The 64,741-nt window shown below is 64.4% G+C and overlaps 2 protein-coding genes across 5 annotated transcripts; one reads left to right on the top strand and one right to left on the bottom strand.

The window, feature by feature from the left end:
* Nucleotides 1-8,719: 8,719 nt before the first annotated feature.
* On the bottom strand, nucleotides 8,720-58,057 carry TLN1 (talin 1). Of its 4 annotated transcripts, none has more exons than XM_059725429.1 (58): nucleotides 57,970-58,057; nucleotides 42,837-43,000; nucleotides 40,288-40,385; nucleotides 39,936-40,065; nucleotides 39,686-39,838; nucleotides 39,387-39,529; nucleotides 38,611-38,738; nucleotides 38,171-38,231; nucleotides 37,758-37,862; nucleotides 37,403-37,558; nucleotides 37,008-37,109; nucleotides 36,702-36,778; nucleotides 36,041-36,221; nucleotides 35,025-35,138; nucleotides 34,706-34,814; nucleotides 33,941-34,149; nucleotides 33,624-33,722; nucleotides 33,367-33,417; nucleotides 32,236-32,403; nucleotides 31,663-31,957; nucleotides 31,154-31,320; nucleotides 30,748-30,876; nucleotides 30,164-30,277; nucleotides 28,976-29,089; nucleotides 28,568-28,702; nucleotides 28,320-28,448; nucleotides 28,076-28,178; nucleotides 27,565-27,773; nucleotides 27,143-27,262; nucleotides 26,417-26,614; nucleotides 25,818-25,957; nucleotides 25,490-25,583; nucleotides 25,295-25,384; nucleotides 24,951-25,073; nucleotides 24,670-24,813; nucleotides 23,960-24,121; nucleotides 23,697-23,837; nucleotides 23,341-23,522; nucleotides 22,608-22,740; nucleotides 21,136-21,237; nucleotides 20,800-20,970; nucleotides 19,828-19,977; nucleotides 18,820-18,921; nucleotides 18,566-18,685; nucleotides 18,263-18,409; nucleotides 17,900-18,066; nucleotides 17,330-17,513; nucleotides 16,905-17,030; nucleotides 16,511-16,627; nucleotides 16,113-16,298; nucleotides 15,881-15,988; nucleotides 12,553-12,658; nucleotides 12,226-12,350; nucleotides 11,972-12,097; nucleotides 11,680-11,742; nucleotides 11,261-11,443; nucleotides 10,428-10,553; nucleotides 8,720-9,762 (listed from the first exon to the last, which is right to left on the bottom strand). In XM_059725429.1, the coding sequence occupies exons 2-58, from the start codon at nucleotides 42,964-42,966 to the stop codon at nucleotides 9,631-9,633; spliced, it is 7,677 nt and encodes a 2,558-aa protein (XP_059581412.1). In that variant the 5' UTR covers nucleotides 42,967-43,000; nucleotides 57,970-58,057; the 3' UTR covers nucleotides 8,720-9,630. The 4 variants fall into 4 exon arrangements, with proteins under 4 accessions (XP_059581412.1, XP_059581411.1, XP_059581413.1 ...); XM_059725428.1 differs by lacking the exon at nucleotides 57,970-58,057 and adding an exon at nucleotides 57,426-57,493; XM_059725430.1 differs by lacking the exon at nucleotides 57,970-58,057 and adding an exon at nucleotides 44,599-44,618.
* A 154-nt stretch (nucleotides 58,058-58,211) lies between these two features.
* On the top strand, nucleotides 58,212-62,473 carry CREB3 (cAMP responsive element binding protein 3). Its single transcript, XM_059725432.1, has 10 exons — nucleotides 58,212-58,293; nucleotides 58,616-58,792; nucleotides 58,892-59,138; nucleotides 59,284-59,393; nucleotides 59,562-59,639; nucleotides 60,139-60,245; nucleotides 60,737-60,805; nucleotides 61,010-61,094; nucleotides 61,245-61,326; nucleotides 61,473-62,473. Exons 2-10 carry the CDS (start codon nucleotides 58,616-58,618, stop codon nucleotides 61,856-61,858), a joined length of 1,341 nt encoding a protein of 446 aa, XP_059581415.1. The 5' UTR covers nucleotides 58,212-58,293; the 3' UTR covers nucleotides 61,859-62,473.
* The last annotated feature ends 2,268 nt before the right edge of the window (nucleotides 62,474-64,741 follow it).

Below are 64,741 nucleotides of genomic sequence, written 5' to 3'. Positions count from 1 at the left end.
GCGGGGGTGCTGCCCATGTGCCACACACTCCTGGCACACACGTGCCTTCCCTGCCTGGCTGTTCCCTGCCAGGATGGCGACTGCACCCAGCCCCAGTTTGGAGCTGCCGGCGCCCCCTTCTCACTGGGCTCCAGGAGACTCAGAGCGCCTGGGGCGGCTCCTCGGGTGCACTCAATCCCGCACCCCCTCCATGATCCCAGCAGCACGGCCACGGCCACAACCATGCTCCCCGCCTCCTGTCTCCCTGGTGGTCTCGGGGCAGGTGCTGCAGGCGCCTCACGCTGCCAGCCTGGCCACCCACCCTGGGGCCCGCACGCCTCGGCTCAGTGCGGCTGCAGCTGCGGCTGCTCCAGGCCACGGTCAGGACTGGTGACCTTGCTGGGCGGCCCTGGCAGCGGCAGACTGAGCTGCACCAGCTGTGCTCCATGCCTGGCTGCCAGCAGCTGCGTGCCCATGGACCCAGTGCTGCCAGGCTGTGCAAGTGCACGGGGCAGGGCTGCAAACCTGTGCCCATGCCTGGTCCTTTGCAAGAGCTCCTGCTGCCCCCTCTCTTTCCCACACCTCTGCCACGGGGCTGTTCCCAGCCTCCCACATCCCCACGTGCTCTCACCTGCAACCCTCCTCTGCCGGCACCAGCTGTGGGCACTGTCCCAGCTCCCTGGGCCCTGGAAGGAGCCGGGGTGGCCTGGGGCTGGCTGCAGGGCAGCATTGCACCACGTGCCATGGCCCCAGGAGGGGCAGCCCACATCCCCCATGGAGCAGTTGGAGGGCAGCAGGCACTGGTTCAGCGAAGCACTTCTGTCTGTGCCGGCAGGACCACGTTATTCCCCTGAGGCCAAACACAGCAATGGCCATGGGGGTGGTGGGCAGCTTGGGAGGAGGCCGGGGCAGCAGGGAGACCAGCGGGCATCCAGGGCAGAGGCTGGAGCGTGGAGGGGAGATTAAAGGAGCTAAATTTGTTCTGTCGGCATGGAGGGGAGATGAGCCCAGTCCGAGCATGTGCACGTGGCTGTGGAGCAGGACACAGCCCTCCCAGTGGGGTCCATTGGCACCCGGAGCACCAACACGAGCCCCGTGTGCACGACCATTCCCCCCACCCCACTGCCAGTGCACGGGAAGGGCCGTGCCCGTGGTCTACCCCCAAGGGGTCATCAGTCCAAGCTGGAAAGCAGAGTCCAGGCCGTGGCCTGTGCCAAAGTGGGGGCACCCCAGCTCGGACCAACCCCTCTGGGGAGGGGGCATCACCAGGGAATTGTCCCCGGCCCTGGGAGACTCTCTCGGGACTGGTGGGGGTGCAGAGGGCAGGACCCCAGTGTGGGTGCAACAGGGAGGCCCCGGCACACGGCCCCTGCTCTGCTCCTGGCAGCCCCGTGCGAGCAGTGGGGAGTGACCCCATCCCTGCGCCCCCCGGATGGACGCAAGGCAGGACACCATGGTTCTGTTCTGGGGGAAGCTGAGCCCCCGTTCCTCGGCCTGATGGGCGGTGTCGAGGCGCGGGGATGGAGGCCAGGCCGGCCGGCCAGGCTGCAAAGCAGGTGGTGGGAGCGCCTGCCCGCACCCCTGAGTGACAGGGCGGGAACAGGTGCAGGGTGGGGGGCTCACTGCAGCTGCCTCCCCCCACGACCCGGTTATCCCCAGGGGCTATTTCGAGGTGTGATATCAGTGCTGGCAGCCGGCGCTGCACCGGCCCCTCGTTCCACCCGCCGTGGGCCAAGGGTGGAATCGGCTACCTGGGGCAGGGAGCACACAGAGCCCCCCTGCCAGTCGGTTCCCCGGGGGCCGAGCCAGGCTGCCTGCCCCCCCCCAGGAGCTGGAAGCCGCAGCCCAGGGCTGGAAGCACAGCGCCGCCGGGAAGATTGATGAGTCGGGACGCGCTTCGCCCAAAGATGGTGCTGCAGCCGGGCCGGGGGGGGCAGGAATGCACGGGTGCTGGCAGCCGGGGAGCCCTGCTGCGGAGCCAGGGGCTGGGGTGGGAGGCAGGAGTGCTGGGGAGCCGCGGCCCACCCCGCGCCTCCACACACCCTGGACCCAGTCCTAGCTCTGTAGCCCCATGGGGCTGATGGGGCTGGGCCAGGCTCCTCTCATCCCCACGGCCCTGCTGGCAGCATGCCCAGGTCCAGGGCATGGGTACAGCCCCCGTGCCGGAGCTCTCAGCTCTGCGAGAGCGGGGCTGGGTTCCCCAGCACGGAGCTGCCCTGCTGGGGCAAGCCACGGGACGCCACCAGCGGCATGGGGGCCTCGGCTCCGCGACCCTGGGCTCCAGCATCCCCTGCAGTCACTCAGTGCACAGGATTCCCGGCTTCAGGAGAGTCCCTGCCAGCTCCCCCGGCACCTGGGGCTGGGCTCGGCCTCACAGCTCCAGGCCCAGCCCCATCATCAGCACCCCGTGTCACCAGCATCCAGTGTCTTGGCTCCAGGGCACGACCAGTGCAACAGCCAGAAGGGCGAGCCCTGAAGCAGCTCTGCAGCCGGCAGGCTGGGAGCTCTGGCTAGAACATCTGTCAGCTGGAACATCTGTCTGCTGGAAGGCAGGGTGGTTTTCACCGTATAGACTAACTGAAAGAGGTCTGTGTATAGTGTGGGCTAGCGCTCACCTCTTCTGGCACCAGCTGGAGCTTCCAGGCAGCTCCTCTCCCAGGCCCAGCTCCAACTGCAGCGCCTGGGTCCTGGGGCTGAACCGATCCGGGCACCGTTGGCCCCGGGAGCTGGGAGAGCAGGTGGGTGGGTGCTCTGCCAGGCAGCTCCCCCACAGCCTTGCTGCCCCTTCCTGTTTCTCTGTGACGGAGGCAGGAGCTGCCTCATTGCAGCAGTGGCCTGTTGTACGTAGAACTTCTTACACGCAAAACCGGCCCTGCTCATCAGGCATGGAGAGGTATCCAGGTTGGAGCTGTATTGGTCTGGAGGCAAAAGGAATCAAAACTCATGGCAGAGGTGATATCTTTTATTAGGCCAAATAGATATTTGCAAAAAAATATATTTAAATAAGGAAATAAAGATTTTTTTTTTTGCAAATATCTAGTTGGTCTAATAAAAGATATCACCTCAGCCATGAGTTTTGATTCCTCATGTACTGAGAGAGACTCTTCAGGCAGATCTCTACAGAGCAAGAAATTCTTGCTTGAACAATGAAATAGTGTATGAGCCTTTCAGTTTTCATGTTCCAGAGTAATGTCCCATCCCCCACCAAGGCAGCACCTGCCAGGATCGGGGCCATGTGGCTGGCGGTGCAGGCGGCTGCAGCAGAGCATGCCCGGCATACTTTCCATGCTATATAAGCACCGGCAGAGCCATGTGGCCCCCCCACCCACACAAACAGCCCCTATAAGCCAGGCAGCGCACGCAAGGGCTCCAGCCACCTGGCAGGCGAGACAGAGAAGTGGTGGGGGGCAGCCCCCTGGACAGCCCATGTGCCCCAGAGCTGGGACCAGTAGGCAGCCCCTCCCCAGGTGTCTCTGGGACCAGGCCGAAAGCACAACGGGCCTCGGGCCCAGCACGGCCAAGCTGTGCCAGGGCCCTGGGCCACAGCATCAGCCCTGCTCCAGACCCTGGAGCCGCAAATACAGTGCTCCTCCTCGAAGGCAGGGGCAGGGGCAGGGGCAGGGCTGAGCAGGCCCTGGGCACTTGCTGTGCTGGCTGCAGTGATTGGCCCCGCTTGGGTCAGCGAGTGCTGGCCGGGGGCTGCAGGGACGTGCCTAAAGCCATAGGTCCTGAGTCTGTTGGCATCTGGGTGCTGCTGATGCTTGTGGCCTCGCACCTGTCGAGGCTGAGGAGCCAGTGACCCCCTCAGGATCACGTCCGGCGCACAGACCCCCTTGTCCCAGGCCCGGTACCACCTTCAGGGCTGGCTGCAAGACAGCTGCTGTGGCCCTGCCCTGGCCCACATGAGCCCAAACAGCCAAGGACAGAGACGCCCCGTCCCATCCCATCCCATCCCATCCCATCCCATCCCAGCCCTGCCAAGTGAGACCGTTCCCGCTGCCTGTCTTGGCCTCTTGAAGGCTCAGGACAAGCGTAGCGGCTTCTCAACCTGGCAGGGGAAATACCGTGTATCTGTGTCCACGAAGGCAGTTTTCCTGAACCGCGCGGCAGGAGAACTGCTCTTCCGGCTGGTTCAGTACCCGCTGAGGTGTAGCGGCTTTAAGCCCAGTTTATGGAAATGGGAATCTCCTCCCTAGCTTGCTCCAAGGGCCGTATGGCTGAGGGCAAGCAAAACTCAGGGGCATCCGAACCCCAAGCCTCCGGGCTTGGGCCTGCAGCTAGGATGCCTGACAAAGGATTTGGAAACATCTGAAGCCCCAGGTGCGGGTGGAGGATGTTTGCCAGTAGTAGGGCCACTTACTGTTCTGGACTCTTGGATTTGGAATTAGTTTTGGCTAATTTGGCCTTGGATACAAATTAATTTAAAGAAATCCCCACTGCCTGTCTCCATCCCCTACAGAACCACCTGTTGGGTCCTGGATACCAGCCCCCTTGGTCTCCTCTCCTGAGCAGTTCCTCCCAGGTGTCCTGGTCTTTCCCTGCAGGCCCTGGCCCCAGCCGTCGCTCTCCACCAGACTCTTTCTAGACTGTCTGTGGCAGAAGTGTGCTCTGTGCTGAAGGCCGGGCCGGCATCCTCCAGCTGCGCTGCTGGGCCTGGAAAAGAAATCACCGACTCCGCGCGCTGCCTGCACGCTTCTGGGCCATCATGGCCACAGCACCACAGCCACCCCGCTGTCGTGTCTGCACCTCGAATGGCAAAGCTGGATGCAGCGGCTTCCCCAGGGGAGGCCTCGCCAGGGCTGCAGAGGGTGGAAGAATCCCCTCCCTTGGCTTGCACACAATGTTCCTACTCACATAGCCCAGACAGCCATTACTTTTGGGGGCGAAGAGAGCGCACGGGAATCATGCAGAGGCCCTCGGGGGTCATATCCATCCCAGCCCCTGCTCCAGGCAGCACCAGCCCTGCCTGATCCATCCCAGGCCAGGGTCTGTCCAGCCGGTGCCAAACACCCTGATGCAAACAGCCCTCCCACACAGCTGGCAGGGCCGGTGCCTGAAACACCAGCCTTGCCTGCCCCGGGAAAGCAGGGGACAAAGGCACTGACTCTTGTGTGTTTGAGGACAGGGCATTTGGTAAAAGGCACTTGAGAGACCCCCAGGCGTGTCCCCGCTGCAGGGAAAGGGGAAACCCCCAGTGCGGACCAGTCTGAGCAGAGGGGAAATCCCTTCCTGCCCCCAGTGCAGCATTGGGCTGAGCCTGAGTGCAGGGGCAAGACCCTCCAACCGGGACCCTGTGGGCTTGGTCCCACGGGAGCATTGGCCCAGCTCAGTCCTCATCCCCAGCCTGGGCTGCAGCCAGCACCCAGTGCTACTAAGGTTAAAACCCCCCTGATAGCAACAGCAACAGCAACAGGAGCGGGGAAAAATCCCTTCCCAGCCCCATGCAACAACCAGCAAAGCCCTAAAGCCTGGGACAGGCAGACACCGCCGCTTTGCCCTGCAGCCTGGGGAACACCCACAGCAGAGCATGGGCATCGCTACGCCAAGAGCATCCCCAGCCAGTGGTTGCCCCCCTCTCTCTGATGCCTCCAGCAACGGAGAGCCCCGCTTCCCTGCGGTCTGTCCCCTGCCTCCCTGTGGCGACAGCGAAGTATCCTGACGTCCAGGCTAAACCTGCTTGGCTGCAGCCTCAAGCTGTTGCTGCATCTCCTGCGCTGCGGTGAGGGAGGAAAGGTGCTTCAGGTACTTGCAGACGGCTGCCACGTGTCCTTCCGCCCCACGCACAGCACTTTGCACTTGTCCCTGTTGTATTTCACCTGATTTGATTCAGGCCGTTTCTCCAGTCTCCGCAGGCTGGTCTGCACCCAACCCACAGCCGTGTCCTCTGCAAATTGGCTAAGTGTGCCCGCATCGAGCACTAGCATCCTCCGTTCGGCTCCCACTTGATGGCAGCTCAGCAAGCTGGAAATGGAAATGGTGCCCACAGCCCTGTGGGCAGTGCCCCACGGTGCCGGGTCCGACTGCCCATCACCGCAGCAGGCAGCGCAGAGGCTTGGGGCAGGGCTCCGGGGTCGAGAAGGAGGAGGCTGAGGGTCTGGCTGGGGCTGGGCCTGCGCTCAGCTCCCCTGAGGGCCATGCGGGGGGAGCCTGCGCTCATGCACAGCTCCCCACGGCTGTGCCCCACATGCTGCACCCCAGACCCCCGCTGCCCAGGGAACGTCACTGGTGCCTGGGACTGCTGGGACCCATCCGTGATCCATGCCCTGGGACTCCAGCCCACTACGGCCAGGCTCTGCCGCTGGGGCCCGGCTCAGCTCCTCTGGGGATGGCCCAAGTCCCTGCCCTGCTGTGGGCTGGGTACTGCTGCCTCCTGTCAGGGCCGCGGGCACCTGCCTTTGCCAGCCCTCACCAAGCCTGCCCTGCCCGCAGAGGGGGGAGCCAGGGGCTCTGCGCTGGCTCCTCCCGGCAGGAACCCGCTTCTCCTTCCAAGCCTGGTTTATTCCTGGCCGGTTGATCCCCAGCTGTCCCAGCGCCAGCGCCGGCCTGGGGCTCCAGCAGTGCCCAGCCCCGGGTATTCATAGAACATCACGCTCACCCTTGCACGCCAGAGCTGTGCAGACGGGAGTGTACCGGCGCGTGGGGAGCAGCCCAGTGGCTGGCGGCCCTGCGCCGGCTGCAGCACTGGCGGCGACGGGGAGATGCAGCCTCCATGCCGAGGCTGGCGGTGCTGTGCAGCCCCCGAGGATCAGCACCAGAAAGACCCAGGGCCAGCCCAGACCCGGCAGAGGCGCAGGGAGTCAGGCCCATGGGAGGAGAGCGAGGGGCCTGAGGAGAACCCGTGGGGCAGCTGGGCTTGGGGAAGGCGACCACGGTGGCAGGACACAGACGCAACTAGCCACGCTGTACTGGGACGACCGACCCCGAGGCTGTGGCTGGGATCCCAGGACCCACTGGCTGGGCCATGGGGCAGCTAAGCAGGACACGCCAAGGTGGTGGCCCAGGGGTGCGAGTCAGCCCCACCAGCCTGCCCCTGCCCCTGCCCCTGCCCCGGGCAAAGCTGGGCCTGCGCTGGGGCCAGACGACTTATCCCCAGGAGCCCTGACCTGCAAGAGGCTGCGCCCCGCTCCAGGGCCAGTCCTGGCTCCACACCCCCATGATGCACCCTCCCCAAGACCACAGCCCCTTCCTGGGGGCAGCAGGGGGTGGGTTCAGCGCCGCGGCTCTGGGCTTTGCACCAGCTGGGGCCTGGAGAGCGGCTGGGCTCCAGGGCCTGCTGGAGGGCAGCAGGGATCAGGCACTGTGCACGGGGCAAGGTAAGTACTAAGGGGCCCACTAAGCACCAGGATAGGGGAGTACTAAGGGCAAGTACTGGGGAGCTTGTGCGTCTCTATCCTAATGCTAGGAGTATGGGGAATAAGCAGGAGGAACTTGCAGTCCTGCTTTCAGACAAAGATTTCGACCTGGTTGGGCTAACAGAAACCTGGTGAGACCCTACCCACGACTGGGCAGTGGGCGTCGAGGGCTACAGGCTGTACAGGCAGGATAGATTGGGGAAAAAGGCCGGGGGGGGGGCAGGGGGGGGAGTGTTGCTCTATACATTAAGGAACATTATACATCTGTAATAAAGATGGGGACAGAAGAAGGGCAGATCCAAGTCCTGTGGGTCAGATTACAAGTGGATAGGGGTGAAAGGGATGTAGGAGTGGGGGTCTACTACAGACCCCCGCATCAGGGGGACGAGTTAGACCTAAATTCGTGAGACAGCTCTCAGAGGCAGAGCGCTCAAAGGGCCTGGTTGTCGTGGGTGACCTAAATGACCCGGACATCTGTTGGGAGGAGCGGCCGGCCAGGTCTGACCGCGCACACAGGCTCCTACTCGCATACAGGACCTGAACCTAACACAGGAGGTGCACAGTCCCGCTGAGGGAAATGTGTTACTCAGCTTGGTGCTGGCCACAGGGGAGGACTTGGTCAGGGATCTGCAGGTACAAGGTACCATTCAATGTAGCACAGCAGCAGAAAGGGATCTTGGAGTCTGGGTTGATGCAAAATGAACGCGAGGTGCCAATGCGCCGAGGTAACCAGTAAGGCTAACCGTACTCTTTTTTGCATTAGCAGGTGCCTCACAAGCAGGTCCAGGGAGGTGATGCTTCCCCTCTATGCAGCACTGCTGAGGCTGCAGCTGGAGCAGTGCGTCCAGTTTGGGGCACCGCACTTGAAGATGGATGTGGATAACCTGCTATGGTTAGGGCCCTGCCAGTAAGATCCTATGAAGACAGACTGAAGGACCTGAATCTCTTCAGCCTCTGCAAGAGAAGGCTGAGAGGCGATCTTGTGGTTGTCTACAAACTCATCCGAGGGGGGGGGGAGGTCAGCAGGAAATAGGGGACACTGTCTTTACCAGAGTGCCCCTGGGGGTTACTAGAAACAATGGCCATAAACTGAAGGGGAGTAGATTTAGATTGGATATCAGGAAGAAATTCTTTATGGTGATGGTTGCCAAAATATGGAATAAACTTCCAAGGGAGGTGGTGCTTTCCCCTACCCTGGAGGTGCTGAAGAGGAGATTAGACAGGCACCTGGCTGGGGTCACTTGACCCCAGTGCTCTTTCCTGCCCAGAGCAGGGGGTCAGACTCGATGATCCAATAGGTCCCTTCTGACCCTAGAAATCTATGAGGTGCCCCGGCAGGGTCCTATCCTGGCCCGGGCAACATGCGGCGCTGACATGGATGCATGGACCAGCAGGAAACCAGCTTTATTGATGGCGTTTTGTTCAAGGGGACGTGGCCCTGGGGCGAGGCAGCCGGTTCCTCAACCTGCAATATGGAAGCTCAGAGTATCAAAAAGGGGGAGAAGCCGCAGCAAGTGCGGGGAGCAGCTGGGGCCCGGCCCGGGCAGGGTGCTGTGGGCACTTGGTCACCGGGATCCGTGCTGGGGTGGGCGAGGCCACGGGTCAATACTTTGGAGTTCAACGATACAAAAATACTGGCGATCTCAACACAGGCACTTGGGATCGAGAAGCTGCAGGAGGGCTGGGTGGCCCCATGGGACAAGGCACAGCAGGTAGGGGAGGGACTACGAACCGGGGCTGGCCCCATGGCCCAGGCAGAGGCACCCTGGCTGCGGTGCCCGCAGGAGTGTGGGAAAAGGTGCAGCAGGCAGTAAGGCATCAGCGGTGAGGGTGGGTCTGTGCAAGAGGGAGGCATGGAGACAGCTTCTGCCAGCTCCACACGCTCCATTGTGCTGCAGACCCAAAGGCAAAGGGCCAGGGCCAGGAAGGCACTGGCAGCTGGGGCCCCAAGTCCTGAGAGGGGCTGCCCAAGGCACAAGGGAAGCACCTGACGGGGGCTGGGATGGGGCAAGGCAGGGCATGGCAGGCGGCGGCACCAGAGGCTGGGGGTCCCAGCCTGGCCTGGCAGCACTCCCACCTCAGCTAGGTCCCACCGTGCGCAGCACAGCGCAGCGCAGGGCAGGGCAGGGGGAAGCGTGTGCATGGGCAGCCCTGGCCGGCGTGGGAAGGTGGTGCTGGTGCAGGCCCTGGGCCACAGCGTGTGGTGGCGCCATGCGAGCCAGGCTGGGGCCATGTTAAATAGGAGCAGGCGGCAGCAGTCTCTGCAGGGACGAGCGGGCGGCACTGCTCGTGTGGCCTCTCAGTGCTGCCCCTCGTCCCGCAGCTCCGAGGGCAGGAACTTGTACTGCTGCTGCCGGATCATGGCCAGCTTCTTCCGTGCCTCCTCCAGCTCCCGCTCCTTCCGTAGCATCTCCTCCTGTGCCGCGATGATCTGTGGGGGCAGCGCTGTGAGCCCGGGGCAGCCGGATATGACCTCTCGCCCCCCAACCAGGCACAGCCCATGGGTCTGCCCAGTCACGCCTGGGCAAAGGCACCACGCAGACCTGGCGCGGCCATGGGGGCTGCTTCTGTGACCCCAGTGCCTCCCAGCCTCCATGCCCCATAGCGGCCCAGCCAAGCTCTCGCCCTGGGGGTGGCTGGTCTCTCCCTGGGACAGGCCATGTTCAACGGGGTGCGTCACCCTTCCTGCCCCAGGCCCTTCCCTGCAGCTCAGGGGGCGACACTAGCAGACAGAAAACGGGGCCAGAAGGACTTGGGGCCAGCCCCTCTCTTGGCACTGCACCCTATTGTTGCCCCCCACCGTGGGGCAGCATCTCCCTGCACCCTCCACCAAGGGGAAGCCCAGCCAGAGACAGGGGTGAGCTGGGCCCAGCTGGACGCCCGTGCACCAGCTGTCGGCTTGGAGGCAGCAGCAGTGACAGCACGGAGCAAACAACATGTGGTACCGTGCAGCTGTGAAAGCCACGGCCTTGGGTGGACCCACAAGTTTGAGGGGCCATGAAGGCTGTCCTGCAGCACCTGCCCTACCCCATCCCCACTGTGCTCAAGCGCCTGCACAGGGCAGCGAGAGCCTGCTGGAGCCGAAGCCACCCTCACCTGCGCGATGCCCCCCACCATCTTTTCCTTCACCACCACTGTCTCGTCGTGGTCCTGGAAGGCGGCGGCCTTCTGGGCGGCCTTCACCAGGTTGTCTGACGCCCTTTTCACAGCATTGCCGGCAGCCTGGACAGGGGAAAGAGTGCAGGGCCAGTGAGCCCGGCCTGCCCCGTGCACAGCACCCCCACCCACAGGCACAGCTCTGTGCCTGGCAGCAGCCAGCCCCCACCCCAGACCGGGAACAACGGGGTGGGGGGAGCAGGACAGCAACGGGAGCTCATGTGCCCAGTGCTCCCCAGAGGGAACCCCCAATGTGCTGCAACCCAGGGCATGCGCCCCAACACAGTTAACCAGGGCCTCGTGCCTGCACCCAGCTTTGCTCCCCCCCACAGCTAACCCAGGGAATGCCGGAGACTGGGGCTTCATGCCCCGCACCCTAGCTCACATACTGAACACCAGAGCCCCTCATTCCCAGCGCACTCAGTCACCGTTAATCACCAAGCACCAAACAGGAAGGGGTTAGGGTTAGGGTTAGGGGCTGCTGTGGCTTGCAGTTCCCTGGGCTTGGAGCAGGGGGCGTGAGCACTGCAGAGATGCACCATGCACCACAGATGCCCCCTGGATAGGGCCAGGCTGCCCTCACAGGCCCATGTCTGGTACCTGGCTCAGGGCAGGGCCCTGGCAGCACACAGCCTAGGTGCCCTGGGCTAAGCCATGGGCCCGTGGCAGGCACCCATGCGATGGGAGTGCCTGGGGAGATGATCCCACGCAGCCGCTGTTGCTCCCAGGGGGGTGGGCACCTCGTCCTGGTCCCCCTTGCAGCAGGGACTCACCTGCAGCCTCTTCATGGCCTCCGAGTCCTGGTCAGCCTTGACCTTGCAGGCCACCAGGAGCTGGGCAGTGGAGGCGGCCACCTGCTTGGCGGACGAGATGAGCTTTTCCTCGCTGGCGTGGCCCTGCACCGCTGCGTTTGCTGCTTCGCACAGGTTGTTGGTGGCAGCTGCCACCATGCGGGCCTGGCAGAGACACCAGCTGGTCAGGGACAGCTGGGAGCCCCGAGCCTCCAGCCCTCTGGTGTGTGGTGGGAGTGGGACAGGGCTGCACAGGTCCCACAGGTACAAGACCCCATGTTCAGGCGGTGACAGGGAGGGCACTACGCCTGGGCAGAGACCCCTGTCCACCCCACAGGGTGGGGCCAGAGCCAGGGATCCCTGCCCACCACAGGGGAGCGTTCGCTGCCTGCGATACTCACGGCTGAGATGAGCCCCTGGGACCACTGGCCATCGTCCACCGCGTTAGCCGGGATGGCGCCAACCTGGGGAGTCAAGAGAACATCAGTCCTGTCCTGCTGTGTCTGCCCCTCTGGGCAGTGGCTTGGCAGGACACACATGGGCTGCAGCAAGGGGCCGGCGGCCTGGCCTGTCCTGGTGCTCCCCACAGAGCTCTCCCTGGAGGGGAGGAGGACCAGGACACGCTGGGGTCTGCTGCACTGAGCACCCTCAACCCCCGTGCTCCACTTTCCCCCGGCACTGCCCAGCTCGTACCTTTCCTTGCGCCACCAGCTCCCTCTGGGCGGCTGAGGCCGCCTTCACCAGGGCACTGGTTGCAGCAGCGATGGACTTGGCGGCCTCCAGGATCTGCTCCTCAAAGTTCAGGCTCTCGTCCGCCTGCTGCAGAGGGAAACGCATGAGACGTGGCAGGCGGGGGGCAGTGGCACCACATGGGCACCAGACACAGACGGGGAACAGGGTGGGTGCAGAGGAAGGAAGGGGCCAAGCAAGCCAGTGCCGACACTTACCTTGGGCTTGGCTCTCGGCTTCAGCTGCTCCAGTTTCTTGGCCGCGGCCTCGATGGCAGCAGCTGCTCCCAGCAGCTCGTTCTCGGCGATGACGGTGGGGTCCTCAGGATCAACCCATTCGGTGCCTGGAGATGCAGCGCCGTGGCACAGTTACCACAACAAAGATCTAACTCCACTATTGCTCACTGCTGCGGAGCACCCAGGCATCCTAGCTCCAACCCACACGAACCTACTCCCCTTCCAGAGCCAGGGATGGGACCCAGGTGTCCTGCTGCAGGCCAAGGTGAGCCGGCTGGGGGGCACGGCCGGCTGGGGTTGGTGCGTTACCTTTCATGGCCTCAGCAGCCTGGATGAGCTCGGTGACGGAGCCAGCCACGCGCTTGGAGTACCCTGCCAGCTGCTGCTTCAGCTCATGGCTTGGCTTCTGCAGGATCTGTGATGGGGTGGAGGTAGGCGTGAGCAAGCCAGATCAGGCTGTGCTGGGGGAGCCTGTGGCAGCCCTGCTCCAGACCCCAATCTGGGGTCAGCCCCCACCCTGGGAACCCTGCCCCCAAGCTTGTCCGATAGGGGACACTGCCTCACTGGCCTCCCCCCGCAACACCTGCCCCGGCCCCTGGTATTGGGGTGCTGGAAAAGAGTTACCCGCCCAGCCCCCGTTCCAGTTTTGGTTCCCACCAGTACCTGGGCCGGTGCTGCACAGGGGTGGTAGCCCCAGCCTGAGGGAAAATGCCCCATGCCTGCATCTGGCCCCTCCACACTTTGTGGGCTTGTCTTTCAATGGGGGGAGGGCCACAGCTGTCCTTGCTGAATGCTGGCCACGGGTGGCAGGAGGGCACCCGGCATGGCATAACCCCATCCCTCCCCATGGGGGTCACCCATCCTGGGACCCGCCCTCCTCCCTCCCCAAGTCCTTTGGGCCTTGGAGTCAGCCAGACTCCAGCGTCCACATCCGGCACTGGTCTGGGGGGTGGGGGGAAATGTCCAGAGTGAGCTGGAGACCTGCTGTAGCAGAGGCCAGTCCCACACCCCAGTCCCTGGGACCAGCGTCGAGTAGCTGGGGTCAAGGAGCATGACGGGCAGGGCCTGGCTCCGCCAGGTGCTGGTACAGCCCCTTGCACGCTGCACCTGGCACTGCCGCCCCGTGAACCTGTCAGGTGGCACCTCCTGGGCAGCCCCAGCCACTGACACCTGGGAGCCAACGCACACGGTCATCCAACGTCATCCTGTGCCCAGAGAGGGTCCTCAGGGCAGCCCTTGGTGGGGGCGGGGGGAAGGCACAGCAGGAATGCCACGCCATGCCACACCACGCCATGCAGAGCACGCCCCTGCCTCATGTTACTGCCCTCTCACACACCAGGCTCTAGTTACCAGGACTGCACACACATATACAAAGCAGAGCCCTCACCGCGTTACACAGATTGCACACACACGTACACACAGAGTTCACCTCAACCTCATGTGAGCAAGACTGTGGGTGAACACATGCACACAGCACCACAGTAACCTTCTATACCTGGGTACATGAAGAACACGCCCTGCCTATAACAATAACCCAACGCCCAGAGCGTGTGCATGCGCGCGCACACACGTGCACACACACACACGCGCACAGCACTTCCCTGGCTTTATAGATTCATTCATAAGGTGCTGGAAGGGACCTCGCAAGATCATCAGGCCCAGCCCCCCTGCACTAAGCAGGAAAGACAGCTGGGGTCAGGTGACCCCAACAAGGTGACTGTCCAGCCTCCTCCTCTTGCCTGGTGTCATCCACGCTCAACGTGCATGCACACATACATGTACCCAAGCCTCACATCCTCCAGGGCATGTGGAGACACGCAGAGCACATGCATGCAGTCCCATCCCTGAGTCACTCAGGGCACCTCAGGCCTCAAATCTGCATCATTGAGACTGTGTATGCATGTGTGCACACACACACACTCACACAACCACACATGCGGACCAGGAGCAGGGTTCGTGCTGGCCAAGCCCCAGCGCCACGCCGAGCACTGTGCTACTCACCGGCTGAAAAGATGGAGCCAAGGGGACACGGAGAAGAGAAAGGAGGGAAGCGGTGAGTGCCGGAGGCTGCGTGTGGGAAGGGTGCCAGGACAGGTGCTGGGCAAGGGTCCAGCAGGACCTGGCCAAGCACACGGGGACAGGGCCTGCCCCTTGGGGCACAGCTGCTCCAGGAGCATGAGGGCAGGGGCAAGAGAGAGGGGAGGCCAGGGCTGGGAGCCAAGGGCTGCGAGGGGCCCCGGCAGTTAGGTCTACTGGCCCCAGCACGTCGAGGCCCAAGGGGACCACTGGTCCCTCACTCTGCACTGTGCAGCCCTGTGCCATCTGGATGGGCAACGCAGGGGACGGTGACCCCCTCCACCATCCCCACAGTGCTGGGGCCCGTCCCTCGCTGTCACGCGCCCACACCTTCTCTCAGGATTCGCAGCCTCAAGGTGCCCCTCCAGGAGCCATGTTTCCAGGCTCGGGTCATGCCCAAGCCCTTTCCACTCCATCACGCCCTGGCAGGGCAGAGGGTCTCACTTGCAGGTCCCCCTGCTACAGCGCTGAGTAGGGAGCTCCAGGGCAGGTGCTTGTTCCAGCACGGACCCCCAGCCCAAGCCACCGTGCTGCAGCGCCCAGCCTACGGCCTGACGTGCAGCCGACATCCTGGGTGCCTGGAGCGCCGGGGAGCGCGTGGCAGAACTCCCGCTGGAACCACGGGCCTGGGACTCTAACCAGTGCCCATGCTCCCGCGGGTCATGCAGGCACCTCGTGACGGCCCAGTCTACTACGCCCCGGCCCTGCCGAGTTGGCACGAGCTGGGCACCCTGTTATCAGACCAGGGAGTCGCAGGCAGCTAGATACGAGGCTAGTTGGTCATTCCCCTGTGTGCCGATAGCCAGGACACAGCGGGCCCCAGCCTGGCACCGCCGTGGGCCCCGGCACTGCAGGCAGCAGTGCATCAGGCTAAAGACCATTTCTGGAAGCACTCTGCTCATCTGAACTCGCTCATGCCATTAACCTTTCCTCGTCCCGAATTAGAGCGTGTCCAGCTCCACCAGCCAGTTGCTGGGCTGGCCCTGCCTTGCGGCGAACCCAAGACCCCTTCGGCACTGGCATCTCCTCCCTCATGCCCTTGGCATGGCCCTGCCAGCCCGCAGGGAGCAGAAAAGGCCAAGCAGAGCTGCACAGGGCTGGCTAACGATGCACCTCAGAATCGTGAAGCCATGGGGCGGGAAGGGATCCCGGAGGTCACATCCAGTCCAAACCCTGCCTGAGGCAGGATCAGCACCGTCCAAACCAGCCCAGACAAGCCTCGTGTCCGAGCTCTGAGCAGCACAATACCATCACCCTGACACAGCCCCCAGCATCGCCCTGCCCCAGGGAAAGCAGGGGGGCTGCAGAGCCAGCAACCCGGCTGCCCTGTGTACCTGCCCTGCCCTGCCCTGCCCCAGCAAGACGTTCTGAGAGGTCCTGCGTGGCACATGCCACCACACCTTGCCAACCCCCCTGCGCCTCACAGCACAATGGAGCTGAAGGCTCAAGGCTCGTGCTGGGGACGGAGCAGGGCTCTTGCAGTCTGGGTGGCAGGCGCGTGGCTGTGACCACTGAACCGTGGCTGGGGGCACCGCGAGAGGCAGGGGTGGGGGTCACTCACCAGCAGCACGTGTTCCAGCAGCTCGAGGTAGCCGTTGGTGCACTCCTTGCCATAGCGCAGTGCCCGCTGTCGCACGTCCATGCTCACCTCAGGGTGGTAGGCGGCTTCCTGACACCGCAGGCAGAGAGTCAGGCTGTGTCTGCCCAGGTCTCATCCACAGCTGCTGCCACCAGGACCCACCCCCCCACCATTGCTCCCCCCACGCCTGCTCAAGACCCCCCGCCCAGCCCACCTTGCAGGCGCGCAGCATATCGGCGATGGCGCGACGGCTCAGATTTGCCGTGGCGATCACGTCCTCCTGCCGGCACGAGTTGCCAGCAGCCACGGCCTTGGCAGTTGCCAAGGTGATGCCTTTGGTCATCCGGATGAAATCCTCAGGGGTTGAAGTCTTGTCCGGAGGCATGTGGGAGGAGAACACCTGCGAGGAGAGGCTGGGGTGAGGCCGGGGACAAGGAGGGGCAGGTCCCATGAATCTCCCCCCCCGCGGTCATGTCCACCCCTGCACAGGCAGGAGCTCTGGTACTGGCAGCTGTGCCAGGTCCTGCTCCTGCACCAGGCAGCGGGTGCTAAGGCAACTGGAAGGGGCAGAGGCAGGGGATGTTGGGGGGGCCTTGTCCAGGCAATGCTCACCGCGAGCTCCTGCCGGATGTGCTCGATTGTGGCTTCTAGCGCCCGCGTCCCCTTTGTGGCCTCGTCCTCCACGGCCTTCACAGTCTTCAGCAAGGATGTGACGTTGGTGACCATGACCTGCCAATAGGAGAAGCCAGCTCAGCGGGGCAGGAGGCCAGGAGCCCCCAGCTCGGCCCCTGCAGCATCCCCTGAACCTCCCTTAGCTCCTCCACCCCAACTTAACACCCCTGCACCTGCCTTGCACCTTCAGCCCTGTCACTTTCTCCCCTGAGGCCTCTTACCCCCACGGGACATGCAGTCCCAGGACCCACCAGGCCCCTGCTTCCCCCTCTCCGCTGGCCCCAGGCAACCTGCTCCCTCCCTCACCACCCAGTGACATCTCTCCTGCCCTGACCTTGGCCGAGTTCTTCAGCTGATAGACAGCAGGGTCATCTCCTGCTTTGCCGGCAGCTGCCTTGGTCGCACTGATCAGGTCTCCGAGCGCCTTGGCCACGTCCTTCACTGCGTTGATCAGGACCACCTGGGTGGGGGCAAAACCTGGGTGAGGGGCTGCCTGAAGTGCAGGGGGTCCCAGCAGGCAGATAGCAAGGCCAGGTCCTTGCTGTGAACCCAGTGCCCAGGCACTTGCCCCCGAGTGTCCCAGGACAGCTGCAGAGTCCCCTGACGCCCAGTCCTGGATGTACTGGGGGGCTTGGCCTCCCAACCCGAAACGCCAGGGCACCCAGAGCTCAGGCAGCACCAGGCCTTCTGGCATGCCAAGTGCCTGGTCAAGCCCCTTGGCCCCAAGTTCCCCCAGCACCCAGCCCCAGCCCCTCCTACCTGGGTCTCGGGGTCTTCAGAGCCCAGGCTGGCAGCGCCCAGCTTCACCACCTCCGCCAGGCGGGTGATGGTGGCCACAGAGGACTGGGCAGCCTGCGCCAGCTTCTCCTGGCTGGCCGTGGCATTCTGCACCAGTACCTTGGTGTCCTCCACCAGTGCCTTGGCCGTCTTCAGGATGCCTTCCCTGCGGGGCACAGGGTGTCACGCTGGGTCACATGGAACCAGCACACAACATGTGACATGTGCATGTGCAGCTAGAGGGAGTGCACAGCTGTGCCTGTCCTGTGTGCTGACCCTGCAGTCAGAGAGTCAGAACACACCCAGACAGCACAACCTGAGGCTTGCACCCCCGTAGGGGAGGGTGTGACATGCCAGCACCCACCTTCGGCACGTATGACTAGGGGCAGGGGGATCAGAAACAGCCCGGCTGGCACCCTTCAGCTGCCCCAGGGCTAAGGGCAATGTGACCAGAGGACTCTAGATCCATGACATGGAGTCCCCTGCCCCCATCCCTGGTCTCTGTCCACAGCCATGGGGCAGGGGGAGGGTCGGGGCACCTGGTTCTGGTACCTGTGGTCAGCAAAGGTCTCGGCGTTCTCCCGGTTCAGGGTGCCGGCAGTGGCAAACATGATGGTGGTGTCGAGGTCGGCAATGATGCCCGAGACGGCGCTGGCAGCAGTGATGCAGGCCTGGGTGCCACGGTTTCCAGCCTGCAGGGCTGCTAGCACGTGGGACACCTGTGGGGATGGGTGGCATGAGTTGGGCACCGGGGCTGCCACCCGTGCCAGACCCAGCGCCTCAGGGCAGGTTGGACTGGGGGTGCAGCAGGGGCCCCGCGCCCCGCCAAGGGTCCCGCCCTCTCCTCCCTGTTCCCCTCTGGTCCCTCTGCCCCCCTGGCAGGTCCAGCAAGGCCCTATCTGCCCTGCCAGGCACCTTCTCCGAGACTTTGCGGGCGCACTCGATCAGCTCCTTCTTGGTGTAGGCATCGCTGGGGCTGCACTGCAGGGCTCCAGCCTTGGTCACCAGTGCGGCGCATCCATGGCCCAGCTCCTGCACCCGGTTCTTGATGTGGAAGCCGATCTAGGGCGGATGCAAGGATGTCACCCAGAGTGGGCGCAGCACCAGGACCCCTCAGTCTCCCATGGGGAACCCCAATTGTCACCCCCAGCCCCAGCAAGACATCCCAGTGCACCCACCACCAAGGGGCCAGCCCCTGCACCACCCCTGGACCCTCACCTCCTCGTTCTCAGCAGTGAGGGCAGCGGGCTTGGCCTGGTGTGCCAGTTGCCCGTACTCGCTGGTGAGCTGGTTGGCCAGAGTGCCCAGCTCGTCGGGGCTGGTTGTGGACTTGGTGACCTGTAGAGAGGGCAGGGGTCAAAGGTCATGGGCCAGCCAGCTCCGCAGGGGGGACTGGGCAGGCACAGGTGCTGCTGGGGGAGGGCTGCCAGCAGAAGCAGCACAGCGCAGGCCTGATTAGCCCCAGCACTCACCATCTCTTGCACCGTCACAGCGATGGCCTTGGCAGTCTTGACCATGGTGGTCTGGTAGTCTACAAAGGTCCCTTCTGGCTCCCCCATGGGCCCCTCGTCCAGCTGCCGGGGAGAAAACCAAGTGAGGGGCTCAGCCTCAGCTTAAGTCCCACATACCACTTTGGGTCAGGGGCAGGCTGCTATCCTCCTCCCTACAATACCCTGCCCATGTTTCCCGTAGCCTGCCCCGGAGCAGGCCCTACCCTGGGGCATCGACTCTCCATGTCTCCTTGCAAGCCCTGGCCAAGCCAGGAGGCTGCGGCTCCCAGGCGTGTGTGACCCCATGGGAGGACGGACCTGAGCACTCGGGAATGTAAGGGCCGAGTGGGTCAGACCAACGATCCTGCCTCCAGCAGCGGCGGGTGCTTTAGAGCAGTGCTCTAACTTCTAAACTCTGGGGGCCACACCTTCCCGTCACTGCTGGCATGGGGCTGCCAGAGGACACCCCTGCCTGCTCTGCTCTACAGCTGCTCACAGATACTTGTCTATGGACCCATCCAGCCCCTCTCGAATGCGACTGTGCTCCCTGCCTCTATCGCCTCCAGTGCCAGCAAGTTCAGTCAGTGTGTGTAAAAGAAGCACTTCCGCTTGTTTGTTTTTAGCCTGCCCCGATAATTTCATCACATACCTGGTGAAGTATCTGGTATTGCGGGACGTGGTGAAGAACAGACCCTGCTCACTGTCCGCACCCTTTAGGATTTCATAGCCCTCTGTCATGTTCCCTCAGCCTTCTCCTCTCCAGACTTGCATCCTAGCCTCTCTTTGTGCTCCCAGCACAGCACCTGCTCCAGACCCCTGATTGTCTTGCTTACCCCTCTAGACCCCTGATCATCTTGCTTGCTCTTTGAACCTTTTCTAATTCCATAACTTTCCGTGTGAGAGGCCCCTGGCAGCTCATCCCCAGCCCCGGGGGCCACAGTCCCTGGACCCTGAGACAGGAGGTGGATGACTCCAGTGGTGCATGCTTGCCTGGTTGATGGCCTGGGTGATGGAGTCTACCATGCCACCCACTACACCGGCGGCACTGGCAGCCTCATTCAGTGTGGTTGTCAGGTCCTCCACGGCCTCCTTCATCATCTGCACGGCCTCCTCCAGGGCCTCCTGCGTGTGGGCGGCTTGCTGAAAAGACAGGTCACGTTGGCAACAGTGGCAACTACACCAGTGCAGCCATGGCACAAGGGCAGTGAGGACCCAGCACCTGGACATGCACTCACAGCACCTGCAGCAGGCTCCCCATGGCAGACATGTGTTGCACGCACACCAGGCCCCACCCCATGTTTAGCACACGTTTGCTTTGGCATGTGCCCCCGGCACCTGGCTGCTGGTTCCCCCATAGCAAGCACGCACTGCACGCATACCATCCCCTACCCTCACATGGTACATGTGTGTTCTTACATGCTCATGGGAGGCACCGTGGCTCCCCTGTGGCAGGCGCGCACTGCACATACGCGGATTCCCACCCCATGCTCAGCACATGTGTGCTTTGGCATGTGGTCACAGCACGGTCCTCTAGCAGCACCTGCCCTGAGCCTGTGGCTACCCTCTGACCCCATGTTCTACAGAGGACCCCCCGCCCAACCTACACACATGCCCATGTTACATGTGTGCGCTCAGGCTCATTTCTTGCTGCAGAAAGGGGCTGCATGCACCTGCACACATCCACAAATGTGTATACACACCTGCACATGCAGACCCGAGCACAACTGTGCACACGTGTACAGAGCTGCACATGTGCGTGCGTGCACGCACACACACACACACACACACACACACACACACACACACTTGCACAAGCAGGCCTCCCCCCCCCCAATACACAAACTTGCACAATCTTCCCCTCCCTCCCCCTTAGCCCCACGCACAGCCCTGGTGGGCACATCCTGCTTGGTGCTGCCCCTGCCCTGCCCTGTCCAGGCGCTGGAAGCCCCCGCAGCCCCCCACCTTGGGGTTGCCGCCGGCCTCCTTGGCTGTGTAGAGCAGCTGCAGGGCCGACTCGGCCAGTGTCTTGGTTTGGTCCAGGAGGTTCATCTGCTGCTGGTGGTTCGGAGTCTTGGAGGCGGCGCCGATGGCAGCCAGGGTGAGCGGCTCGAAGTACTGAGCCATCTGCGACACCTGAGGGAGAGAGATCAGTCCAGCATGGCCCAGCCAGCCCACCCAGCACAGCCCAGCCCTGGGGCCCCTCTCCAACGGGCACAGGCTGGCCTGGACCCCCTGAACCCAGTCCCAGTCCGCACGGCCTCCTGCTCTCAGCAGCCCACACCTTGTCCCAGCCATTACCTTGTGTCCCAGCTGGGAGGCCTCAGCCCTGGCAGCACCAGCCATGGGCTCGATGAGGTTGCTGATCTCCTGAACAGCTGTGATCATCTGGTTATGCAAGGCCTGGTGGGGAGAGAGGCTGTCAAGGGGGGCAGGCTGCAGGGCCTGGCATCACCAGGTCCTCCTGGGAGTGGGGTGCAGGCAGGGGGAGCTGCCTGCTGGGAGAGGGTAGGAAACACCGGGCTGTCTTGGAGCAGCTGGGCTGTGGGACGTGTGGTCGGGACCCAGCCAGGGGCTTGTCTACACCCACACCAGGATGTCAGGGTCTGTCCAGAGAGGCACCCCCCATACTGTCCACATGAGAGCACAGCTCCATGGGGACATGGGGTCACCAGGACAGGGACTGAAGGAGACCAGCAGGTTCCCCCCAAAGGACACCCAGGCACCAGGGCTGGAGTCAGCAGGGCAGGCTGGGGTGGCAGCAGGACCAGGGGGACATGGAGACATGTGGGCACAGAGCATGGCTGCACAGGGCTTGGCCACGAGTCGCAGACATCACAGGGCAGGGCTGGCAGGGACTTGCAGAGCTCACATCTAGTCCAAGCCCTGCCTGAGGCAGGATCAGCCCTGTCCAAGCCATCCTGAAGAAATCCATCATCTAAACTCTTCCTCAGACTCCCATCAACCCTGCTGCAGCACAGTCCTAACACCCGTCCCTGCCGCAGGGAAAGCAGGGAGTTGCGGGGGGCCAGCAATCTGCTGCTGCAAAGGAGGTTAATATACACCTGAGAGACCCCAGGCAGAGGACGTGCCCCTGTTGCACAGGAAGACAAACCCCCCAGTCCACACCAGCCTGAGCAGGGGGGAAATCCCTTCCTGCCCCAGTGCAGCGTCGGTCTGAGCCTGAGTGCAGAGGCAAGCCCCTCAAACCAGGACACTGAGCGGTTGGTCCCACAGCAGCATTAGCACAGCCCAGTCCCCATCTTCAGCCTGCACTGCAGCAATACCCAGCACCTCTGCAGGAAGAGGCTGAGCATGTAGCAGAAAGGGGGAAAAATTCCCTTCTGTCCCCATGGGACAACCAGCGCAGAGCCTGGGAAACCCCCACAGCAGAGCACAGGTATTGCTTTGCCTAGAGCATCCCCACCAGTGGCTGTCCACCCTCTCCTTAACACCTCCAGCGATGGACAGTGAACAGCTCCCCTGGCATCATTCCCACTGCCTCCCTGCTCTGACAGTGACATTTATCCTAAGAGCCAGGCAAGGGAAGGAACAGAGCATTGGAGTGAGGTGCGCCAAGGGGCGAGCACTTGGGGGCCAATGCACTATGGCTCAGTCAGCCACATGCCAGGCAGTGCCGCCCCCAGGGGCCCATGCACCAGGAGCCCTGGCAGGGGGTGGGCGGCAGGGAGCCCCCTTGGATTGGCGATGCCTGCTCGCCACCCGCAGCTCCCCTCGAGCAGGGCGCACGGAGTCCTGCCAGTCGCGCTCACCTCCTGGGAGATGTCTTCGCGTGGGGCCAGCTGCTGGCTGATGGCGGCTAGGGAGGCCTGGTCCACATCTCGCATACACTTGTTCAGCACCTCGATGGCCTCGTCGCACTCCTGCTGCCCCGGCGCCTTGTCTCTGCGTGACAGGAGCAGGCATCCTCAGGCTGAGCATCAAGCCAAAGTCGCTGCCCTGCAGCATGGCTGGGGCTCCCAGATTCCCAGGGCCATTGGAGGCCTCCCCGGGCTCCGGCCAGTGCTCCCACCACCCTCCTGCTGCTTTGACTGGTGGCTGATTCAGGTGCTGCCAAGCACATGCCCCTTGGCTCAGCATCCACCAGAGCACAATGGGGCAGTGGGGTGCAGGGGGCAAAAGCCAGAGAAGAACTGTATCTCCTCCATCAGGCCAAGTCAGAGAGGCCCAGACTCCCTGTTCCCCATCCTCTGCCTCTCCTGACAAACATCTGCCCTGGAGAAGTCCAGGCAATGTGGGGCACCAGCCCTCACACTAGGCTACAGAGTGTACACCGCCTCCCCTAGTGCTCAATAGGACGGCACTACTGTAGATGCAGGCAGCCAGCCCTGCAGCACTCGCACTCGGGGCATGCTGCCGAGCAGGACTAGAGCCTTTCTGGGGTGATGAGAGCCAAGCTGGGGCACCAGGCACCATGGCCCAGCCCGCAGCTCAGAGCAGGTGGCACCGGCGTGGGCGAGACCCTGACGCAGGCACTGCTCCCACCTCATGTTGGTGATGAGCTTCTTGATGGAGTCGGAGACGGTGCGAGAGTGCCCGGCCAGCACTGACCACTGGGGTGGGTCTCTGGGGTTGACAGCAAGTGAACGGGCCGTCTGGATGAGCCCGGCTGAGCTCTCCAGCATAGTCTTGGCTGAGGAGATGATGGGCTCCATGGCTCGGCGCCCCTGCAGGGGAGCAGCCCAGTAAGTCAGCAGCACGCGCCTACTCTTGGCCTCTGCAACCAGGGCTCACACACTCGCACGCCCTCCCCTGGGCTGGGGCAGACCCTGCCCACTCCCCCACCCCCACCCCATGGCTCCTGGTGCCACCACCCCACTGGGCCCCCAGGCCCGACTCACCTCAGGGCTGATCTGGGCAGGGACGGTGGCAAACTCCGGGTTGGAGGCGAAGGCCGTCAGGTTGTCCACAGCCTCGATGAGGGGGGCGGTGGCCGCCCGGCAACGTTCCCGGTTCTCCTCGTTAAAGGCTCCATCCAGCGCCTGGGCCGGGTGGGGAGACAGCATCACGCAGCAGCGCAGATAGTCCCCCACCCACCCGATGCCCGCCTTCCCTGCACCCCTCCGCGGCCATGCCTGCCTTGCTGGCAGGAGCCGGGTAGTACCTTGATGGTCTTGACCAAGCTGGCGGTGCTGTTGGCCACCTCCTTGGCAGACTGCACAAACTGGCGCTTGGCCACAGGGTTGGCGGTGCGGGACGAGGCCAGGCGGCAGGCATTGCACAGGGCCGAGGTGTGCTTGGCCACAATGGTGGCGGCTGACAGCACCTGTGAGGGAGGGGAGGGGGGTCAGCCCGGCCCACGGTCACAAAGTGGTCACCCCCTCTGCTCCCCTGCCTGGGGCCAGGGGTTGTCCCCACTCCATCCAGGCTGGGGGTCACAGCCTTTGCCAGGCTCCTCTTCACCCTGGTCAGGCCAATTCCATGGCTGGATCCTTAGAACGGCCTCCTCTGTGGCATCGGTTGAGATCAGTCGTTCCTGTGCAGGGTGTTGGGGCCAGGCCCTGCAGGGACTTGATCCCTCAGGCAGCCCCCACACCAGAGCCCTGTGTCAGAGCCTCTCAGTCCCTGGCATCAGAGCCCCCGGCCCTCTCCTCCCCTTGCTGACAGGCCTGGGTCAGAGGAGGCCTGTGGGGACCTGTGCCCAGCACACACATGCAGGCAGGGACTTGCCTCAGGCTCTGGCTGCTCGTCCAAGGCCCTGCCCAGGCCACAGCATCAGACTGAACCTCCCACGCCCCATGTCAGCAATGACCCGGCTGTGGCTGCTGATCTCCACCTCCCAGCAGGAGCCGCCCCCGTGTGCAGTACCCTCACCTGGGACTGGGTGCAGGCCGGGTCCACCAGGTTCTGGCAGGCCACCTGGATGGCGTGGTTGGCTCTGGCGAACTGCGTGGGGTCCACAAGGCCCTGCAGCCCGGCCTGGCTGTTGGGGTCCGACACACCCACTAGGTAGGCAGCCTGCGAGCAGGGGACAGGATGTGTGAGGCCCCGAGCGGTGGGGTGGGAGGCATGGCAGCACAGGGCAGACCCTGGCAGCAAGGCAGGGGGGCAGCCAGGCTCCCCAGTGCATTTGGTGGTGCCGTGGCCTCGCCTACCTGAGCCGCTGCCTCCGTGAGCCCGCAGAGCGCCTTGGAGGCGGCACTGATGGCGTCCCCGAACTCAGGCAGTTTGCTGTTCTTGGCGTGCTGCGAGATCCCAGCCATCGATTCGCCCAGCACCTGCACCAGAAGCAGCCCTCAGCTCCGCTCACAGAAGCCCGGAGCAGCCACGGGGCGATGGCATTACCCTCCCAACCCTCATGATGGCAGAGCTGTGCCGGCCCCAGCACACCCCACTGGCCAAGGCACCACCTAGGCTCCGAGTGCCCTGCCTCCCCAGGCCCCAATCCAGCCCCCAACACCCCCTGTGTGACCTGACCCCTGCCCTGGCCAGGCCTCACCTTAGAGTTCTCCATGACGCTGTCTAGGCAGTTGAAGTAGGACAGGTCGTTCACGGCCTGTGTGGGGTTTTCCAGCAGCTCCCGCACCGTCTGCGGGGCACATGAGTCAGGCCAAGTGCCTGTTGCTCCCCCCACCCCATGCTGCCCCCCTGCCTAATGGGCAGCCCTGGCCCACCTGCCACACCTGGCCCCCACCTCAAGCTCCCGCAGGGCATTGTCGCACTCCTTCTGGCCGGGTGCCTGCTGTGTGCACATGGTGATCAGGTTGTTGATGCTGTCTGTCACAGCTCTGCAGAGCCAGAAAAAGTGGGGTTAATGCCAGCACCTGCCCTGACTGATGGGGCAGATGCCAGGCAAGTGTGGGGGGTGGGGGGTGTCCTGGCTACTCCTGCCTCTGCTAGCAGGGATGTCGCAGCCCCCCTTGCAGCCCACTGCACCCGCACCCAACCTTGGCCTAGCCCATCACCCATCGCCCATCCCGCACGGGCGCCGGAGCTGGGTCAGAGCTGGTGGCATCTCGTACCGCGCAGCAGCAGCCAGCTGGCTCTTGAGGTTGGGGGCAGTGGGGTCGGCAGAGAGGGCCTTGGCGGCCAGCAGCAGCTTGCTGGATGACATGGAGATGCTCTTCAGGTTCGACACCACTTGTGCCTGGTCCTCCTTGTTCTGCAACGAGCCGAGGCCCTGGCCTGTTATCTTGGAGCCACGTGCTACGTCCCGCCCTGCCACAACCCCCGCAAGGCTGTCATCCCAGGGCCATGTGCCACATCCTGCCCTGCCACAACTCTCCTGGCCTGTCACCCTAGGGCCATGCACTGTGCCTCACCTTGCCATGACCCCTCCCCCCAGCCCATCACCCCGGGGTCACGCATCGTGTCCTGCCCTGCCACAATCCTCCCGGCTCATCACCCCGGGGCCATGCACCGTGCCCCCACCTCCGAGCAGCTCAGCTGCCCCCCACCCTCCACCTCATTGCTGTCCATCTTGCCAGCCAGCTGCGTCTCCAGCTCTGCAGCAGTGATGGCACCAGTGCAAGCACCAGCCCCCAGCTGCTGCCTCCATTGCTCAGCCCTATGCCCAGGCCCGGCTGCAAGCCCAGCAAGGAGCTGCCTGCATCGTGCTCACCGGGGACTGGCTGGCCATCTCCACTCCCGCCTGCAGGAACTCGTTGAAGTCCTGCCCAAATTTGCCAGAGGCCCTGGCCAGGTCTTGGGGGGTCCCGCGAGACGCCTGCACCAGCTCGTTGGCTGACTGGTTGAGCCCGGCAGCCGCCTGGTTCAGATGGCCCTGCGCCTCCTGGAAGTTCTTGCTGCTGGGGGGGAACTGAGAGCAGACGGGGTGGTCAGGGGCCACAGTTGCACATATGCATACAGTCCAGAGCCCTGGATGCCACCCCAGGGGTGCTGCCCAGGCCAGGAGACCCAGACAAGGGCACGAGCTGACCCCCACCATGCCAGCAGGATCAGATGCCCAGGGCATGCTGCTGTGCTGGGCAGTGCGGCCCCATCTCCTGCCCAAAGCTCCTAGCACAGAGGCAGGGTGGAGGTGGTGCTGGTCATGCTGTGGTTCTGGGAGCTTCATGCTACATGCACCTGGCGTGTGGGTGACCACAGCTGATGTCATGAGCCCAGCCCTTCCCCCCAGCACCTCCCAGGTTGGGCCTGGCCCTTCCCAGCACCAGCATCCCGTAGCAGTGAACATTGGTGCAGAGGGCTGGGCCAGACCTTGGGAAACCCGTCAGCTACATGCATCAGAGGAACCAGCTCCTGGCTGCTCCTGCTGCCAGTCGTGGGAACAGGGCAGAGAAGGGCCCAGGCCCAGGCCCAGCCCCAGCCCCAGGGTGACACTCACCGACTCGGCCAGCAGCCTCTTGCTGGCCTCGCTCACGGTGCGGATGGCAGCGTCCACATCACGCTGCCCCGGGAGGCAGTTCACGCAGCGGTTCAAGGCCTGGGACACAGCCTTGGCCACCTGCCGGGAGAGTGGGTAGGGGCGGTCACTCACCTGTACACATGCCCCCAGCTCAGCCCAACCCCGTCTCCGACTAACCCACGGGCCCCTCCCACCAGTCCTGCAGGCACAGGGGATGTGCTCAGCCTTGCCAGGGACAGAGAGCTGCTCTGGAGAGAAACTGGGGTGGGCCGGGGAATGGCATGGACACTGGGGTAGGCCGGGGAGTGGCACAGAGATGTCTGGTTCCCAGTATCACCAGGCCATGAGTCCTGTGCTCACCTGGCCAGACACAGCTGGCTCTCGGGGTCCCCTGCACTCACCTGGGCCAGGCGCTGCTGGCTCTCGGGGTCGCCGGGCTTGCTCACAGCCTTGCGCACCTCCTCAATGAGGTTGCTGGCCTTGTCCATGACGTCGCCAGCACACTCCAGCATGGCACTCTGTGCCTGGGGGTCCGACGTGGTGGCCGCCACGCCACGGGCAGCCTGGCTCAGCGAGCGCAGGGCCTGAGCCACCTCCCGCGCAGCAATCCCTGCGAGCGAGACGTAGGCCAGGGCCCCAGGCTGAAAGGGGCTGGGGTGTTGCCCAGAGGCAGGGCTCTGCCCCTGCAGCTAGATGCACACGGCTGGACTGGCCCCTCCCAGGGCTGCCTGCCCCTCGCCAGGATTGTGACTGGCCACTGACCAATGCTCCCTGCCTGCCGGTCTGTCCAGGGCCAGGACAAACTTCCCAGGGCTGGGACCACCAGACATGTGACAGCAGATGGGGCCTCGCGCTGTGGCAGCAAGGGCCCATCTCTTCCCTGGTCCCCGTCCCATTGAGCACTGCCTGTACCTGTGTAGTTCTCGTTGCCCTGGGCCACCTCCCCTAGCAGGTGGGCGATAGCAGAGCTGACAGCCTTCGTGCTGTTCCCCAGGTCCTGCGCGCACTTCTCCATCTGCAGAACAATGGGGGAGGGGGAGCTTTCCCCAGTCAACAGCCATCCTTCCCCACCCTGCTGCCCCCCTACATACCCCTAGCTCTGCCTCTCGTGGGAGCCAGCATGCCCTGCCCTGTGCCTCCCCCCATCAGCCCTCACCGTCTCCCCAGGCAGAGGCTTGAGCTTGCCATCCCTGGCGGCGGCCTTGGCTTCCTGCAGGTCTCGCTCCAGGCTCTGCACGAGGCTGAGGGCCGAGTCGATCTCCAGAGGCCCGCAGGCCTCCTGAGCCTGCAGCAGGAGAGGGGTCGTGACCACATGGGGTAGCAACAGCCCCCAGACCAGGGGCCCTGGGGCTCCCTCCCTGGGACCCACCCTGCACCACAACACAGGCCAGGAGGACGTCTCACCTTCTGGGCAGCCGTGCGGAGCTCGGCGAGGGCTGCGGCCAGGTTCTTGGCGCACTGGCTGAGCTGCATGGCGGAGGCCTGGTCCGTGATGGTGGGGACAGTGGCCTTGGCAGCAGCCACCATCTTCCCCCCGGGCTGTGGGGCCGAGAGAAAGGCCATGAGGACAAGACAGTGAGCAGCCGCGTCCCATGGCAAGACAGTGCCCCGAGCCTGGCACTACATGCCCAGAGCCCAGACGTGCCAGGTACAGAGCCTGGCGACCTGGTCACCCCAGCGACGGGACCAGGAGTCTCAGGGGTGCAGGGCGATGCCAGTCAGCAGCGAAGGGTGGGTGCAGAGTTTAGACCCCTGTCTGCCATGCGGTGCGCAGAGGGGCTGCGGGGACCCCTGGGGTGCCGGTCCAGGTACCTGCAGGAAATTTTGGCTGGCAGCAATGAGGGCCAGCTGCGCGCTGGGGCTGTCCGGCTGTGACTGGCTCCCTCGCACCCCCTGCACCAGCATCGGGATCTGATCTGCAACCACCTGCAACCAGACCAGGGGAGAGTTAGCAGTGTGTCCCAGACCAGGCTGAGCACAAATGTGGCAAGGGTGGAGTGGTGCTTCCAGGACTGGCTTGACCCCGGCCCCATACTGTTGTCCTGGGCGGCCATGGCAGAGCTGGGACCAGCTGAGACCATGGCCACCCTCACATCATTGGCCAATCCCTTCGTTTCCTGACCCTTGCTGAAGACCTGAACCCCGCAGGGCTAGGGTGAACCCAGGGCCCCTCCTGCAGCCTCCACAACTGGACGAGGATTCCCAGGAAGGTACCTCAGTACCAGGTCTCAGCCCATCTCCCCAGGGCCCAAACGATGGTTCCAGCACCTGCCTCCACCTGGCTCCATGCAGGGCCGGGCAATGCTGCGTGCAGCAGGTGCAGCCGCCCATATCTAGTCTCCTCTGACACGACTTGTGTGTCATCACGCAGTGCAACATGACAGCAGGGTGCGTCACCCGTCCCTTAGGTCGCTCCTGCCTCCAATTCTTTGTTAAACCCCCTGGATCAGCTGGCCAGGGTTGGGCCGGGCTGCAGACACCTGGCCAGCCCATGGCACAGCACAAGCACATCTCCCAGGCACAGAGAGGGCACCGGATGGGAGACAGAGCACTGGAGAGGCCTCTGGGCTGATGCTTTCCCTCTGCTGCACCCCCTTCTGCCACTGTCTGTGCCCCGTCTGTCTCCTCTGTCATGTATGTTTTTCACCTGTAACGTTGGCCTCCTTTTCACTACTGCCCCAGGGCAGGCTTTTACCCAAAACTGCTTCTCCCCTGATTTTGGAACTGCAGTTTTTTGGACATCTGCCTAGCACCAGCCCCAGTGAGTGGGAACCCTCTGACTGGAACAGGTTGTGGGGGATCAGTGCAGCCCCCGTAGCCTGTGCGGGGCTTGTGCTACACCCAGCAAGGGCAGCGATGGCTCCTGAAGGTGCCAGCAAGCGAGCTTGTGGTCTGGGCCGATAGGGCTCTGTTCGGTACCACCCAATGGGCAGGGCTGGGGGGGAGGGTGTGTCGAAGCTGCAGCTGGACCAGGCTGGGCCTGGGACATCCCTTCCTTACCTTGCAGCTCTGCACCAGCTGCTGCTGCACAGCCGGGTTCTTGTTGAAGGAGGCAGCGTGCTGTGCGGCGGCGATGGTCTGCGTGGCGGAGGCTGCAGCCTGCTTGGCGGCATGCTGCGGAGGAGGTGGCATGTGAGTCTGAGCCAGGGGTGTCTGGGGGCTGGCACTTCTGGGGCACGAGGCAGAGGCAGTCACCCATGTCCAGTACTGAGGCAGCCTCTTCCGGCTGGCAGGGCCTGACTCTCCCATCTGGCCCTCCCCCAGGGGCTCCTGCCGGTCAGCTCAGGGCCAGGCATGGGCTCTGCACAGGCCTATCCACAGAGCAGCACCAGCCCTGCCGGTCAGGGCAGTACGATCCTGACCCATGAAGCCACAGCAGTGCGTGGAAGAGGGGGGCAGGGAGAGGGGAAGGGGCTCAGTGGGGTGCATTGGGAGCGGGGCTCATGGCTCTGTGGAAGAGGCAGGGTCCTTGGCACCTGCCCTAGGTCAGCTTGTCCCTGCCCCTTTCCCTGCAGAGCCCTGCGCCCATTGGCAGCCCCTGCAATTCCCCATGCAGCCGTCCCAGCCCAGCCCAGCCTGCTCACCTCCAGCTTGTGCACCAGCTTCTTCTTGATGGCGTTCTGGGCTGCAGCATTGGTCGCCATGCGCAGCCCCTCGGCCGCCTCCCGCAGCCGCTGCTGCTGCTCTTCGCTGTCGGGGTGGGCGGCAGCCCCCTGGCAGCACGGGATATCATTAGGACAGATGTGTCCAATGGCACCGACCAGCCCAGTCCCCCACCAGCGCTCCCTGGGCCTGGCCCGGCTCCCTGCAGCACGGGCGGAGCGGAGTGGGGAGCAGGGAGGTAGGGTGCCCGAGCCCCAGGGGAGCCAGGCGCTTCCTCTGAATTGCTCAGCAGCAAGTGACAATTGCCCTTCATGCTCCCTCCATAGCCCCAGACCCCCGTGCCTCCCTCCATCTTCAGCACGGCCGCTCAACCCCTGCCCCACAGACCTTGGCTGCCTCCACCATCTTGGCGGTGGCATCGGCCAGGATCTTGGCAGCGCTCAGCAGTTTGCGCGAGTTCTCCAGGTCGGTCTCACCCTCCGCATCAGCCTTGATGGCGTTGACGAGGTCGGAGGTGGCCTGGGCCAGGATGCGGGCCTGGCGCACCATCTCCCCTGGAACGGGGGGAGTGTCTGTCAGTACCCTCAGCCTGTGCAGTGCCTCCAGCGGGAGACAGAGCTGGGGCCAGACGCTCCCCCCGGCCCCTGCCAGCTGCCACTGGGCCCCCAGACTGCCCCACTGCTGGTGCCCTGTGCCCTACTGCCACAGGCTCTGTCCCCCACTCTCAGGCTACAGGAGACCTGGTGCCACCTGTGCACCTTGCACAACCACACACAGCCATCAACCCCCAGGCACCAGTGCAGGGATGAGACATGGCCTTTGAGGACGGCCATGTCTTGCCTTGTGGCACTCGCCCATTGCCCCCACCACAGCGCCACGCCCTGCCCCCCCCTCACCTGCATCACCCATGGAGCTAAAGATGTTCTCCGTGACGTTGAGGATGGTGTCGGTGGCCTGGTCGTAGCGCCCGATGGGCTGCCCACCTGTGGCGTGCTGCTTGATGTGCTGCAGCAGGTCGTTCAGGGCCTGGGTCACGGCCGTGGCTGCTACACCCACCTGCTTCAGTAGTTGCTCATCATCCGTGGCTGCCTGGGAGGCCTCCACGCAGCCCTCTGCTGACTTGGCCACTAGCTTGCCAGCCTCAATCAGCTGCTCCTGGCACACCGGGGAGCTGATCGTGGGAGCCACCACCTGCACAGAGGAGAGGACTTGGAGACGCCTACCTGTACTGCAGCATGGAGAGGGCTAACACCCCTGCCTCCCCTACTGTGCTGCAGCACAAAAAGAATTATTACTGCTCTGCACAGGAAGAGTTAACCGAGAGGCCCCCACCTGGCCTCTCCCACTCCCAGAGCATGCTCCAGGCAACCCCATGGACAGGGGCTGGCTCTCGCCTGTGCCCGCAGGCCAGGGCAGGGCCAGTACGTGGAGAGAGTGGGGTTAATCCTGCGCATCAACACAGGCCTTACCTTGGTGCAGGCCACAAGCTGGGAGGTGGAGAGAGCACACTGTGTGGCGGCTGCAATCACTTGGGTCTGCAGCACCGAATCCTCCGTCTTCTGGGCCACGTTCTTGGCTTTTAGGACGAGCGCAGCCGCGGCGCTGGCCACCGCCTTCGCCAGCTGCATTAGCATGTCCTGCAGGACGGATGTCAGATGAGAGGGTCAGCACGGCACAGGCAGCAGCTGCCCCCCCACTGCCTGCTCAGCAGGGAGCAGCTCCTGAAATATTCAGCAGGGAAATGTGAGCCCAACCTCCTGCTCCCACCAGCCTAGTGGCACCGAACAGGCTTGCAGCACCATCTGCCCCGGGGTGCCATGACTTGCTGCACACCTGCTGGGCACCATGGGCTTGCTGTGCACCTCACCCAGGCCATGAGCACAAAGGTGGGTACTGCCAGGGCCTGGGGTAAGCATGGGCATGGGTGCCCCTTGCCCCGGCACTGCACAGAACTGCAGCTGCCCTGGAGTACTGAGGGGTGGGGGGCAGGAACCCCACAGCCAACGTGGGGCCAGGCCCATCGGCACCAGCCTGCACCACACCAAGCATCCTGTCCCACCACCTGCAGCCAGCCATGGGGCCTGGCTTGCCCTGTGCCCACACACCACTCCCCACCCCTGGCCACAGCACAGCTCCTGCCCCAAGGGCCCGATGCAGACGCAGCCCCAGTCCATCACCAGCTCCAGCCACAATCATGGAGCCATGGAGCACATGCACTGGCTCGCTAGTGCCCGGTCCCGTCACACCCAGATCTGCCCCTGCGGCAGCAGCAGCCCCGGCAGCAGAGGTGGAAGGCAGGGAGCGGATGCCCTCGGGTCTGGGCGGCAGGCCTGCACAGCCGGCATGGGGAAGGGGCAGGGATGGAGCCCCATGCCCACACAACTGCGCTCAGCCCTGAACGTGCCCAAGACAGGACGGGCTGTGGGGCTGTGCTGGGAGGCATCGGGCAGTGACCCGAGGGCATGAGCTTCAGAATCAGAATCAATCACAAGAGAAGCAGGTTGGGACCCCTTTCCAGCCCCAGCACCCAGCTGATTGTGCCCAGAGGAGGAGCACCCTGCCTGGAGGGGGGCAGCTGCACTGTGCCCTGCCCTCGTTACCGTCTTTGGGTCAGATGTGGGCAGGGTCCGAGCACACCGGCTCGCCACGATCTATACAGGATCCACGAGAGAAGCAGCGTTACATCCTGGCAGCTCCTGGCACGGGCAAGAGGGCCATGCCACCTGGCACAGCTGCCCCACAGGGGCCCTACCAACCAGCCCAGAGCCCGTGCTGGGGCAGGTGTGGGCAGGGCGAGATAGGGAGGGTCTGGATGCTGTCCCCAAAGTGCGTCCCCTGGCCAGAGCTGCGTCCTCACCTGGAAGCGCGGGTCGGTGTCGCTCTCTCCGATCTGCTGCAGCAGCTCCCCGCTTGTCTGGCCCACGACGCCGGCCGCCTGCAGCAGGTTCTGGCGTGGCTGCCGGGCACATGCAGACACGTAGTTAGGACAGCACCATGCCGCGTGCCCGCCCCCCACCTTCCCTCGTCCAGCACCATGCCCCCCCTGCTAGCATCACACCCCAGCCCGCCACTGTCTTCCTCCCAACCCGCCATACAGGGCCCCCAAGGAAGCATCTGCCCCGCCTGGCTGCTCTCCTCCCCAGTCCCAGCCCAACAGCATGGCCCGGCCCCTACCTCAGCGCTGGCTGGCTGAGCGGTCTTCAGCAGGTCCGAGACAGCACTCGCCAAGTTTTTGGCCGCTTGCAGGAGCTGCCGCCCATTCCCACCCTCGTCCTCCATGAGTGCGGCCAGCAGCTTGACACCCTTGGACATCTCAGTGAGGTTGGAGGAGATGGTGGTGACAGCACAGCCCACAGCCGTGTAATCCGTGTCAGCTGGGTCCCCTGCATGGGGAAGGGTGTGTATGGGTGAGAGAGAGGCACAGACCACGTGCCCTCCTGACCTGGGCAGCCCAGGGAGACTGGAGTATCCAGGCCCAGCCAAGCTGGCATAACCCTGTCCCAGGGGACAGCAGGGACCTTCAGACCAGGCTGCAGCCATGTCATGCCCACAGCCTGGCATGGGGCCGACACCACTGGTGTGTGGGGCCAGAGGCACTGTGCAGGGCAACGTGGGGTCAGGTCAGCACCACGTCAGCAACTAGACCACGTGCTCGAGAGAGAGCAAAGCAGCTCAGTGGTAGGGGCCAGGAACCCGGCTGTGCAGTGGAAGGCAGCAGCCAAGGGCACGGGGTAGAGGTGGAGATTGGTGTAAAGTGGGGCAGCAAGGCCTGGGGGAAGGGCAGCACGGCCAGGTGGGATGGCAGCCCAAGGGTCTCGGTTGGCACTGGGGCAAGGGGCAGACAGTCGCTGCCCAGATCCAAGCGTGTGTCCTAGAGAGCCGAGCAGGGGCCCATGGTGGGGCATCGGGATGTTCAGCAGCCCTCCTCCCACTGCGCACCTGCAGTCAGGTTCACCACGGAGGCAGTGCCCGCGGTGATGGCATCCACCTGCGAGTGGATCTCGTGCTTCGACTCATCCATCTTGTTCTTGCGCCAGGCTTTGGAGGCCTGAAAGGGGGCAGCAGGGTTAACTGGGGATGCTCCAGCCCCAACCAGCATAGAGGACCTGCAGGCCCATTGCACCTCAACCCCAGCCCCGGTTCCCCAGGACCCAGAGCCTGCTCCACGGGACAGAAGTCATTCCTGCAGGCCCCGTCCCTCAACCTTGGCAGACAAGCCCCCCAGCCCCAGCGAGGGCCATGGGCACCTGGCACTCACAGCGTCCTGCCCGAGTGGCGGCAGCGTCTCGAAGTCATCCAGTGTGGCCTGTGCCGCGTGCACCGCCTGCATGCTGGAATTGATGGTACCGGTCAGGGCCTGCTGGGCCGACGTCTGCAACACAAGGTGGAGATGGTGCTAGTTCTGCAGGGCTGCGCCTGTCACGCTCACCCCAAACCTGGCCCCCTCCCACCACCAGGCAACAGCAACACCCCAACGTGCTGCTTGGGCAGGCACCTGCCAAGGGATGGACACGGTGCTGCAGAGGGGAAGCCACACATCCCACAAGAGCCAGGCTGCAGTGAGGGGTGAGGAACACCAGGAGCCTGCAGTGCCCAACCCCACGGGCCTGGACACAGCCTGGTTCAGCTAGGTTGCCTTCCCAGGCCAGGCCAGGCCAGCACCCAGGAAAGCCCAGTATCCTGGGCACTGCTTGGACAGAGCCTGTGAGGAGGGGACCAGGCAGCATCTGGCATCCACCTCACACAGGGGAGCCCCTCCCTATGCACAGGAGAGCTCATCTCAACCCCAAGTGACACGTGCCATCCAAGGCTGAGGCTGGTGGGTTCATGTCCTGCTCCCCTGCCAGCCTCAAGGGACCAGCAGAGCACAGCAGTGGGGGGCAGGACCTGCCATGCAGCACCCCCACCAAGTACATGGCTGATGCAGAGCGGTGTGGCACTAGTGGGGCTGGACACGGCAGCAGCTGGCCCCACTAGAGCCCAGGGTGCAGTGGCCACTACTGCAAGGTTGGATGGGAGAAGCCACATGGGGCTGGGAGGGAGGAGTCTGGGGCCCCGTGTGTGGCCTTCTTGCCTGCGGCTGCCATGAGTGGTGCTGGGGCTGCAGGGCAGCTTGGGTAGGGATCTGTGAGAAGGGGACACTGGCAGCCCCATGGGACCACCTGCACAAGCACAGCCCTGGGACATGCCCTGCCCAGCCGAGGGTGGGGGGTGGCCACAAGCACCACAAGCAGCCTTGGGGGCAGCACCCACAGCAGCACAGGGAGCTCTTACCAGGGGGGGCATGTGCCCTCGGTGCATCTGCCCACTGGTGACCTGCTGCTGGGCCTGTGGCATGGTGCCCACCTGGAAGCTCTCAGGGCCACCTGCACCCGAGCGCATGACGGCCGGCAGCGCCACAGAGCCGTGCTCCACCTTGCCCACACGGTTGAACTGCTGCTGCAGCACTGTGGACCTGCAACGGGACCCCGCATGCTGCAGCTGCGAGCCGAGGAGGCTTCCCTCCACCTCAGCACCCCGGCCCTGGCAGCACTCCCTCCCACCTGCCCTTGCAGTTCTGGGCACGGGGGCTGCGCCCTGGGGAATGGGGCTCTGCCATCCCAGTCCTGGCAGCACTCCTTCCTACCTGCCCTCACAGCTCTGGGCATGGAGATTGTGTCCCCCTGGGGTGGGAGCTCCCGACAGGGCCCCCCTTAGGGGCTGGGGCAGCTGGCAGGTCCCTGTTGATGGGCACTGCAGCCATCCCGCCCGCACCAGAGGTTTGGCTGAGAGCTGCTGGAAATGTCACTCAACCCATGTGATGGCCCTTCTGGTGTCTGAGGAACTCCCCCACCCCACCCCACCCCACCCCCTGGGAACACATGGCCCCCCTGGGGCTGACACTCCCAGGCATGGGCCTTGCTGCACCCCACCCGTGGCTCGCCCAGGGCCGTACTTCTTGGGGGACACGGAGTCTTCCAGCATGGTGGACTCCTCATCCCCCTCCAGCCCGAAGTGATCCTTGCTCTTTTTCTGTGGGAAAGAGACAGAGATGAGTGAGCTCACAGGCTCTGTCCTCCAGGCAGCCCAGGCCCCGCACTCCACCCATGCAAGGGAGCCCCCCTGGAGATGCCGGAGCATGTTGGAGTGAGGCAGCAAGTCCTCCAACCCTCCTCCTGCCCTGGATGGGCTCTGCCAACAGCCTGTTTACAGTGTGCATGCCACTCTGCTGCCCCCACACTCCCACCCATGTGGCACTTGCCTTCTTCAGGATGATGTCAATGTAGCCGGCGATCAGCTGGGCGATCTGCTCCCCCTCTGTCGTCTGCACTGAGTAGTACCCGTCCTGGTAGTCCCCAAAGTCCTGCAAAGCCGCAGTAATGGGTTGCATGAGGACTGGGCACCCAGCATGCTCCAGACGCCCCAGGCATGCTCTGCTCTGCTGGGTTTCCCATGCCCCAGGGATGGCTGGAGGTGCGGCAGCGGGTGTGCAAGGCACAGCTGGGTCAAAGACATGAGTCCGGGGAAAGGAGACAGGGCCTGTCCTTGTGAGCCTGCCCAGAGCTTGATGGTGTGGTGATGAGGTCTGGGAGCAGGGCAGGCAGGCACGAGCACGAGGAGAAACGGGGCAGGAGGGTTTGAGGGCCGGGGCCTTACCAGGGTGAAGCTCTTGGGTGAGGCGGCCCAGCGCTTGATGTTGGTGAGGTTCCACTCCTGAATCACTTCCTTGGTCTTCTCATCCACCCGCATCACACACTCCTTGGTGATGCCCAGCAGCCGTGGCACCAGCTTGTTCTTCCCCTTCATTTTCTCCTGCACCAGGACACAGAGGGGTCACGGCTGCCCAGAGCCAGCCCCATGCACAGCCCCTGCACAAGCAGGAATGCCAGGGCCTCGCTGGACAGTGGGATGCCCAGAGCCCAGCCCCAGGAGAACAGTGCCTGGCCCCAGGGATGGAGAGGGTGAGAGGGGAAGACATTGGAGGTGAAGTGCGAGGGAGTCGCTGCTGCACCTTGACCAGGAAGAAGGAGACCCCGTAGGTTTTCAGGGACCGGGCGAGTTTCACATAACGCACTTTAGCCTCAATCTCACTCATGCTGTTGCAGTTCTTGTGGGCCTGCAAAAGACGAAGATGGGAGAGGCCCTGTCACCCCAAGCCCTGGCTGCACCCTGCCCTACCCCACTGCTCCAGCCCTCCCTGCCCTGCCTCCCCGGGCTGCCATGGCCCACCTGCTCCCACACCCTTTTCTGGCCCCCAGAAGGCTCCCCCACCTTCCACCAGGCCTCCACCCAGCCTCAGCCACGACTCGCTGTAGCACAGCACATGCGTGCCCGGGGCTGCCAGCTCCTCCGTGGCCCTCGACTGCAGCTTGGCAGGTAGGGCCCCAGGGCCAGGCGCTCTGCCTTCTTGCCCTGCAGACTCACCATGAAGATCTTGCGCTCTCCCTTCTGCTTGATGTACTCCTTGGGCAGGAAGTCCTTCAGGCTGCAGAAAGCACGGGGCAGGCCATCACTACCAGGGCTGGCATAAGCCCCAGGGTGTCCTGGCCCTGCAAGGCCGGGGCCGGGGCAACATGGGTGTGAGGGAACACACACCTGCAGTGGCCACAGGCAGTGCAGGGTCCCTGAAGCAGCAGCCCCTGGCATATGCCAACAGCCCTGGGCACATGCCCTCACAGGTACCCTCACCGGCTAGGCCACACCAGGCCTGCACCCGGGGTGCGCAGATGCTCCTGAGGAAGCAGGCATGTGCTCCCTGCCCTGGCAGGCACTCAAGGGCACTGGGCCAGGGTGGTGCTCAGGAGCCCTCTTGCCCCCCAGTCCCGCGCTGCTGGGCTGGCCAGTGGCCAGCTCCAGGCACTCACTCCAGGAAACCCGGCTTGTGCTTCTGCTCGTTGTGGGGCCCAAACTGGATCTGGCACTGGTACCCGGCGAACTCACAGGCCTTGTCGAAGGAGACGGGGTGCGAGCCGTTAAGGATGTCGTCTCGGGCCTGGAGGCAGCAGAGGGTGAGTGAGGCCCTGCGAGGCAGGGGCTGCATCCCAGTCAGGCAGAGGCAGCCTGGCCGCAGGGCTCTGTGGTGACAGCACTGAGCACATCACAGAGCCTGCTACCCCCCAGCCTCTCTGGGAAGGACCCTCCAGGCTTTGCAGCCTGACAAGGAGGGCAAGGGGTGCCCAGGCTGAGCTGCTCTGCAGGCGCTCCGCATGTGTGGCCAGGGCCAGGCTTCACATAGCAAGAGAGGCGTGTGGGCTTCCCTAGCCTGGGGCAGCAGGTGGGGGATGCCCAGGTATGAGCCACCTGGACAGGCAGGACCAGAACGGGCCTGAAAGCTGGGAGCATGCTCCCGCTCCCCATACCTGCCCCTTCTGGTGGCCCAGGGGCCAACTGCAGGAGTGCTGGAGGTGGGACTGGTTGCACTTGGAGCAGCAGCACAGCAGGGCGATGGCTGAGCCCGGGCTGGGGGCTGCTGTGACCTCCATCCAGGGCAGGAGAGGTTCCCTGGCAGGCACAGGGAAGGCTGGACCTGGACTGGGGTGGCTGGGAAGCTCGGTGCCAGGGTCGCAGCTGAGCACTGTCTCTGTAGGCAGGCCGTGGTGAGGGGCACAGGGCCCCAGTGGGGGTGGGGTGGGGGTGGTACCTGCACATAGAGCAGGTTGAGCTGCACGGGGTCGCGAGAGTCCACATTCTGGTCTGAGTAAAAGAACTTGCGGCGCAGCAGCAGTGTCTCGCTGTCATCGACGCCCTGCTCCCTCAGCGTGCGCCCATGGTCCAGCCAGTTCACTGCAGGAAGTGCTGGGGTCAGCCAGGCACAGCCCGGGAACCAGGGGATGCCCAGAGCACTGCCAGGGCACTGAGGGAGGTGGGACAGGCACGTGCCCAGGAATGGGCCTCCCCACACCCTCACCCTGGACCCTCCTGCCCGGTCCGGGCACTCACGTTCATCGTCCGTGTGCAGCTTCTGCTTGAGCTTCTCCATTTTCTTCTCATCACGCAGCAGGGTCTTGTCCTTCTTGAGGGTGCCGGTGATCTCCTCCTTCTTCTCCTCCATGATGTCCCGCACCAGCGAGTACTCATCATAGTTAGTGATGCCTGTGGGGGCGGGGGGCATCAGAGCCTCCTGTCCCGTCCCTGGCACCCACAGCCGGGTACTGCCCTGCCCTCCCCGCCCAGCCCATCATGCCCTCACCGATCCTGGCGCAGATGGTCATGAGCATGTCTGTGACGGTCTTGGAGTCATCCACCATGACGGTCTTCACGGTGCCGTCCAGCATGCGGATCTTCAGGGGCCGCTGCTTCTTCTTGTACTCCATGGTGTCCTGCAGGCACACCACAGTGGCTTGGCTCAGCACGGGCCCCCTGCCCCACCCAGTGTGCCCCCCCCCCGACTCGCCCCTGGGAACCATCACTAAAGAGGAGGGTGAGGGATGAGGAGCTGGGGCTAGCAGAGGACAAGGGCAGCCCAGAGCTGGGGTGGGGGGGGAGGCGGAGCCCCTGCCCCTCTGCATGGAGTGGGGTGGGGGCAAGGCCCAGGCACTCACCCCGTTGCGCAGCATGTAGTAGTCCAGTGCCTTCCCAGCCTCCAGCCAGATGCCTTTCTTTGGGTCCTCATCCGAGAGGAACAGCCCGAAGTCACTGGCTGAAAGATAGAGCACAGGCCTTCCCAGTGCAGGGCTCCCAGGCCTGGCACAGCCCAGCTCCACCCTGCCAGGGGGCCTGGGACACGTCCCAGGGGTGCAGGGTCTCCCCCAGGACACAAAGGCTGAGGATGGACGAAACGCTGATGTGGCTTTGCTGTGTGGGGAGAGGGGGAGCCATAGGGAAGCGCAGGTCAGTTGGTGCATGTATAACTTGTCTGCCTGCTCCTGCCCCGGGGAGGGAGGTGCTGTGCGGGGGTGTGCTGCCGGGGAGCTCCCACCTGTGACCCAGGGGATGGAGCAGACAGGCAGCACAATCGCTCCACAGATTTGATCGCTCCACCACGCTGGCTCAGGGTGAGGGGAAGAGGCCTCGGGGGCAATGAGGAGGGGATGGGCTGGGACAGGGCAGGTGTGGGGCAGAGGGGTGAGGCCAGGCTTAGAGGCTCCCCAGGGCTTCGGGCTAACAAGGACCATGCTCAGGTGTCCATAGGTGAGGCCAGGCAGGGCGGGGGGGCATGTAGGCAGCGAGGGGGAGCACTAATGGGACAGAGTGATGAAAGCAAGCCTGCTTGAATTTTAACCATGAAACATAAGACCTGTGGTGGAGAGAGTGAGCAAAGAACGCTGCACCCTGGGGCTGCCGGGGGGCCACGGGACAGCAGTGCCCAGCTGCCTCGGCGCTCCAGACCTGTCCCCACCCTCCGTCCGGTCCCTCAGGGGCTCTGCCTGGTCGCTGGCTCTGCCCAGAGCTGTCTCAGAGCTCTGCACCCGCGGCACGGGCTCCCACATCTCCCAGCCCACACCCGTCCTGTTGCAGGGTGCCCAGGAGCAGGACAATCCCAGGGACACACTTTTGCTTTATCAGTCCCCTGAAGGAAATGGGGCACAAACCTGGTGCAGGGAGCCATGGGGAGGAGGGCCTGAGCTGCAGGGACAGGGGGAGAGAGAGGAGCTGGGGGTGCCCGACCCAGGAACCCAGCTGTGTGTCGCAGGGCATCAGGGAAGCTGCACTGGGGAGGCAGAAATGCACACAGCCGGGGAGGCGGGGAGGGGCAGGAGCATGGCTGCTGGCATAATCAAGACACAACCGTGGCCAGGGCACCAGGCAGTGGGGGAGGGCCAGGCTTGCAGAAGAGGTTGAGCTGGCAGGAGCCCCGTATGCTGAGCAGGAGAGAAGAGAGAATCTGTGGAGCGAGAGCCTCACCCTCTGGCCACCCAAGAGCCTGCAGGCATGGGAGGGCTAAGGCTGCGGAAGCAGAGAGACGGGGCCAGGGAGCAGCAGCCTGAGATTGACCTTGACCAGGGAGCAAGTGCCCAGCACAGCTGCAGGAGCAGAGAAAGAGCTAGCATTGCAGCCCCGTTTCTGTCTGAGAGCAGCAGGCGGGAGGGAGAAGCCAGGTAGTTCCCATGGCCAGGAGCACATGGGGCAGGGAGGTGTCAGGGGAAGCGCAGGTAAGCATGGCTAGCTGCCACAGCCCAAGCAGGCGAGCGCAGAGCAGACGCCAAGTGGCAGAGCTCCTCGAAGCTGGGCAGGCTGGAGGTGCGGGACAGGGCGGCTGACCCCTCCTGTGCCCTGGGGCTCCCAGCTGTGCCCCAAGCCAGAGCTCCATGACCCATGGCCTGATCCAGACATGGCGCTGGGCACTGCTCCCCACACCGTGGAGCGGCCAGCAGTCCGGATGGCCCTTGCGCCCCTCTCTGGAGAGAGGCTGGAGCCATGGCCTGCAAGACTCAGGAGCTGCAGCATCAGGGTGGACATCTGGCCTGCCCCTTGCCTTCCCTGCCCCTGCCCCAGTGCTGTCCAGGGGCAGGGACGATGCCAGGCTGTGTCAGGGTGACGGTGTTGGGCTGCTCTGAGCTCAGACACAGAGTTTGTCTGAGCTGATCTGGATGGAGCTGATCCTGCCTTAGGCAGGGCTTGGGTAGACGTGACCTCCGAGGTCTCTGCCAGCCTTGTGGCTCTGTGACTTTGACCCAGCCCTGCCGCTGAAATCAGGGTCTTTCCTCACAGCTGCGTCCTATCTTAGCCTGAATCTGCCAAGCCGCAGCTTCTCCCTCCATCTGCTGGACTCAGAACCCTGGGCAGCACCGGTGTCCCCGGTGTACACGTGTGGCCTGACATCGGGGTACCTTATGACCTCCTGGCGTGCTGCCCAACCTGTCTGGCTGGAAACCGTGAGTGCGTTTCTGGGTCGGGACAGAACAGCCACCTCCCGCAGCACCTGGGTGGCACCGGCCCCAGGAAGATGAGGGCCTTTCAGCAGCAGCTCAGGGACATGAGGCGGAAGAACAGGAGCAAGGGAATGTCCTGCTGGTGAGGTGAGACCCCTCGCCAGTCTGGGTGGGAGCCCTGTTGCTGCGCTGCACAGCCTGGCGTGGAGGCAGCATCCTAGCCTGGTGCGGAGCTGGACAGGCCTTTGCCCTCTATGCCTCAGGGCCCTTGCACTTACGCTGTCCCATCTGCGCCTCTGGCACACGCTCGCGGATCATCCGGCAGGCATCATACACCATGGTGGAGGGCTCAAATTGCATGGTCTTGACCACATTGCCAATGCTGATCTTCAGTGACAGGGCAACCATGGTGGCGGCTGGAAGGACCCCGCTCCTGCTTCACCTGCAAGGGAGAGTTGCAGCCAGGTCAGCTCCAGCACAGCTGCCCCAGGTGCAGCCCCTGCACCGGCCCCCCCCTGCCCCCCAGGGACAGCACAGGAGCAAGCGGCCTTGCTGAGGAGACCCTGGCAGCGGTCACCACCTTCACCCCACCCCGGCCGGTGTTGGGGCCCTTCTCTGCCTGGCAGCAGGGCAACAACTGACCTAACAGCGTGTCATGGCCCTGCCCGGGATCGGAGACCCCAGCAAGGGGCTGCTGCTGTTGGGAGATCCCCCTCAGCGAAGGGTTTCCGCCCTATCCCAAGCCCTGGCTGCTCCGAGAGGCTTGCATGGGAAGGGGCTGTACAGAAGAGCTGCAACAAAGCTCCCCGGGGAGACTGAGGCAGGGGAAGAGCGTCACAAAAGCCACTGAGTTCAGGGCACAGCCATGAGGTCCTGGCCCTGGCCCCATGCTCAGACCCACCAGCCCATGAGATGTCCAGTGGAGGAAGGAAGTGAAGGGCCGGGAAGCAGACCAGGCCCAGGGCCCTGCCCCTGCCAGGCGGATGAGGTGCCTGCACTGGCTCTCAGGACACTCCTCGCCTCCTGCCACCTGAGGAGCATGGAGGGGGCATGCAGACGTCCCCGGCCTGGCCCAGCCTGGGGGACAGGGGAAGGCAGGAGCACTCGGAAGCTACAGGGCCCCCCACAGGGCCACCTGCCCAGAGGCTCTCAAGCTGCTTTATCTAGGGCAGGACCAACCACTTCCTTTCACCCCGAGACCACTTCCCAGCGGCGCAAGAGCAGCGATGGCCACTGTCACCCAGCCACGAGTGCGCCGGCTGGAGGAAGTGTGAGCCCAGCCGATAAGAGTGGAGGGTGACACGGAACAAGCTATAAATACCAGAGACCATGACAAAGCAACCACAGGAGGAAAACCGAGCTCATGGCAGTGCTAGCAGGGCCCCTCACCCCATCAGGGTCCTGCGCTGACACCCGGCTGCTCAGTCCTATGAGCAAGGGACAGGACTGGGCCGTGGCCATCACCATGCAGGAGCCCCCTGGGTGCTGGCACATCCATGTTTCCTAGGCATGAGGGATCATGGAGAAGAGACTGTGATGGAGGGAGCAGCCACATGCTCCTGGGCCAGGAAGTGGGGAACGAGGGGTGGCCACAACTCGAAGCAACCTCAGGGCACTAGAACAAGGACAGGCACAGCTGCACGGGGGTGGGACAGTGGTAGAGGGCTGCAAACCCTGACAGTGGGTGGGGGGCAGGACCCAGCTGTGCTGGGGTGGTGCAGGACCCTCCCTGCAGGCAGGGAGCCGGCCCAGGCAGTGCAGGGGTGTGGATGGCCACGGGCAGCAGTTCAGAGGAGCAGCACAACTTGCTAGACGTGCACCGAGCCAGCTTGCTGGACACTCAGGGGTTGCACAGCTGTCCAGGGCAGGGGGACAAACACCCCCTCCTCTGCAGCCAGAGACCCCATGCTGGGACCCTGACCAGCAACCCGCCGGCTAGCAGGGGCCTGGGCTACAGCCCTGGACAGCTGGCACCAGCAGTGCCGAGTCCCCCCCCTGGGCTGCGTGCCCATGCCCCCTCCCTGCCAGCACGGAGCTCACCAAGGCAGCACAGAGGATGTCTCAGGCCCTCAGCGGCACGCCAGACGCCGAGCAGCGCACGCAGCCGCGCCCAGCTCTACGCAGCCCCTGCCCCGCCCTGCCCCACCCTCCGCATTTCCTGTCGCCCAGGGCCAGGCTCCTGCTCTGGCTGCGCAGCAGGGAGGGGCGGCGGCACGCGCCTCCTGGCCCAGACGCTGCAACGGGAGCACGGGACGTGCTGCCCTGCTCGAAGCAGCGAGCTGCAGCCCCTGGGCGGGCAGCAAACACCTGCCCCCGCGGGCAGCCGCCCCAACCCGAGCTGCTGGCGCTACTAAAAGCTGAGGGTGTTGCACACAGAGCTGGAGGGCTCAGAGCCCCATGTGTGGCGTGGCATGCCCCTTAGGATTTCGCATGGCTGCCCAGCGCTGTGCAGGGAGCACAGGGCCCCAGACACAGCCCTGCCCCGGGACCCACCAGGCCTGGTGAATGTGGCAGCACTGGTACTGTGGTTAGGGGCAGGCGGGGAGCACACATGCACAGGTGCACAAATGTATACACACGTGTCTACATGACAATACAGCACATAGCCCATCAGAACTGGGCTGGGGCCCGCGCTCGGACACCCCGCATGAGCTGCACCCGTGCCGGTGGTGCCAGTTGACACGCGGTCCCCACAGCCCCCCGGGCAGGCCGTGTCCTGGGGCACCGTGCCTAGCCCTCCACTCTCCCAAAACACCTCAGCACAGCACCCGTCTGCTAGGGCACCAAGCTGGTTCCTGGCTCCCCCCGTGCTGGGGCCCATGGCTGCTGAGCCTCTGGCAGCCGGGAAACCGCTCTGGACAGACACTGCCCTGGGCTGGAGCACAGGCAGCACCGCAGGGCGCTTCCTGCTGCAGACCAGCCCTTCAGGCCTCCCATCTGGGGCTGCCCCACTGATCTGGACACGCACCCGGCAGGGAGGGAGCTGCGACCACTCTACTGAGGGCAGCAGGCCCCGGGCGTCTGGCGCAGCGCTGCGCTGGCTGGGCAATGCCTGGAGGCTTGTAGGCGGCAGGATACGGCTCACTGCTGCTTAAGTGGCTGGAGTGGGGGCCTCTTGCAAACAACCCCCCTCCAGGATGGGACACTGTCCCCCTGCCCTGGCCCTGGGATGCCTGTACATGGTTTGGTCTCAGTTGACAGCACATGGGGGGAGTCCCCGTCCCTGCAGCGAGGTGCAGAGGGGAGAGGCCTGCCCCGGGCCAGGCAGAGCAGTGCCTGCATCTGCAGGTCAGTGCCCTACCTTGGGCCCCCCGCCCTGAGAGACCTGTCACGCACTGGCCGGACCCCATCCCTTACCCGCATCACTTATGGTCATCTCCGCTGAGAGCTCCCCGAGCGGGGCCAAGCCCTCCGGTGCAGTACCAGGTGCAACAGGCCTGACCCTGATCAAGGGTTCCAGGTGCAGCTGGACTGCCAGTGCTAATTACAAAGCCATGGCTTCAGGCCAGGGCTGTCACAGCCACAAAGCCATGGACGGGGCAGAGGGCCCTGGGGTGACAGGCTGACAGTGGCAAGGCATGGCTGGCCCAGGGCAGGGAGCAGAGCTGTGAGACTGTGCACGCACGGGGCAGAGGCGCTGGGGCCTGGACAAGCTGCACAAGGGGGGGGGCGGCGGCATTTCACCCGTTCCCTGCTCCCGAGGACGCAGCTGTGTCTGAGCAGAAGCGTGACCGACCAGAGCGCAAGAGAACTCACTGGGCACCCAAATCCCCACAGCCTCCAGCCTGGCCCCAGCCTCCTGTGCCTCGCCCTTCCCAAAAGGTGGGCATGGGGATCTTCCCTGGCCCTCCAAGCTGGGCTGGGGTTCAGTAATGTCTGGCCAGGGACTTGACCCCATGAGGGATGAGTCTGGAAAAAGAAACTGAGCCCTCAGCAAAGCCCGAGGCCTGGAGGCTCCCAGTTTTGGGCACCATACTTCACGAATGATCTTGATAGACTCGAGAGGGTCTAGAGGAGGCCACTCGTATGGTTAGGGGCTTACAGGACAAGCCTTATGAGGAGAGACGGAGGGACCTGGACCTCTTCAGCCTCCGCAGGAGAAGGCTGAGAGGTGATCTCGTGGCCATCTCCAGATTCATTAGGGGGATGCAGCAAGGGATCGGAGATGTTCTGTTCACCAGGGCACGTCTTGGGAAACAAGGAACAATGGTCACAAACTGACAGAGAGCAGATTTAAGCTAGATATCAGGAAAAACTTCTTCACAGTAAGGGTGGCCAGAATTTGGAACGGGCTTCCAAGGGAGGTGGTATTCTCCCCTCCTTGGGGGTCTTTAAGAGAAAGCTGGATAGGCATCTGGCTGGGGTCATCTGACCCCTGCGCTTCTTCCTGCCTATGCAGGGGGTCGGACTCGATGACCTGTTGAGGTCCCTTCCGACCTGAGCATCTATGAATCAAAAAGACTGCAGAGCTCAAGCCACTAGCGGTGGGGCGAGTATGATCTGAATCCGAGTCCAGGCTGGGAGGTACCCAGGCTGGGCGGCAAGGTCAGGAGCAGGCCTGAGCCTGGGGGCCATGGGAAGGGGAGGGGAGCAGGGCTCAGACCCTGCTCATAGAGTCTATGAGTGACAAGGACGGTGCAAGGGACAAGATCCCACCAGGCTCGGGCACTATCAGGGGTACAGGCCTCCCCGCTCTGGCCCCACTGGGACCCCGGGGCTGAGAACAGGCCCTGCAGCTGTTCAGGCTGGAGCCGAGCGTGCGCCCCTCCCACCATCCCACACGGACGCATTCCAGCGCTGCATTCCTGAGCCATGCAGCGCCCAGCCTGGGGTGGGGTGGGGCCACCACGCAGCGTGCTGGGCTCCAGGGAGCCGGGCCCGCAATGCCGCTGCCAGAGCAACGCCGGCGTGAGGAGACGTGCATGCGCCCCTCCCCAACGCGCTGTGCCTGCCCCAATCCATGGGGGCCCAGACGTGCACGCAGCAGCCCACAGCCGAGGAGGCTGCAAATGCCTGCCATGTGCCCCACTGGCTTGGGGATTCACGGTATGGAAACTGCGGGGCTGCCCTGATGCACAGTGCCTGAAGCAAGGCAGAAAGGTCCTCCGGGATTCCCATGCAGGCCAAGCCACCTGGGCATGTCAGGTGGGGGCCGGGACGCCCAGGACACCATGTTACAGGTGCACCCTGGGCCTGCTGGTCACGAGGCAGACCCCAGAGACCTGCTGACACCCCTGGCTAGTGCCAGAGCCAGCTAAGGCGAGCCCCTGTGCTGCCATCGGGGTCAGGCTGAGAGGTGGCCGGAGGACGTGGTTTAGCTGAGGTCAGAGACCGGAAGGAGCCGGGCAAAGCACCAGCAGCAGCAGGAACCTGGCAGTGCAGGGTGAGGATGGTCCAGCAATGTCTCGAGCCAGCCCTGGGGGCTCCCCTGCCAAGAATACCCACTGCTGCCACGGGAAAGACGCTTCCACGCAGACCCCAGGTCTAGTGAGAAGCCCAGTGGCTGCAGCCCCACGCACCCAATCCCTGCCTGCCTGGGGTGAAGCTGCCTCGGACCCTGGAGGCAGGAAGCCTGGTGCTGGCCCAAGCCTGGGCTGCAATCCCCGATGCCTGGGGCAGCTGCAGCAGCAAGGAAGTGTGGTAGAGTCCAGGCAGCCTGGATAGGACTTGGGTCCAGGAGGGAGCAGGGACTCCTACGCCAAGGGTGCAGGACCAGGGACCACAGAGCAGGAGGGCAGAAAGCCAGAGCCTGCTGAAGCTCTTTGACCTTCAAGAACTGCCTTTGCTCAACCACCAACTAGCTCTTTTTATGAACCATAAAATCAACTGAAGGTGCAGACAGAGGTGGGCCAGGGGAATGTGCAGGGAAAGCAGAAAGCACCTCTTCAGCATCAGATGCAAAGAAAAGGCAAGATCAGTGCGCCCTCCCGACGGGCCCCTGCCACGCAGCCAGCAACAGGACAGCGAGTCGAGAACAAGAAGTGTCGGCGGTGACTTTTGCTCGACATGGCTGGTGGAGCGCGAGATGTTGCAGCAGTGCGCTTGGAGGAAGAAGTGCCTTCCTGTACACAGCTACAAGCTGCATGCTCGAGAGGCAGCTAGACCGCACGCAGGTGTGACCAGGAGCTGCTCGCTGCTTGCTCAAAAAGTGAAAGCAGAACACAGCCCTGGGGACGCAGCCACCAAGCGATGCAGGAAGCTGCTGGAGACCAGGCACGTGAGACTGATGGTCAGCTACCGCCGCTGGAGCCACCTGTTCAGAGGGGCAGCAAAACCACCAGTGCTTGCAACCCAGCAGGACGTCTGCTTCAAGCAACCCACCTGCCCCAACCCAGACATTTGGGGCTGCACAGGCCCGACCCCACAGGGAGTCAGGCTAGAAGTGTAGAGCAGAATAGGGGAACAGAGCCCCATGCCCAGTGAGCCACTGTCTGCACCCTGTGCACGGAGAGCTCTAACCACAGTGCGGAGGAGTCCCTTCACGTCTGCAGCTCTAGTGTAGCACGAAACCTGCAACAGGAAGAGGTTTCCATGGGACCCGACAGTGTACAAGTTCATGACCCTGCCAGCAAGGTCTTCCGGAAATTTGACCTGATCTAATAAAAAATTGCTCCTAGCTCTTTTGAGCCTCTATTAAAATGCAAGCCCCAGAAATTCTTCCCCGAGTCTGCTGTGCAGCAACCCAGGTCGCAGCTGATAGCACCGCACGGGCAGGAAATTGTAGGAATGTGACAAAGACAGACAGAACAGCTGGATTCAGAGCTCTGCCTCTGCCTAGCAGATCTGCACCATCCTTAGTAACAAGGTGGGTGCCCCAAAAAAGAAGTCAGTCGATGATAGTTTGTTGACAGGCACAGACAGATAGCTCACGGCAGGGGCCTGGGTGCAGGTCAGAGTTGCAGGTGGGAAGTCTCTGTCCCCTCCCCAAGCTGCCCCCAGCAGCCAGCTGCTTGCACTCACCTTCCCAGCAGTTACCTGGCAAGGGAAGCTGGGGCGGAGGCAGCTCCATGGCAGAGGACAGCGCTGCAGAGGGGATACACTTGCATTTCCTTCCAGGAGGCCTCTGGGGATGGTGCAGGCATCTTCTACCTGCCACCTTAGCCCTGCAGGACCCCAAGAAGAGTGGGCAGGATGGCAGAGGGCAGGGTACTGCCAGCTCCATGGCAGAGGTCAGGCAACAGCAGGGAGGTCACTGGGGGAAGACAGAGGACAGCCTTCTCTTGCTTGACACAGGGCAGGTTGTAACAACGATGGGGCATAGCAGCGCTTCCCAATCGCAGGCAATTTGGTCCGGTTACAAACCTTTGGTCTGGGAACGTCCTTGTTTTTACTACAGCTCAGACATGCCTGGGGGGCCAGAAGACAGCTCAGATCCAGTGACCGTCACTAATAGCAAAGGTGAGGGGCTGGGGAATGGTCACACGTGCCCTGAGAGATCAAGCCGCGCTGTGTTACCACCCACCTGTTTCCTGCCTTCTACCCATGGCTGTCCAGAGCCTGCTTCCCAATGTGGAAGAAAGGCATCTAGAGCCCCCAGGGCTCCAGGGCACAAGCTGACAGCCACGCGACCAGACAGGAATGCTCTAATTCCTCTCTAGAGCATGAGGGCTGGGACGGCTCTGGGGGAAAGGGAATACAGCATGCCTACAGTGTTTGTCCAACTGCCCCACGCCCCTCCCACAAAGGTTTATTAAATACCCATTTTCCTTCATCCTTAGAGCATAAACAACTCTGGAGGAGGGCAATGTTCCAGGCAGCCGGAAACAAACCCCGACCGACTCGGGCAAGACGCGGCCCTGCAACAGTCCTCCCAGCTTCAGCGGGGTGAGGACGGGGCGCAGGGGTAGCACGCTCGTTGCAAGCAGCTCTCCTACCTGCACATGGCTACAGGCAGCAACCAGCTCGGCACCGCGAGTGGAGTCATGGCACCCACCATTAGCAGAGACCCGCACGCACCCTGGCAAAGGCATTGCATCCACAGCTCCCAGAGGGAGGTGCGCAGGCCCCAAAACCTCATCCAGTTGCCCTCACCTTGAGCCCAGTCACGCGCGTATGGCTACGGCTGGCTAAAGCTGGCTCTGCCAGTTACCTGGTGTCGACGCGTGCACTGTGCCCGATGCAGCCTCCCACATCAGCCCTTCTGCAGGCTGTGGCGAGGAGCTGATGCAGATGCCTCCTCCCGAGGCCCAGAGGGCCACAGGATGGATGAGCCACTAGGCTGGGACTTGGAAGAGGAGACAAAGCCCTGGGGGCTGTCCCAGGCAGGATCATCTCTTGTGCTGCCTTTCATAGATTCATAGAGTCGGAAGGGACCTCAGCAGGCCATCTAGTCCGACCCCTGCCCCTGGCAGGCAAGAAAAGGGTCACCAGCCCTGGGGTCATGCGATCCCAGCCAGGTGCGAATGAAGCCAGGACAGTCCACGCCTGAGCCCTGCAGCAGCACGTGGACTGCAGCCTGCGCCGAAAGGACACAGACCCTGAGGTCACTGCCTGTCATGCCCTGTCTTTGGGTTTCAACAGACTGGGCTAGGCCTTCGGGCAAGGATGGCCTTGCTAGGCCCATGGGGCAAGCTGCCCGGCCAACCGCCGATCGTAGCTGGTGGGTGCAGAAGCTGCATTAACAGTCCCACAGGGAACAAATGGACAGGAGGAGGATTTGGGGAGTGGGACAGCTCAACCCCTGCCACCACCATCCCGAGCTGCTCATCCACACGCCTGGCACTAGCGCAGCATGAGCAGCAGCTCCACATCCCACCCCTCCGGCTGTTGCTCCCGAGTGTACTCAGACCCTCGAGGAGCACCTCAGAGCCGCTCCGCAGCCACAGCGCCAGCCCCCGCGTCCTGCAGACACCTCCCGCCTGGCCCGGTCCGGCGAGGGGGCAGGGCGCCTGTCCTGTGCTGACGGGCTCGCATTCCAGCCGCTGCTCCGGCGTTATTTGTGGTTGGAACCAGAGACGACAGGGAGACAGATAATGACGGGCTGCTCCAGGGAGGCAGCTTCCCACCCCTCTCCCCGGGTGTGGAGCCCCCAGCAGCGCTGCCCATCCCCAAGCAGAGGGACCAGAGCACAGAAGCCCGGGACACTGGACTAACGGGACCAAAATGAGAAGCGAGCAGCAGAAGTGAGCAGGCTGGATGGCTGGCGCGAAGCCCTGGTGAGGGGCAGCGCAGGGCTCCCAAGGCTGAGGCGAGCCTCGGGGGCCGGAGGGCTTGAGGTGTCATGGAAGCAGCTGCCGCCAGGAGCTGGATGGCAAAAACAGCCTTGCAACTGGGAGGGCGGCACCGGGGCATCTCAGACCTGGGAGCCCAGCGCTGCGCCTATGCCATGTTTTGGGACCAGGGCATGCAGAGCGACTGCAGCGTCACACTGCAAGACCAGCACGGCAGATGGGCAGGGCTGGCAACAGGCCGGAGCTATTCCCCAGGAAGCCTGTGCCTCTGACAGCAACAGTGACTGCACAGGCCGTGCGCCGACTACGCAGCACACGGCTGCTCCCCTTCCCTCTCATCCACAAGTGCCCAGCAAAGTGCCCAGCTCAGCCCTCTGCTGATGCCAGGAGCTGCTGCCTCAAGTCCCTGCAACCGCATACAGACCTAAGGCCCGAAGGAGCCATTATGTCACTAGTCCAGCCTCCTGAACGTCACGGGCTGCTTGTTCTCAGCCAGGCCCCTGCATTGAGCCTGACAACTGTTTGGCCAACAGCCATGGTCCTCACCCAGGGAGATGCAGCATCCCGAGGTGCCTTGAGAGCCTCTCAAGGGTGCCAGACACTACTCGGATGGCCAGGTGCAAAGAGCTCAAACAGGAATCCTCTGACCCACTGGGGTTTTTCTGTGGTCGAGAAATGAAGGAAAAGCAGAGCTGGCATTTCCTAGGGAGCTCCAAGCCTAGGAAGGCAGAGAACCGCGGGCCTAAAGCCCGCTCCAAAAGCCAGTGGTTGGATGCCAAGGGAGTGAGAACCCATGCCGTCCCTCGCAGGTGACCACAGCAGTCGTCCCCACCGCTGAGCTCCGCGTTTCTTGTCCATCAGGGACCCGCCTAGTTCTGCTTCCCATCTTGTCTTACCCTGGCAGTGCAAGAGCCGCGCATGGCTGTGCTCACACGGCTCATGGCCGCTCTGGGCTCCAGCCACCCAAGGTCTCGAAAACGCGGAAGTCTGCACTTCCTCCTGCTCCTCGGGAGGCCTGTGGAAGCCACGGGGCTGCCAGATGCAGGGAAGCGACAGCCTTGGAGGTTTCCCCTTCAGCAGTGCACCGGGCAGCTGGCTACTGCTTCCACTTCAATGTGGAGGGCTGGGGACTGCCAGGGCCAAGGAGCAGCACCCCCCGCGCTGCTGCTGGGGGGAAAAGGCCGGCCGGCTGGCTCCGGTTTCAGACAAGGGCTGCGACAGCATGGGGCAGGTCAGGACTGCCCCGGGGCACCAGCAGCACCGCACGCTGAGCCACATCCTGCCCAGAGGCTTGGGCTGCAGGCCCTGCCACGCGTGACCCCTGACCTGGAAGGGAACATGGTGAGCCTCGGCCCTGGGGGCCACCCTGCTCCCCCCACAGTGGACAGGCTCACATGGGGGGGGGGGGGGGCAGCAAAATGAGACCTTGGTTACACCAGGGGCAGGGGCAAAGCTGTCCCACAGGCAGGACCCCGTCCCTCTGTGCTGCACGGTGCCACAGCCCTCTCCGAGTCCGTCTCGCCCTCCCAGACCCTTTATCAGGAAACCAGCAGATTCCAGCCACCATGTTCAAGACTCCGAAAACATGTCCCCTCCCCCCAAGGAGCACAGGAGCGAGAGAAGGGAGTAAACAGTGGCTGCTACCAAATATGGAATTAGCAGCGGGATGAAGCCATGGCCCAGGCATCCCGACATCCTGCCGGCACATCCACGGGCCAAGGCCCGGCCTGCCGCAGCGGTCGTCGGGCAGCCGCCAGCCACGGCAGGGCCTCACCCGCGCTCCAGCCGGGGCACAGCGACGCAGGGGCAGGAGATCTGAGAGCGGCAACAGGAGGAGCAGTCTCAGCCTTCCCTTCTGCAAGCACGACCCACCCCGAGCGCGTGGCGGGACCTGCCGGGCTCCCCACAGCACAGGCTGCCTGCGGCAGGCAGGGGCGCTGCCCCGACACCCCAGGAGCGCCCCCACCCCACGTGCCCGCGACAGCAGAGCAGCACAGTGCAGTCTGCAGTCGCGGGCCCTTCCTCCTCGCAGCAGCAGCATGGCACTTCCCCTTTCGGCCTGCGTCCCCTTGCTGTCCCATGGTCTCCCCTCCCCCAGGACGGCCAGGCACGCCAGCACTGGGGAGGCACTGAAGTTATGTGCTCCACCCCATGCCCTCTCCTCTGGGCACAATCGGCCTGTTGTCTGGGGATTAGCGCTCCAACACCCACACCAGCCCAGCCCCATCAGCAGTAGCTTCCACTGGTACCCAAAGCCTCTGGGGGCAGCTCAGCAGCAGGACCAGGGAGGATGGGAGTGAGGGCTCTGCTCTGGAACGGTGCCCAGGCACACGCACTGGTGCTGCAGAGCTGCCCTGCATGTTTGTATCTCCTTGGCCAGTGACTGCTCCCAGGCCAACCCTGCCCTAGACGTGCCCCCAGCGGGGCTGGGGGAGGGAGGGGATGGACGTGCAGCAGTGCAGACCTTGGAGGAAGAGCCTGCCGGCCTGGGCCCTACCCTGACATGGCTCCCCACTGCGGCTCCGGGCAAGTCACTCCAATCAATGCTGGGCGCAGCACCCGCCAGCGTCCTGGAGCCCGCCCTTCCCTCCCAGGGGATGTGCCGATGCACCAGGTATGAGTCGGGTGCAGCACGCTGGCTTCGGCTCCCACTGAGACCCAGTGGGAACTTGGCCAGGTTGGAACTGGCTCACCACGACAAGTGGTTATTAATACCTCTCATGGCGTCAGGGCACTGGCTGGGAACGTCCCTCCTGCCGAGTTGGCAGCTACAAATGGCTCATATGGCATGGTGTGTCAGACCCCAAAAGGGGCAAGCACCAGGGGCTCAGATGGCTACTGGGGTGGTCTGGCCTGACGAGGCTCCCTGCAGGCATGGCAGTCCTGGCCCCTCACCTCCTCCTTGCCCCTCTGCGCTGGCCGGCTCCCGAGCACGTAGTGGGGCACCGAGACCACAGAGGTCTCTGGCCGAGCTGTCCCCGGACCCCAGGCACGAGACACGGAGCTGCTTCCAACACGGGACTCGCTCCTTCCTGTTTCCCAGGGTAGCATTTCTGACCTGGGGAGGGAGCTCAGCAGCACGTGACCCAGGCAGCCCCGGCAGGCCACAGCCTTGCCAGGACCAGCACGGAGCAGCCTCCAGTCCCACACAGGCCACTTCATCAGCACTGAGCGCAGGAAACCCAACCCCAGCCCAACCAAGAGCAAAAGCTGCCCACAGGGTCAGGCTTACTGCCCATCCGCCGGGAGGCCCAGGGCTTTGCAGGACAGCAGCCCCTCCTGCTCTGGTCAAATGCGGTCCGCAGCGGCACCACTCCCCAGCTGGAGACCAGCATGTGTGCCTGAGGCAGCCAGTCTGGACCCTACCAGGCGCCACCGTCACTAACAGAACGGAGTCTCCCCACCTGGGACAGGATCACTGGTGACACCGTCTCCTCCCCATGGGATTTGCCCCATGTACCTGAGCCAAGCTGCCCTCCCCAGGCCAGCGGGAAAGCCCCTGCCCATGAGGGCCAATGCTCCCTGCTTCCAGGCCCTTGCCTTGCACAATTTTCTTCAGCCACACAGTCCTCACAGCCTTCACTTGGAGGCACCAGGTCACTTTGTGCCAAGCCCCGTTGTAGAGGAGAAGATTAAAATTAACTCCAGGCCAGGACCACCAAGGCCCCATCACGAAGCGTGGGCAAGCGAAAGCAACCCCAGCCTCTGCTGGAGGGCCTGAAAGCTGGGCACGAGGGGCAGGAGGCATCCGACGCTGCCAAGCTGGTGCGATGGCATTGCCTCCTGCCCTGCACAAGCAGCAGGACAGCAAGCCCGAGGCAGACATCACGATGCGCAGCATGACACTTCAGGCGCTACTCTACCTGACACGTGGCGAAGGGGAGCGCAACCTCACCCCCGCTGGGGGGCACAGGCGGGCTCAGCACTCATGCAGGGGCAGCACTTGCCTCAGCTGACAGGACTGCTGATGGCTCCACAGCAGTTGCCTCAGTTGCCCTGTAGCCCTGCAAGGCAAAGCTCTGGTGGCACAGCACCGTTGCCCCCGCGCTGCCCCGCAGAGCTCAAAGCAGTCCCACGTGCTCTCCTGCCCATGGAGATACAGCTCATGTCTGCACAGGCGCCAGCGCCAACAAGAGCCAAACAGCATGCCAAGGGACTGGCGGATGGCGCCCCTCCGAAAGCCCAGCCGCAGCGGAGCGGGGCAGCCGTGCCAACATACAAGAGAGGGTCTTGTGCCTAGAGGGGCGCAGCCGGGACGTGGCTCTAGTCAAGGCGACGGCGGCTGGCCCACCTGACCGTGCCCCCATACAGAGGAGCAACCGTGAGCAAACCTGCTGCCTTGAGTCCGGCCAGCCGTTCTCCAGGCAGGAGCAGTCAGAAACAGGCTCACATACCTGTCCAGACCCCTCACGTGGAAATGCACCCCCAGCCCTTCATCTGAGAGAAGCTATCAATCGCCTCACCTGGCGCCTCGCTGTCACAGGAAGGGCTTCGAGATAAAGGCCCCGCCACGCTCTGCAGGGCATGTCGGGGCCCGAAGCCGCTGCCCACAGACCAACGCATCTGCCTGTCCTTCAGCCTGGAGCACAGGCCCACCTCCCTCCCAGGCAGCTTCCCCCTCTGCCCACAGACAGGCAGCCCCTGCGACCTATCCCCTTCAGAAGTCCCCGGGCCCCAGCACGTGCTGGGGACAGCCCGGCAGCTGCCTTCAAAGAAACACTCCAGCTCTCAGGAAATGTGGGCATGGGGTGAACCCGCAACTGGGGCAGGGGAGAGGCACCCCCAGGACAGGTACTGCCAGGACCCCCAGCCCCACGAGGCAACAGAGCTCAGGGGAAGGCGTGAAGGCGAAGAGTCATCAGGTCTCATCAGGTCAGGGCCACAGAGCCGGGAGGATGCCAGGAGGGCAAGCAGCAGACCTCCCGCAGCGAGGAGATCCCTTCCCTGGGGCAGGGACCAGGAAACGCTGGTGGTTTCACAGCCCAGCAGCTGCATGGGACCGGGAAGCCTTACACAGCACAGCGCTGCGGACCTGGGGCTGGCACAGGGAGCGGGCGGGAGCCAGGAACCCTGCAGCAAGAGCTGCAGGACACAACTGACTAAAAATGGAAAGCGCCCAGCTCCGCGCTGCCAGGCCCCGCGGCCACGTCCATTCATCACCCGCTAAGCCAGACACTGCACGGCTCGGCCCCCCGGGCCACAGCCAGCTGGGCTCCACGGCAGGGACCCCCGCCCCCAGCCACGGCCCAGACAGGCCGTCTCGTCTCAGGGAAGGGGGCAGAGCAGGGGGCAAAGCCCCAGGTGCCAACAACGCCAGGGCGGCCCAGCCGAGCACCGCAACACCCCCGGCCCCGGCCCACGTGCGCCACGCTCCTTACACGCGCCCCGCGGGGGAGGGGGCAGCAGGCCCCCCGCGGCGCCGCCAAACCATGGCTCAGCCGCGAGTCAGGATGCCTCACACCCGGGACGGGCGTTGGCACGGCTTCCTGCCCCCCCGCCGCCCCCCAACGGCAGCTGCGGGATCCAGCACCAAGTGCGGCCCCTCCCGCACCCGCCCTGGGGCCCGGCCCGGGGCTCCCGCGCGCGCCGCCTCCCCCCACCCGCACCGCACCGCACCAGGCCTGGGCTCCGCCGTGTCCTCCCGCCCGGGCCGGCCTGCATCTGCTGCCACCGCCCCGCCCCGCCCCGCACACAAACCTGTCGCACAAAACCGTGCCCCGGGCCCGGAGCCGGAGCCGGCGGGCGGGCGGGCGGGCGGGCGGGCGCCACCAGGGCCTGCGCGCGGGGCGGAGGAAGGAAGCGGCGGGCGGGCGGGCGCGGAGCGAGCAGGAGCCGCAGGCGGCCGCGAGCTGCGCTTCCTGCCAAGAGGCAGCGGGCCCCACCCCGCCCCGGCCCGGCCCGGCTGACACGGCGGCACGGCAAGGGGCCGGGCAGGGCCGGGCAGGGCACCGGCACAGCCGGGCGCCGCGCACGGGGACCCCAGGGAGGGCTGCGCAGCGCGGGGCGGCCCGGGCCTGGGGGCCCGCACGCCCAGCGCCCCCCGCCCCGCACATCGCGGGGCGCCCTGCCGCGCACACCTCTTAGGGGCACCCCTCCGCACGCCCACCCCGGGCGCCCGCCTAAGCAGGAGACCCCTGCGGCGCGCGCTCTGGCCGCCCACATCTGGGGACACGCATCTAAGCACACACATCTGCCCCCCCGCTCCGCGGGCACGCACATCTGCCCCCTCCCCCCCCCGTACCTGGCCCGCGGGCTGCGCGGCGCTGCGGGGCGGACGCGGGGCTGGGAGCAGCACAGGGCAGGTACAGAGCGGCACTCTCAGCTTCCCGCCCCACGGCCACTCTGGGCCCTGCGCTCGATGGTGCCGGCGCAGTGAGGGCGCCGGGCGGGGTGAGGCCAATCGGGCGCCATCTTGGGTGCGGGCAGCGCCGCGGCCAATGGAGGCTCGAGGCGGCTCCGGCCCCTCGTGGGGCCGCGCGGTGGGTGCTGGGAGCCGCGGGCGCTGACGTCATTCCTGGTGTGTTGGAAGGAGGCGGCGGCAGCTGCGGAGCCGGGGTCGGCGGAGGTACCGGCGGGCGGGCGGGCGGGGCCGGGAGCCCAGGCGCGTGCACCCCCCGGGCGGGGACCCAGGTGCCCCCCCCAGACAGGATCCCCGGCGTCCGGGCCGCGGGCAGGCGGCAGCGCCAGGTCCCGCCCCGCCCCGCCCCGCCCGGGACCCCCCCCCCCGGGCCCGCCCCGCTCGGGCCCCCCTCCTTCCGTGGCTGGGCCCCTCTCCCTCCCCCTTGGGCCCCCCCCGCCCGGGCCAGGTCCCCCCCTCCCCCTCGGGCCGGCCCCGCCCCCCCTCCCCCCCCGGACGTGGCCGGCCCCGCTGACGGGTGCGCGCGCAGATGTCGGTGTCGGTGGCGGCGGCGGCGGAGCGGGCGCCGCTGGCGCTGGCGGACGGGGTCGGGGTCGGGGACGGGGTCGGGGTCGCGGACGCGGACCGGGACCTGCTGGACTTTCTGCTGGCGGAGGGCGCGGAGCTGCCGGCCGACCCCGGCGCCTGGGGCCTGCTGGAGCCCGAGGTGAGGCTGGGCCCCGGGGCGGGGCGGGGCGGCCCCTACCCCTACCCCTACCCCTACCCCTACCCCGCCCGCCCGCCACGCTGACGCTGGGGTCTGCAGCTCCCGGGAGACGAGGACGTGGACGCTTTCCTCAGCGCCCTGCTGAGCCCCTTCGCGGAGGGCCCGGGCTGCTCGGCCCCCGCGCAGCAGCCCCCGCACAGCCCCGACAGCCGGGCCGCGTCCCCCGGCAGCCCCCCCGGCCCCGACAGCGTCCAGTTCGAGCACAACTACTCCCTGCTGCGGGACGGGCTGTGGCTGCAGCATGCGCCCGCGGGACCCGCCGACGGCGACGTCTTCATCGACCTGGGTGCGCACGGGCCGGCCCCGCGCCGAGCCGCGAGGGGCAGGAGGCTGCGGCCGGGGCTGCCCCGAGCCCCCGGGCCCAGGAGCTGGTGGGGGAGGCTGCGGCTCCGTGGGGCGGGGGTCGTCTGACCCCTTCCCTCCTCTCCCAGACGCGTGGGCCGGGCTGGAGAGCGCGGAGGAGACCTCGGGCAGCGAGCAGAGCTTGAGCTTCCCCGTGGCCGTGGCCGTGGAGGACGTCGTGCCTGGGACCCCCACGCAGGTACAGCCCCTGCTCCCAGGAGTCCTGCAGACGGGCCGGCAGGTGCCCGCGGGGAGGCCTGTCGGGTACCGCGGACTAGCGGAGGCTCCTGCGCGGGGACAGTCCTGGTTCCCGGCGCCCGCCCCGCCTGGCGCTTCCTTCCTTACCCTGGGGTTTGCTCGTCTCCAGCTGGACCTGACGGAGGAGGAGAGGCAGCTGCTGGAGAAAGATGGCGTCACACTGCCGTCCCACCTGCCCCTCACCAAGGTGAGCCCTTGCCCGCTGGCACCGCACCCCTCCCCAGGCAGGGGTTCAGGTGTGGGCACAAGTGCTGAGCAGCAGCCCCAGTCCCCGGGGCCGTGGCACGTGGCTCAGCCTCGGTGGCTGGAAGGGGCAGGGGGCCAGGCCCCCACTGCTGCTGGCCCCACTCCTGTGGCTGCCCCCAGCCGGCTGCTGTGCTGGACCTGCAGCCACTGCCCCTCGCCCTCCTGGCAGCCAAGGCGTCACCTTGTCACGAGGGGCCTCGCTGCGCTCATGCAGGGAGCGGGCAGCGGAAGGATGGAAGCTGCCCGGCCCGTTAAACTGCCAGGCCTGTGTGCAGCCAGCCTTGTCCCGGGGGCCAGGGCTAGCGGCTCTGCCCTGTCCGCCTCCCTGCCTGTGCAAGGTACCTGCTGGCCGCGGGCTAGTGGCTGCACGGCCCAGGGTCCAGCCTCGCTGCCTGCCTTGGTGCCGGGGGCACGGCCAGTGACAGCAGTGACTGTTGCAGGCTGAGGAGCGGCTGCTGAAGAGGGTGCGTCGCAAGATCCGGAACAAGCAGTCGGCCCAGGACAGCCGCCGGCGCAAAAAGATCTATGTGGATGGGCTGGAGAGCAGGTACCAAGCCCGGCGTGGGCGGAGGGAGCCACGCATCAGTGATGTGGGCATGTCCCCCTGCCACAGCGCCTGTAGTAGGGGCTGTATCCATGACCTGGGGCACGGGGAGCAGTTCCATAGGAGGTCCTGTTAGCCCCACAGCCTCGCCCAGCTGCCATGCTGCCCCTGCGGGGCAGCTGGAGCTCTTGCTCCTGTGGCTGAGGGCCCAGCCCCTGCTGTGGAGAGCCAGGCCCTCTTCCTCTGGGAGCCTCCGCCTCTTCTGCTCACGTCCCATGGAGCCCTGCCCTGCCTCGTCAGCTGGGGGCTCCTCCCAGGTGCCTAGCACAAGGGCCCTGCCCCCGTAAGACCTTGGGAGCCCAGTGCTAGGAGGGCCGAGTCATGTGCAAGGAGCCGGGCCCTCCTGCCCTGCGCCGTCAGCCCCCAGGCGCTGAGCTGAGCCCCCAAGTCTGGTCTGGCTGATGTGCTGTCTTGTGTCCCCTGCCTGCCGGAAGGGTGGTAGCCTGCACGGTGCAGAACCACGAGCTGCAGAAGAAGGTGCAGCTGCTGCAGAAGCAGAACATGTGAGTCCCCAACGTGAGCACCTGGCAAGGGCAGCGGGGCCCTCTGTGGTCCTGAGCCCCTGCAGGGCAGCACCAGCGACTGGTGCAGAACAGTCCGAGCCTGTTTGCCAGGCACGCTGGAACTACGGGACCAGGGGGGATGGGAGGAGGCTGGCCTGGCCCGGGGCTGCGGCTGTGCTCACCCCGTTTCCTGCTCTGCTGCAGGTCGTTGCTGGAGCAGCTGCGGAAGCTCCAGGCCCTGGTGCGACAGTCCTCAACCAAGACTACCACAGCCAGTACCTGTATCGCGGTGAGTGGCCCAACAGCCAGGCCAGGGCCTGTCCCCTGTGCCGCGGGAGCCTCTGCCAGCCCACACACTCTCTCCTGCAGGGGCGCAGGGCTCCCAGCAGCGTTCGGTCCCCAGCCTTGGGCCAAAGCTGACGGCTCACTTTCTCTGCAGGTCATGTTCCTGTCCTTCTGCCTCATCCTCACGCCCAGCCTCTTCTTCGGAGCAGGGGGGCGGCAGCAGGAGCTGCGTGGAGGTGAGTGGTCGACTGCAGGGCGGGTGGAAGAGGTGGGATCCGGCCTGGCAGTCTGTGCTTCCTCTCAGAGCTGGGCAAGGCACTTGGCTCCTCCTTGGGCTCGTCTGCCCCACCAGGCATGAGAGTCATGCGCTCCTCTCTTGCAGTGCTGTCCCGGCAGATCCGCGAGTTCCCGAGCATGGGGGACGCGTGGGCAGTGGCACCCGATGGGCAGGAGGAGAGCATGCCCAAGGGGCTGGCCCCGGAGCCAGAGCCAGGTCTGCAGGACAGCCTCAACCGCTCGCAAGAGGGCAGCCACAGTCTGTCCAAGGCAGAGTCCCACTCTGCCATCAGTAGCAACTCGTCCTCTGATCCACCTGCGCCCAGCGCCTCCGTGCAGGGCTCCCAGCAGGCCGGACATCCCCCACAGGAGCCCTCAGGGCGGAGCTCCCTGCCCTCCACAGTTCCGGTATCCTGGGAGGCCAAGAAGCAGGAGTGGGTGGAGCGCAGCACCAGCGTCATCATCCAGCAGCACCACGCGGACGAGATGTGAGCGCCCAGTCAGGCCCGCCCAGCGCAGCCTTCTTCACTGCAGCGCTGGGTGCCCCGCTGCACCTTCTCCAGCAGTGTCGGCCAGACTTGGACTGTGGGGGCCAGGGCCTCTTTGGGCAGTGGGGCAGAGCTGAGCGGGGAGGTCCGTGGCCCCCGGGGTCAGGGAGACCCCCACAATGTGCTGAGCTGCAGCTGCCTGGGGGGGAACGGGCACCGGCAGCAGGTTCCCCTGGCCCTTTGGAGTTGGAGCCTGGTGCCTGGGCTGGCACCAGGCTCTCTTCTCTTAACTGGGCCCCAGGACAGCCCTGTTTCCACCACACCCCACCCCTTTGGCCTGGGCACCGTGCCTGGGTTGGGAGGGCCCTGCATGGTGCTGTGCCTGCTACTCCCAGGTGCTGCCTGGCTCCTGCTGGGCCAGGTGCCAGGGCCACTATGGGGACCCTGGGGCACAGGAGAGGCTGTGCCTCAGGCTAGGCAGACCCAGAGCTCCAAAGCCATGGCCTTTCCTGCTTGTACATAGCTGTGTTGATGACCCATGGGGGCTGGCCATGCCAGGCCTGCAGGGACCCCCCCCTCCAATTGCAATGAAGCACCAATAAAGCGATACCCCCCTGTATTGCCCTGGCTTATTTGGTCCCAGAGCTGTCGCCTGGGAGGAGCAGCAGCAACCCTGGGGCCAGGCCCAAACAGGCTGCAGCTTCCCTGGGGCCCTCCAATGAGCCAGGCTCGGCCTCCCAAGGCAGCACCAGCCTCTACTGCCCAGGATGCGAGGGAGGCCACATGCTGTGAGCTTGCATCCTCGTGCACTGCATTGTCCTCTTGCCAAGGAGCCTCAACGCAGCCCGGCTGCCCTCACCTGCCCCAGAGAAGCTACCCCCTCCCCTCTCCCTCACCTGGTCTCAGCAGGGGCAAGGAGGCCCAGGTTGAGAAGGCCTTGTGCAGCCATCCTGGGTTACTGGCTTGGGAGAAGGGACACGCTTGCTGATGGGGAGGAGGAGCAGGTCCTGCAGGCACCGTGGGGGGGGGCAGGTCCTGTGGCACCGGGGAGCAGGGCAGCACTGCTGCAGGTGCTCAGCTCTGGCTGCTGCCACAGCGGACCTGGACCCTGCACTGTGGCCATCTGGCCTTGGGCTGCTCCCCTGGGCTGAGCTGTCTGCTGCACCTCCCCCTGGGCCTGCCTCCCCACACGGCAGAGCCCGCAGCACCCCTGTGTGCGTGTACCCACAGGCATGCACACTCAGGCATGTGTATGCACATACATGCAACAGCTGGTCAGCCCCTGCACATGCTGAGCCAGTGCCTGCAGCCTCCGCTGGGGCCAGGGCAGGCTCCTCCACCCCTGCCGAGAGGTGCATGGCTTGGCCCAGCAGCACCAGGCCTGGAGAGTGCAGGGTCCCACTGCTTTCCTGGGGGGGTGGGTAGGGTTGATGCCTGTGCTGTGTCCTGGTTTGTAGCAATTTTATGAGTTTAGACGGTGGTTTGGACGGTGCAGATCCTGCCTCAGGCTGGACTGGAGTAGCTGTGAGGTCTGGGTTCCCTCCAGCCCCCTGCTCTGGGATTCAACACTTTGGCAGCCGTGCTCCGACTTCGGGGCTGTGCATCCCCAGGCGTCAGGGCTCAGGAGTAGCCTGGGTGAGTGGCCTCGGGGCTTGCAGGGATTTGCGGCCATGCCCTGTCCCACACCAGGGGGACGAGTCGGATCTAGAATTCCCAAGACAGCTCTCGGAGGCAGCGTGCTCAAAGGATCGGGTCGTCATGGGTGAGTTTAACTTCCCAGACGTCTGCTGGGACAAACAGGCAGCCAGGTCTGCCCATTCACAGAAGTTTCTAACCTCCTTACAGGACCTTCACCTATCGCAGGAGGTACATGTTCCCACTAGGGGAGATGCCTTACTCGACTTGGTACTGGCCACAGGGGACGACTTTGTGGGGGATCTGCAGGTGCAAGGTAACCTAGGGGATAGTGACCGCCTATCGATAGGGTTCACTATCAGGAGAAAGGTGGGGAAGATAAGTATTAGGGCAGAAGTGCTAGACTTCAGGAAGGCCAACTTCAAGCTCAGAAGATTAGTTAGGGAGGGACTGACTGGTAAAAGCCTTGGGGACATGGGAGCCCAGGAAGGGTGGGCGTTTCTTAACGGACTAATCCTGTAGGCACAGAAAAGGACCATCTCAGTACACATAAAAGGGAGTAAAAGAGAAAAAAACCCCTCTTGGTGGAGCAGGGAAATCCAGGAGAGCCTGGAGGGGAAAAAAAAGGCCTATAGGCTGTGGAAGAAGGGGCTGCCACCAAGGAGGAGTATACCTGTTTGGCTTGAGCTTGCAGGGAAACAGTGAGGACAGCCAAAGCCAAAATGGAACTTAGGCTGGCAGCAAAAGTCAAGGATAACAAAAAGCCATTCTTTAAGGACATAGGAAGCAAAAAGGTGTGGGGTAATTTAGGGCCCCTTCAGGATGAACTAGGACAACTGGTAACATAGGATGGCCAAAGCGGAGCTTCTAAATGATTTCTTTGCATCTGTATTCTTGGACACATACAAATATGCATCCCATTGGGACCTTAGGCAAGACCAGTATAGATACCAGCCCACCAACTGTTTGTGCTGACGTAGTAAAGGAGCACCTGGAGGGTTTGAATGTATTTAAGTCAACAGGTCCTGATGATCTTCATCCTAGGGTACTTAAGGAATTAGCTGGTGTCATAGCAGAGCCACTGGCACGACTGTGATCTGTCCGGGCCCTGGGACTCCAGGGGAGCGTGCTGCCTCTCTGGGGCCCAGAGGCACATGCCCCCGGGAAAGAGCTCGCAGGGGCTCACCTGGCTCCAGGGGTCACGTGTGCAAGCAGGTGCTGGGGGGGCTGTGCTGTGACCCCCTGGGACAGT

Source organism: Alligator mississippiensis, chromosome 3, assembly GCF_030867095.1.
Source record: "Alligator mississippiensis isolate rAllMis1 chromosome 3, rAllMis1, whole genome shotgun sequence".
NCBI classification, from domain to species: Eukaryota; Metazoa; Chordata; order Crocodylia; family Alligatoridae; genus Alligator; species Alligator mississippiensis.
This window is presented reverse-complemented; position numbering and strand designations above follow the sequence as displayed.

What these genes read in the sequence shown, in the direction of transcription:
- TLN1 (XM_059725429.1), bottom strand. Translation starts at nt 42,966, where the DNA reads ATGGTTGCCCTGTCACTGAAGATCAGCATTGGCAATGTGGTCAAGACC. An exon ending in CGTGGTGAACCTGACTGCAG is followed by an intron (nt 34,150 to 34,705) that starts GTGCGCAGTGGG and finishes TTCCCCATGCAG; the next exon opens with GGGACCCAGCTGACACGGAT. An exon ending in CTCAGCCAGCCAGCGCTGAG is followed by an intron (nt 33,723 to 33,940) that starts GTAGGGGCCGGG and finishes TGTGCCCGGCAG; the next exon opens with CCACGCCAGAACCTGCTGCA.
- CREB3 (XM_059725432.1), top strand. Translation starts at nt 58,616, where the DNA reads ATGTCGGTGTCGGTGGCGGCGGCGGCGGAGCGGGCGCCGCTGGCGCTG. An exon ending in CCCACCTGCCCCTCACCAAG is followed by an intron (nt 59,640 to 60,138) that starts GTGAGCCCTTGC and finishes TGACTGTTGCAG; the next exon opens with GCTGAGGAGCGGCTGCTGAA. An exon ending in CTGCTGCAGAAGCAGAACAT is followed by an intron (nt 60,806 to 61,009) that starts GTGAGTCCCCAA and finishes GCTCTGCTGCAG; the next exon opens with GTCGTTGCTGGAGCAGCTGC.